This window comes from Neodiprion pinetum, unplaced genomic scaffold (genome assembly GCF_021155775.2).
Source record: "Neodiprion pinetum isolate iyNeoPine1 unplaced genomic scaffold, iyNeoPine1.2 ptg000101l, whole genome shotgun sequence".
Classification (NCBI taxonomy): Eukaryota; Metazoa; Arthropoda; class Insecta; order Hymenoptera; family Diprionidae; genus Neodiprion; species Neodiprion pinetum.
The window spans coordinates 225,702-297,790 of NW_027184483.1; the positions used below are offsets into that span (position 1 = coordinate 225,702).

Below are 72,089 nucleotides of genomic sequence, written 5' to 3' on the forward strand. Positions count from 1 at the left end.
AAGCGGAATTTACACTGAGGAGGAATTGCAAGAATTACGGGAACACATCATGTTTCCAGCAGAAAAACCTGCACTACTCGACACCATATCCAGAGGCGCCCGAGGCGAGACCATCGGGACGGGAACAATCAATATGTATAACTTGTTAGACGAAAAGACTCTAACGCGAATAGCAGAATCAACGGCAAAAAGACTATTTACTGGATTCACCACCTTCGGGAGTGTTGTCGGAGGAATATGGGGGATCTGGGCCGTGTGGGCACTGCTGAAATTCTTAATCGACACATGCATACATGGTTACACGCTCCACACAGCATATGGATGCAGTTACCACTTGATAGCCTCACTGTGGGACTCGGTGACGCATCTGTTAATGCACCTACGAGGACAAAAGACCGATCAACCAATGACGACTGACGCCCAGGAGCAGACGGAACCACTGAATAAAATAATTTACCACGTTCCGTCACAGTCAATTCACTTTCCAGAAAATCTAGACTTGAATTCTGACATAGAGTTGAAGAAGCTCGAGGAAAGAGCACAACAGAGAGCAAAAGATCTTAACTTGGTTTAGTGAACGCCGCTAAGATCTTTTACGGAAATAAAACTTATTTCCTTCAAATAAGGAGGGGGGTGTGACGTCCCCGGAAGAACGTCTACCATATATATATTTTTCCTATTATCATACTAAAACTGTTGCTCTCTTACCTCGAGTATACTACTATTAGCATAACACATACTTGTATTATACCTAAGATATAGGAATACATTATAATATCTCATAAGCGAAGAGCAAGGCAACATGGGGTACCCGGCAGAAAGCACCAGGCAGCAAGCCATATTCACAGTCGTGCTAAGAGGCCGCCATCTTGGCTCGCCCGCTCATCATATACTACACTATGAGAAATACACGCACATCGCGCTATTTAGGAATGTACACATACATATGCATACTCATAATTATCATGCCGTCTTATTACGAATGATAAAATAAACGATATAATAAACAATCGTATAAACTTACCCATAAATATAATATACTCATATATGTATTACATAAAAGGAGTACACGTCATCGACGCGCAAAAGGGAAACCTTATCCCTTCATCCGAAATACGCCTTCAGCAGGCCTACGTGACATTCCGCACGTCCAGCGCTCGACCACGTGCACTTCTTAGGAATAACCACATTTGTTAGAATAAATAAATAACTGTAACCAGAGCGGCCAGCGGGACTCGAAGCACTTAAACAAAGGTTCGTAGGCGAACCCTAACATAAACACCCGCTGAGCGTTCATCCTAGTAAAGATAAGATTTTGCATAGTTAAGATACGCTCTAGACTAAACAGCCCCGGACCTCGGTACAATAAACAGACGGAAGCAATAAATCGCCCAAGTACCGAGAAGCACTTAAGAGGAAACATCGACACGGCGATCCGATACCCGAGGAGAAACTGAGCCAAGCAATTCCAGCCCAGGCCGACGGACCGACGCCAACTCAGAACAAAGGCCAAGGGTCGAGCGGGAAAAACCTGTTCTACTCGACCCCCATAAACAGGGATGAAAGCCAGACCCGCACTTAGCCAGGGACCGGTTTACAACAGGGCCATAAACCAGACAACCCTCACAGCATGACGTCAGGCCCCAAACACGTGCAAGCAGGCAGGCAGCGACAAGTCGGCGCCGGACCCCGAACACGTGCACGCAGGCAGGCAGCAACAGGTCGGACCTAACGGGACTCCGCCAACAAAGAGCCGCATTCCAAGGCTCTGACGTCACGCGCGCCTACGTGACACCGAGCGCGTCAAGGCAGGCCAGCAGCGCGCGCACCATCGCCCCGCGCATGCGCACCAGGACACTCGAGAGCTGAGACGGTCGACGCTTCGCACCCTGGACATCACTTCTCATCCGCGCTTCAAGCAGACCAGTCGAGTTCTTGTAAATCTCTACGAGTTACACAGTTAGCTTGCACGTTTAGAACTTGTACACATTCGCTAGTTCTTGTAAATCTCTACGAGTCGCACAGTTGACTTGCACGTTTAGAACTAGTATACATTCGCTATAGCTTAAGCGCTCTGTTTAACGTAAACTCTTAATATACGCGACTAGAATACTAAACATTGTACCTTTTTCGAATTATCTGTAACAATATACTAAACACAAAGATTTATTTCATCGAGTTCTCATTTCTTGAACCTAAAACTAGAGTCAGTGAATAACCCAAGGTAATTCCCTTTTACCCACATTAACATTGGTTGTTAGCGGAGACGCTGACTTAATTAAGCTTGTAAAACTAGCTTTTCCAAGTTAATTAACTCCCACCCCTTTCTATATCGGTAGATGTCAAAGTCCAGTAAACGTCACGGTCGTAAGAATAGACATCGCGCAGGCCGACGACTACAGGCTAAGAAGCAAGCTATATTACAAGCCAGAATCAAACGTATCAACGGTCCAGTAGAGATCCTTCCGATCTATACACAACCTAGCTCTAACGAAGAATCGGGCTCTTTCTCGTCGCACGCATCCAGCCAACCCAAGGTTGACCACCCGTTCTCAACTCACGGGGTAGAACGTGAAGTCATACAGACGGTTACTAGAGTCAGCGAGGGGCTGTTATACGAGCAAATCGACATTAGGAGGAAGCTGTTCCCTGTACCAACCGTATACGACTGGGTAGAAGAGCCGGAAGTTATCGACCTGGACTCCGAACCAGAGACCATCTACCTCGACTAAAGGTAAGACGCTCATTTACGTTACCCCATATCATCCTAAACGACGAATATAATCCATAGCGGGGGCCCGGGTCCCTCAAATAAAACAGGGCTCCGTTATTGCAGTGTCGCTCCGCGTGCGTCAACGTTAAGAATTGTTTTTTTTTGTTGACTAGTGCGTCTGGGACGTCACAGTAGCTCGAAAATGTCTTCGTTTGTGGTGTCGGTCTCGTCTGTCGTATCTAACTCTAGTGTCTGTATGATCGCGAGTTCGGGGTCCAACGGGGCTGGATCCGTATCGTCGACCGGATTTCTGGAGAGGGCGTCGGCGTTCGTATTCGCACGCCCCTCCTTATATTTTATTGTGCACTGAAACTCAGCTAGGAGGGTCTTCCACCTAATGAGTCGTGCACATGGGCTTTTATTTTTATGAAACCATGACAAGGCTTTTTGGTCAGATATTACGGTAAATTCTCTGCCGTAGAGGTACGGTCTAAAGTAATTCACGCACCAAACTACTGCTAAAAGTTCCTTCTCGAACGTAGAGTAATTTTTTTCGGCTGATGTTAACACCCGTGATACGTACGATATAGGTAAATCTTTCCCAATTTCTCCCTGACTCAGGACACCCCCGATTGCATAACCGGACGCGTCCGTTGTGACCAGGAAAGGTCGCTCGAAATCTGGGTACTGCAGGATCGGTTTCTCGCATAACCTGTCGCGTAAAAACTCAAAAGCTGATTGGTGTTGTTCTTTCCATTCGAAGCTTTCCCCTTTTTTGAGAAGGTTAGTGAGCGGTTTCGCGATCTTAGAAAAACCCGGTATGAACCGTCTGTAATAACCTGCTAGCCCTAAAAATTGCTTGATGTTCTTAGCATTTTTGGGAACTGGAAATTTTTTCACGGACTCGATTTTCTTTGGGTCCGGTTCCACACCTACGTCGCTGATCACGTGTCCTAAGTAAGTAACCTCGTGTCTGAGAAATTCACACTTGTCTGGTTGTAAGGCTAGGTTTGCCTTCCGCAATCTACTCATTAATCGCGTGACTTTTCGCTCGTGTTCTTCTAAAGTAGACGCGTATATTACTATGTCATCCAGGTATACGAACAGCTCTATGCCCTGCGATCCTAACAACACTTGGTCCATTAGTCTCTGGAAAGTAGCTGGCGCATTCTTCAGCCCGAATGGCATACGCGTGAATTCATAATGCCCGTGCGGTGTCGAGAAGGCGGTTTTGGGAGCGTCCTTCTCGTCCATTTGTATTTGATGAAAGCCCGATGCTAAATCGAATACCGAAAAATACCGGGCATTCCCTAACTGGTCAAGGATTTCGGTGATGTTGGGCAACGGATATGCGTCACCTATCGTTTTTTCGTTCAATTTACGATAATCTATCACGATCCTCCATCTCTTATTTCCCTTCGAATCGGCCTTTTTCGGTACGATCCAAAGTGGCGAACTGTAAGGCGATACCGATGGCTTGATTACGCCATTCTGTTCCATTTCGGTCACCTGCCTAGCTATTTCGTCCTTGTGGACGGGCGGAAATCTGTATTGCTTAGTGTGCACCGGTAGGTCATCGGTGGTAGCTATTTTATGTTTCATGACACCTGTGCATCGGAGCTTGTCGTCCGGCAGATGAAAGACATCTGCGTTTTCTCGAACTATCCTGGCTACACTGTCTTTTTCCTCATCGTTAAGATGATCTAATCTCAATAATTTCGTAATAGTTTCGGAGCGTCTAGAGAGTTTCTCGTAGGAGTCAGTAACGTCTGTTATCGAACATTTGTTTATGGTAATGTGTTCGGTCTCCCCTAACGGTATTGCTTCGCTCGTATCCAACAGTTCTACGGTGGGGACTGGTATAAGTTTGTCCTCCTCCGTGGTGTTTACCGCGCGGATCGTTGCCCTACCTCCGTCATCCTTAACAATAGCGTTCCCTATATAGACTCCCTTGCAACTGTCAAGAAGGGGTACATATCCTTCTTTGATACTATCTTCACTAATTTTAATAGGGAAGGCTATGTTCGTACGCTTGGGCACGAGGACGGTTTCTCTATCATTAAAATAAACGGCTTTGTTCAGTACTTCGAGGCATTGGTCCGCGTAGTTAACATTGGCTTCGAACTGGGTAAGGAAAGCTGACCCTAGGATACCGTCACTTTTGATGGGAAAGGTATTCTCAACTACGTGAAAATCCGTTTTGAAACCAAACATTTCCAATTCCGTTGCTCCTAAACTATAGTGTGGTACGTCTCCTATTCCTATAATAGTGATACGCCTCTTGGGGTTCACTTTACGAAAGTCCTTTACATTAGAGGCCTTTACGATATTGGCCTCCGCTCCCGTATCTATCATGAAGTCTATTGCGGTTTTCGTATCTTTGGAATCTAAGTTTACTGTAGGTATTTTTCCTTTTAAGTAGAGGCAGATGGACCTGTTTCCACCTCCTCTGTCTCTATGGCATTGGCCCTTGTTACTCGGGGGCTGCCAGTGTTCCCCGAGGGCCCTGCTCCGTTTCCCGAGTTGTTTCGGCTAATTGTTTCATGGTATCTACGTTTACGGCATTCGTTGTATGAATGTCCTATGCTCTTGCAGTAGCTTGTGACGTCCCCGGAAGAACGTCTACCATATATATATTTTTCCTATTATCATACTAAAACTGTTGCTCTCTTACCTCGAGTATACTACTATTAGCATAACACATACTTGTATTATACCTAAGATATAGGAATACATTATAATATCTCATAAGCGAAGAGCAAGGCAACATGGGGTACCCGGCAGAAAGCACCAGGCAGCAAGCCATATTCACAGTCGTGCTAAGAGGCCGCCATCTTGGCTCGCCCGCTCATCATATACTACACTATGAGAAATACACGCACATCGCGCTATTTAGGAATGTACACATACATATGCATACTCATAATTATCATGCCGTCTTATTACGAATGATAAAATAAACGATATAATAAACAATCGTATAAACTTACCCATAAATATAATATACTCATATATGTATTACATAAAAGGAGTACACGTCATCGACGCGCAAAAGGGAAACCTTATCCCTTCATCCGAAATACGCCTTCAGCAGGCCTACGTGACATTCCGCACGTCCAGCGCTCGACCACGTGCACTTCTTAGGAATAACCACATTTGTTAGAATAAATAAATAACTGTAACCAGAGCGGCCAGCGGGACTCGAAGCACTTAAACAAAGGTTCGTAGGCGAACCCTAACATAAACACCCGCTGAGCGTTCATCCTAGTAAAGATAAGATTTTGCATAGTTAAGATACGCTCTAGACTAAACAGCCCCGGACCTCGGTACAATAAACAGACGGAAGCAATAAATCGCCCAAGTACCGAGAAGCACTTAAGAGGAAACATCGACACGGCGATCCGATACCCGAGGAGAAACTGAGCCAAGCAATTCCAGCCCAGGCCGACGGACCGACGCCAACTCAGAACAAAGGCCAAGGGTCGAGCGGGAAAAACCTGTTCTACTCGACCCCCATAAACAGGGATGAAAGCCAGACCCGCACTTAGCCAGGGACCGGTTTACAACAGGGCCATAAACCAGACAACCCTCACAGCATGACGTCAGGCCCCAAACACGTGCAAGCAGGCAGGCAGCGACAAGTCGGCGCCGGACCCCGAACACGTGCACGCAGGCAGGCAGCAACAGGTCGGACCTAACGGGACTCCGCCAACAAAGAGCCGCATTCCAAGGCTCTGACGTCACGCGCGCCTACGTGACACCGAGCGCGTCAAGGCAGGCCAGCAGCGCGCGCACCATCGCCCCGCGCATGCGCACCAGGACACTCGAGAGCTGAGACGGTCGACGCTTCGCACCCTGGACATCACTTCTCATCCGCGCTTCAAGCAGACCAGTCGAGTTCTTGTAAATCTCTACGAGTTACACAGTTAGCTTGCACGTTTAGAACTTGTACACATTCGCTAGTTCTTGTAAATCTCTACGAGTCGCACAGTTGACTTGCACGTTTAGAACTAGTATACATTCGCTATAGCTTAAGCGCTCTGTTTAACGTAAACTCTTAATATACGCGACTAGAATACTAAACATTGTACCTTTTTCGAATTATCTGTAACAATATACTAAACACAAAGATTTATTTCATCGAGTTCTCATTTCTTGAACCTAAAACTAGAGTCAGTGAATAACCCAAGGTAATTCCCTTTTACCCACATTAACATTGGTTGTTAGCGGAGACGCTGACTTAATTAAGCTTGTAAAACTAGCTTTTCCAAGTTAATTAACTCCCACCCCTTTCTATATCGGTAGATGTCAAAGTCCAGTAAACGTCACGGTCGTAAGAATAGACATCGCGCAGGCCGACGACTACAGGCTAAGAAGCAAGCTATATTACAAGCCAGAATCAAACGTATCAACGGTCCAGTAGAGATCCTTCCGATCTATACACAACCTAGCTCTAACGAAGAATCGGGCTCTTTCTCGTCGCACGCATCCAGCCAACCCAAGGTTGACCACCCGTTCTCAACTCACGGGGTAGAACGTGAAGTCATACAGACGGTTACTAGAGTCAGCGAGGGGCTGTTATACGAGCAAATCGACATTAGGAGGAAGCTGTTCCCTGTACCAACCGTATACGACTGGGTAGAAGAGCCGGAAGTTATCGACCTGGACTCCGAACCAGAGACCATCTACCTCGACTAAAGGTAAGACGCTCATTTACGTTACCCCATATCATCCTAAACGACGAATATAATCCATAGCGGGGGCCCGGGTCCCTCAAATAAAACAGGGCTCCGTTATTGCAGTGTCGCTCCGCGTGCGTCAACGTTAAGAATTGTTTTTTTTGTTGACTAGTGCGTCTGGGACGTCACAGGCAATAAAATTTCTGGTGGCAGCGGTGGGATTCGTTTAAAAATTGATTTTGTTAAAATCCGAATTCAACTAAAAATAATCGGTGCGAGTTATTAAAGACGAGATCCGCGAAAGTAGCAAAGACAGTGAACCGAACTTCGCAACACACGCGTAACGGGAGTAGCAAGAAAACTCACCTCAGCCGCAAAGAACGCGATCGGGACGAACGCACAAACTACGGACGGAATCGTGAAATAACGCTCGACAAATACAATAAAAGCGAATCACACGGGGACTGTGACGTCCCCGGAAGAACGTCTACCATATACATATTTTTCCTATTATCATACTAAAACTGTTGCTCTCTTACCTCGAGTATACTACTATTAGCATAACACATACTTGTATTATACCTAAAATATAGGAATACATTATAATATCTTATAAACAAAGAGCAAGGCAACATGGCGTACCCGGCAGAAAGCACCAGGCAGCAAGCCATATTCACAGTTGTGCTAAGAGGCCGCCATCTTGGCTCGCCCGCTCATCATATACTACACTATGAGAAATACACGCACATCGCGCTATTTAGGAATGTACACATATATATGCATACTCATAATTATCATGCCGTCTTATTACGAATGATAAAATAAACGATATAATAAACAATCGTATAAACTTACCCATAAATATAACATACTCATATATGTATTACATAAAAGGAGTACACGTCATCGACGCGCAAAAGGGAAACCTTATCCCTTCATCCGAAATACGCCTTCAGCAGGCCTACGTGACATTCCGCACGTCCAGCGCTCGACCACGTGCACTTCTTAGGAATAACCACATTTGTTAGAATAAATAAATAACCGTAACCAGAGCGGCCAGCGGGACTCGAAGCACTTAAACGAAGGTTCGTAGGCGAACCCTAACATAAACACCCGCTGAGCGCTCATCCTAGTAAAGATAAGATTTTGCATAGTTAAGATACGCTCTAGACTAAACAGCCCCGGACCTCGGTACAATAAACAGACGGAAGCAATAAATCGTCCAAGTACCGAGAAGCACTTAAGAAGAAACATCGACACGGCGATCCGATACCCGAGGAGAAACTGAGCCAAACAATTCCAGCCCAGGCCGACGGACCGACGCCAACTCAGAACAAAGGCCAAGGGTCGAGCGGGAAAAACCTGTTCTACTCGACCGCCATAAACAGGGATGAAAGCCAGACCCGCACTTAGCCAGGGACCGGTTTACAACAGGGCCATAAACCAGACAACCCTCACAGCATGACGTCAGGCCCCAAACACGTGCACGCAGGCAGGCAGCAACAGGTCGGACCTAACGGGACTCCGCCAACAAAGAGCCGCATTCCAAGGCTCTGACGTCACGCGCGCCTACGTGACACCGAGCGCGTCAAGGCAGGCCAGCGGCGCGCGCACCATCGCCCCGCGCATGCGCACCAGGACACTCGAGAGCTGAGACGGTCGACGCTTCGCACCCTGGACAGCACTTCTCATCCGCGCTTCAAGCAGACCAGTCGAGTTCTTGTAAATCTCTACGAGTTACACAGTTAGCTTGCACGTTTAGAACTTGTACGCATTCGCTAGTTTCTTGTAAATCTCTACGAGTCGCACAGTTGACTTGCACGTTTAGAACTAGTATACATTCGCTATAGCTTAAGCGCTCTGTTTAACGTAAACTCTTAATATACGCGACTAGAATATTAAACATTGTACCTTTTTCGAATTATCTGTAACAATATACCAAACACAAAGATTTATTTCATCGAGTTCTCATTTCTTGAACCTAAAACTAGAGTCAGTGAATAATCCAAGGTAATTCCCTTTTACCCACATTAACATTGGTTGTTAGCGGAGACGCTGACTTAATTAAGCTTGTAAAACTAGCTTTTCCAAGTTAATTAACTCCTACCCCTTTCTATATCGGTAGATGTCAAAGTCCAGTAAACGTCACGGTCGTAAGAATAGACATCGCGCAGGCCGACGACTACGGGCTAAGAAGCAAGCTATATTACAAGCCAGAATCAAACGTATCAACGGTCCAGTTGAGATCCTTCCGATCTATACACAACCTAGCTCTAACGAAGAATCGGGCTCTTTCTCGTCGCACGCATCCAGCCAACCCAAGGTTGACCACCCGTTCTCAACTCACGGGGTAGAACGTGAAGTTATACAGACGGTTACTAGAGTCAGCGAGGGGCTGTTATACGAGCAAATCGACATTAGGAGGAAGCTGTTCCCTGTACCAACCGTATACGACTGGGTAGAAGAGCCGGAAGTTATCGACCTGGACTCCGAACCAGAGACCATCTACCTCGACTAAAGGTAAGACGCTCATTTACGTTACCCCATATTATCCTAAACGACGAATATAATCCATAGCGGGGGCCCGGGTCCCTCAAATAAAACAGGGCTCCGTTATTGCAGTGTCGCTCCGCGTGCGTCAACGTTAAGAATTGTTTTTTTTTGTTGACTAGTGCGTCTGGGACGTCACAGGCAATAAAATTTCTGGTGGCAGCGGTGGGATTCGTTTAAAAATTGATTTTGTTAAAATCCGAATTCAACTAAAAATAATCGGTGCGAGTTATTAAAGACGAGATCCGCGAAAGTAGCAAAGACAGTGAACCGAACTTCGCAACACACGCGTAACGGGAGTAGCAAGAAAACTCACCTCAGCCGCAAAGAACGCGATCGGGACGAACGCACAAACTACGGACGGAATCGCGAAATAACGCTCGACAAATACAATAAAAGCGAATCACACGGGGACTCCACACGCTTGAGATTATTTCTATAAATAGGATAAAGATTCACACGCGAAACCAATATGCCTATCGAAACTAGAACAGGTAGCAAAAAGGAAAGCGGCGCATCAGTAGATGATAGCTTACAACTTAAATATACGGAGACCGATATAGAATTCATAAAACAGGAGGTTTCCAATAAGGAAAAGAGGCTCCAAAAAGAAAAAGAAGCGTTAGAGGAACGTCAAGCAGAAATAGATAAGAAGTCAAAACATCTTAGCGAACAATTCAGACAACAAGAAGCTGAATTAGAGAAAAAACAGCGCGCGATTGAATCGAGTAAAGACGCGGGGTTATCCGAAGAAGTTCAAAAGAAACTTGCCAGGCTCGCCGAGCTCGAGGCGAAAGAAATCGCGAACGCAAATACAAAAACGCAGCGGCACAACCCGACCGAGGGCCCCGCGCAAGACGTACCACATCCTACACAGCCAACAAAAGGCATAGTAGAAGAAATCAAATATCCTACGCAGTTCAAAACGAGCAAGGTAGACGATTCTAAAAATCCTGCACAGCTCTCCGCGAGCGTGACAGACGTTAAAATTAGGGACACTAACGAAGCGACGGGCCGTTCGAAAATGGATGAACCGCGGTTAGGTCCTGTAGAGGACACACAGCTGTCCGAACTCCTCCGTAGGAAGGCAGAAATAGATCGGGAAGTACAACTTCTCGTAGCGCAAAATTCACGCGGCACAGATAGGGCAGTTACCCAAAGCATAGAATTAGCCACAGACGCTACATTTAAGGAACCCGGTCCAGTGTGTACGCGGAGTAAGGATGAATTAAGGTTAGAAGCAGAAATTCTGCACTTCAAAAAGAAGGCAGAAAGAAAGAAAGGCGACTTAAGAAAATCTGTGGCGCCTCAAAAACCTAACCCTGTGGACAGTTACCGCCCTGATCCACTCAGCAGAGGAGCGATTGGTAGAAACGCCCTCAATTCAGAAAATGATCACATTTCAATAAAGTCAGTGGTTTCCGTCCCAACTGACGATGAAGATTTGAATTTAGAAGCGGAAGCGTTAGCTAGAGAAGCGTTGATCAGACGCATTCAAAAGGAGAACCGCGAGAAACTCAAAAATCTACGCGGAGGAATAGCAGGTCCGGACCTGGGACCTCAAGAATTAGGTGAGCCAGGCGTGCCGGAAGAATTAGTCCTCGATAAGGACTTGGAAATACAATTACGCGAGCAAGAGATTTGGGAGCGCGAATTAGAATTGCAGGAGCAAGAACTCGCGTACCAGGCCGCGTTAGCAGATCCGTACCGGGAGAGAAGGAGGAAATTAGCTGAGCGCGAGGAACAGTTAAAGAAAAGGGAGCAGGCCCTGAAGGATAAGATCTCGGGAATCACCCGCCCCCAAGTTACTCAAGTCGTTAACACCGTACAGGCACCCGTTCCTCCTACTCTGCCGTTAGCGGAGCAATCCATATCGGTTAAAGACGCGTTAGCGGTAGTCCCAAAATTTGACGGGAAAAACATCACCGTAATGCAGTTTAATCGGGCGTGCAAGAGGGCACTCGAGATGGTAACACCCAGCTTGGAGGGGTACCTCACGCGCCTCATCAGAAGCAAGCTCGCCGATCGAGCATACGCAGTAATCGAAGACGAGAGTTTTGCAACCCTGCAAGGACTCTTGGACAAACTCACGGAAGTGTTCGCGCCCATTAGATCCGCGAATCATTACCGTGGAGAGCTTGGTCAGCTGTATAAATACGCTGATGAACACGTGCTAGATTACATAGGGAGAACCCGCGACATAAAAACGGGATTAATAGAAGCGGAACGAAGGAAGAACCGCGAGCTAACCAATGCAGAGATAATCAGGTTAGATGAGGAGGTCTGCGAGGCATTTGTCGGCGGACTACCGAGCGACTGCCGGAATGCAGTATTGATCAAAGGTTACTCCAACCTGAAGACAGCCTACGAAAGGGCTATAGATGCCAGCAAGGCATTAGAATTAGATAGAGATCGGGCTAGGAGCCGCGGCGCGAGCAGGGCCGAGAGTAATAACGCAGAGCCGTGTAAACATTGCGGCCGTAGTAATCACCTAACCGATCAGTGCCGAGCGATTAGGAGACCCGCGGTAAGCAGACCCGTGGAAAATAGAGAATCGTGTACGCTGTGCGGGCGGTCGACCCACAGCACAGCAAATTGTTACAAGAACAAACCGCCGTCGAGTCAACAGTCGACAGCGCGAAATACCAACGTAGTCGAATGTAGCTACTGCAAGAGCATAGGACATTCATACAACGAATGCCGTAAACGTAGATACCATGAAACAATTAGCCGAAACAACTCGGGAAACGGAGCAGGGCCCTCGGGGAACACTGGCAGCCCCCGAGTAACAAGGGCCAATGCCATAGAGACAGAGGGGGTGGAAACAGGTCCATCTGCCTCTACTTAAAAGGAAAAATACCTACAGTAAATTTAGATTCCAAAGATACGAAAACCGCAATTGACTTCATGATAGATACGGGAGCGGAGGCCAATATCGTAAAGGCCTCTAATGTAAAGGACTTTCGTAAAGTGAACCCCAAGAGGCGTATCACTATTATAGGAATAGGAGATGTACCACACTATAGTTTAGGAGCAACGGAATTGGAAATGTTTGGTTTCAAAACGGATTTTCACGTAGTTGAGAATACCTTTCCCATCAAAAGTGACGGTATCCTAGGGTCAGCTTTCCTTACCCAGTTCGAAGCCAATGTTAACTACGCGGACCAATGCCTCGAAGTACTGAACAAATCCGTTTATTTTAATGATAGAGAAACCGTCCTCGTGCCCAAGCGTACGAACATAGCCTTCCCTATTAAAATTAGTGAAGATAGTATCAAAGAAGGATATGTACCCCTTCTTGACAGTTGCAAGGGAGTCTATATAGGGAACGCTATTGTTAAGGATGACGGAGGTAGGGCAACGATCCGCGCGGTAAACACCACGGAGGAGGACAAACTTATACCAGTCCCCACCGTAGAACTGCTGGATACGAGCGAAGCAATACCGTTAGGGGAGACCGAACACATTACCATAAACAAATGTTCGATAACAGACGTTACTGACTCCTACGAGAAACTCTCTAGACGCTCCGAAACTATTACGAAATTATTGAGATTAGATCATCTTAACGATGAGGAAAAAGACAGTGTAGCCAGGATAGTTCGAGAAAACGCAGATGTCTTTCATCTGCCGGACGACAAGCTCCGATGCACAGGTGTCATGAAACATAAAATAGCTACCACCGATGACCTACCGGTGCACACTAAGCAATACAGATTTCCGCCCGTCCACAAGGACGAAATAGCTAGGCAGGTGACCGAAATGGAACAGAATGGCGTAATCAAGCCATCGGTATCGCCTTACAGTTCGCCACTTTGGATCGTACCGAAAAAGGCCGATTCGAAGGGAAATAAGAGATGGAGGATCGTGATAGATTATCGTAGATTGAACGAAAAAACGATAGGTGACGCATATCCGTTGCCCAACATCACCGAAATCCTTGACCAGTTAGGGAATGCCCGGTATTTTTCGGTATTCGATTTAGCATCGGGCTTTCATCAAATACAAATGGACGAGAAGGACGCTCCCAAAACCGCCTTCTCGACACCGCACGGGCATTATGAATTCACGCGTATGCCATTCGGGCTGAAGAATGCGCCAGCTACTTTCCAGAGACTAATGGACCAAGTGTTGTTAGGATCGCAGGGCATAGAGCTGTTCGTATACCTGGATGACATAGTAATATACGCGTCTACTTTAGAAGAACACGAGCGAAAAGTCACGCGATTAATGAGTAGATTGCGGAAGGCAAACCTAGCCTTACAACCAGACAAGTGTGAATTTCTCAGACACGAAGTTACTTACTTAGGACACGTGATCAGCGACGTAGGTGTGGAACCGGACCCAAAGAAAATCGAGTCCGTGGAAAAATTTCCAGTTCCCAAAAATGCTAAAAACATCAAGCAATTTTTAGGGCTAGCAGGTTATTACAGACGGTTCATACCGGGTTTTTCTAAGATCGCGAAACCGCTCACGAACCTTCTCAAAAAAGGGGAAAGCTTTGAATGGAAAGAACAACACCAATCAGCTTTTGAGTTTTTACGCGACAGGTTATGCGAGAAACCGATCCTGCAGTACCCAGATTTCGAGCGACCTTTCCTGGTCACAACGGACGCGTCCGGTTATGCAATCGGGGGTGTCCTGAGCCAGGGAGAAATTGGGAAAGACTTACCTATATCGTACGTATCACGGGTGTTAACATCAGCCGAAAAAAATTACTCTACGTTCGAGAAGGAACTTTTAGCAGTAGTTTGGTGCGTGAATTACTTTAGACCGTACCTCTACGGCAGAGAATTTACCGTAATATCTGACCAAAAAGCCTTGTCATGGTTTCATAAAAATAAAAGCCCATGTGCACGACTCATTAGGTGGAAGACCCTCCTAGCTGAGTTTCAGTGCACAATAAAATATAAGGAAGGGCGTGCGAATACGAACGCCGACGCCCTCTCCAGAAATCCGGTCGACGATACGGATCCAGCCCCGTTGGACCCCGAACTCGCGATCATACAGACACTAGAGTTAGATACGACAGACGAGACCGACACCACAAACGAAGACATTTTCGAGCTACCTCCGGTCACGACCGAAATGACAGGAGACCTATTTACAGTAGATGAAAATTTCTCGCTGGTGCATTGCGTAGCTGAGGACCTGCATATGGGAGCCGGCATCGCAGTGCAATTCCGGGAGAAATTTGGTAGACTTGACGAACTGAAACAACAGAACGCCAAGGTAGGTGAAGTGGCTCAGCTTCAGGTGGGCAGGCGGTTCGTTTATTATCTAATAACAAAAAAACGTAGCAACGATAAGCCTACGTTGAAAAATCTAGAAAAAGCCCTGATTCAACTCAGGCGCACGTGTAAAAGAAATGCAGACTATCGTCTCGCGATGCCCAGGATAGGTTGTGGTCTTGACAAACTGTCCTGGAAGACCGTAATAAAACTAATCAACAAGGTGTTCAAACAACCTTTCAAGATACATATATACGCTTTGCCTCCACCCAACGTTGAGACCACTGAGCCAACCTCGACAGACAATCGGGAAAGTTCACCTCTGGGACAGTTCGGAAACGAGCCGCCCCAATATCAAAGCACGGGTTTAGACCCCATAGTCGAAACGATGGAGCAGGAGAAAGGGGGGGACACCAGTAGAATTTCCCTTCCGGAAGCGTCGACGAGTTTAGATCACAGGGACAAAGCCTTTGACGTAATAGGCCAGGACACCCCTGTAGAAAATCAAGCAACCGATGCTGACGAAGACTCAGATTCAGGTTCCGAGCACAGTAACGAGCATGAATGCGTCGACAGCGACGTAAGCGACTCCGACGAAATCATAGAACCAGGTTCGCAGCCCTACGAGCTCGCTGCAGACCCCGAATTAAAGATCACTAGGAGTAAAGAAAACTTGTCAATTCACAAAGGGAACGTGGTCTGCTTCGTCTCGCAGCAAGGTGAACCTATAGACCGCGGAGCGCACGATCTATTCAGTAAATTCAAGATACCAAAATTAGAGGATTTAGCACTAGGAAGAGCTAGGCTAATGCAAAAGGACAATAGAAACATTATATGTTTGCCAATCAAAGAATCAACAAAAAGGCACCTCGACAGAGAAATATTTAAAGAAGCTCTGGCATCTCTGTTAGACGTAATTATGGAAATAGAGTTAGCAGAAATAGCACTAGCCAGAACAGCATTCATAGATAATATTTCGTGGAAGGAAATTTTAAATAGGATAAAAATCGCACTCAGCGATTGTCCTTGCACGCTGACTATTTACGAAGACTTAATTCAAACTCCGGCGGAGGAGCTTAGGGCCGGAATTATTCAAGAAAATCATGAATCTGCGCTAGGGGGTCACAAGGGCGTGACCAAAACTTACCGTAGAATTAGGCAAAAGTACGCATGGCCGAATATGAAACGCCAGGTACAAGATTATATAGGCAGGTGTTGGCAGTGCGCCACTAGGAAGCTCACGCGAGTAAAGCATAAGCAACCAATGGTAATAACAGATACTCCCGACGCTGCCTTTGAGAAAATCTCCATGGACGTTGTGGGCCCTCTGCCCATTACAGAACGAGGAAATAGTCATATTTTAACAATCCAAGACCTCCTCACCAAATACTCGCTAGCAATCCCGTTGAAAGAAACCGACTCGGTGGCAATCGCTGATGGCTTAGTAAAAAACTTCATTTGTATCTACGGCGCACCCCGTCATATCCTCACGGATCAGGGCGCCAATTTAACTAGCTCACTGATGAAGGCGATCACAAAGCGATTTAGAATAACACAAAACAGGACCACAGCTTTCCACCCGCAGTCAAATGGTTCGATTGAAAGGTCACACCACGTTCTAATAGAATATTTGAAACAGTTCGTTACGGACAAGAACGACTGGGACGAGTGGCTAGAGTTAGCAATGTTTTCATATAATACCAGTACTCATGAAAGCACAAGGTTTTCACCGTACGAATTAGTGTTCGGCCGAGAGGCAAGAGTGCCCTCGAGCTACGCAGCAATAGAAACCATATCAGATAGGACGTACGAAGGCTACTTGTTAGATTTATGTAAAAATCTCCATGAAATACAGACTCTCGCAGCAGAGAATTTAACCCAAGCAAAACACAAGTATAAACGTTACTATGATAATAAAATCAAATTGCTACAATTAAAACCAGGAGATCTGGTGTTCCTCCTAAAGGAGCCCAGAAAGAACAAATTCGCTGACCATTATACTGGTCCGCACGAAGTAATAGAAGTTCTTCCCAATAATAATGTAAAAATTCTTGTTGAAAATAGAACTAGGGTGGTCCACCTGGACAAACTGAAAAAGGCAAAGGCATAATCGCACCTATCCTTTATTATTCTGTCCACAGGAATCACTAGAAAGTAAGAACACAATAATATAATGAAGCTCCCGGCTAATGAGGAAGACGATCATCTCGAAGTAGTTTTCATTGAAAAGCCGCAGACACTACCATACCCAGTCACAAACATTAAAATCATAATGTACAAGGTTACAATAACACTATATTTTAAGGCCAATGAAGCTTTCAAGTCATTACTTGGGGAAATGATAAAAATAACAGATTTGGGTGAAGGCGACTACAGAACGTATTATAAAAGAATTCGCAGCCAAAGAGGCATAGTAGATCAAGTATTAGATGTGTTTTTCGCCCGCCCGGACGAAACCCACATATCAGTGCTATTTCACCCAGATCTAAACGAAGCGTACACGTACGTGGGTAAAGGCATGGACGGCGAAGTGTCCAAGTACACCGTCTCCGGCCCAATTGTTAACTATGTAGGCAGTCAGATGTTCAAAGACGCCGTATAATTTTGTACACTAAGCAGATTTAAGAGTAGACGTCAGAATTTATAGGTATTATGACATACGTTACAGGGTCAATGCAAACCCCAGCCATGAGGTCCGTCCTCGTACTCCTCACTACCATTTGTTGGTTGAAGGGGGCCCATGCATTAATCGGGTATGACTGTGGCGGAGCTGCCCTTAACGTAACAACTATAAATCTACTAGACATCGACCAATGTGATTTGGAACACGACAAGACACAAAACGAACGAACGTTTATACAATTGCTCCAACTCACGGAATACAAACAGGCGCAAGTCTTACAATGCAAAGTGGAGATCGACAGAACAGTTTATCGATGCGGACAATTTTCACACAACTCGGTGACCGACGGAGGAAGAAAGGCTTACCTTCCAAGAATCTCAAGGGAGGCATGCGAGACGCTACATCGCACAGGTACGCTAACCCTCGGGTCACAGACGCATTTGGTCGAGATCCCAACAAACGTAACGACGCTACGCGACGCCACCTTGGCCGGCAGCCTTACCTCTGACGGTACCTGCCAAGGGCAATATTACAATGACGGTTATGGACAGTGGGAAAGCGCTGTCGTGCAGGCAGTAATCAAGATTTCGGTCTACTCGTACACGGCGAACGTCAAGATCTCCAACAATCAAATTTTGCTGAAGAGTGGAACAACCTGCCCTTTTGGAGACGGGCAGTGCATCGACGATGAGGGTGGCCATACCTACTGGACAACAACGCCCCTCGACGAATGTAAATTTGACAAATATGACGTACTATACACGGGATACGCAGACCGAACGAACGCGACGGACTCTCCAACCGTTTACTCGCTACAGACAGGTGACACAACCTTCGCGCTAATGGAAAGGTCCAGAGCCACCATTTGCGGCTATAAAATCATAAACACAGAGCACCCCCGTCTATTTATCTTTGAGACCAGTCCAACGGAAGTCTTCAAACAACGATCAAGATTAGCAGTATCAAACATCGACATCTTTTCATACATCAATTCAAAATTCATTTATGTAGAAAAACACATCAGAACGCAGACCACCAACCTATACAGGGACGTGATCGAGCAGAAATGTAAATTAGAACAACAGGTGCTGAAAAATGCATTAAATCTCGCTGAATTATCACCTGACAGTTTTGCCTTTAACCTAATGAAGGGCCCCGGCTATTTTGCAACAATAGCCGGCGAAGTAATCTATATCATGAAGTGCATCCCAGTAGAAGTGGAATTCCGCAAGACGGCAGAATGTTACAATGATCTTCCTGTGAATCACCAAAATGAGAGCATGTTCCTGCGACCCAAATCGAGGATTCTCGTGAAGACCGGAACCAGGAGGAGCTGCAACGAGGTCGTGCCGCCAATGTTTAAGGTAGAAGAGACGTGGTACAAGTTCACACCTAGGGCATCCGAAGCCAAGGTACCGCAGAAACTCAAGCCCTTGACAAACATGAATTGGAAATATAGTAATCCTGGACCCCTGGGATCAAGCGGAATTTACACTGAGGAGGAATTGCAAGAATTACGGGAACACATCATGTTTCCGGCAGAGAAACCTGCACTACTCGACACCATATCCAGAGGCGCCCGAGGCGAGACCATCGGGACGGGAACAATCAATATGTATAACTTGTTAGACGAAAAGACTCTAACGCGAATAGCAGAATCAACGGCAAAAAGACTATTTACTGGATTCACCACCTTCGGGAGTGTCGTCGGAGGAATATGGGGGATCTGGGCCGTATGGGCACTGCTGAAATTCTTAATCGACACATGCATACATGGTTACACGCTCCACACAGCATATGGGTGCAGTTACCACTTGATAGCCTCACTGTGGGACTCGGTGACGCATCTGTTAATGCACCTACGAGGACAAAAGACCGATCAACCAATGACGACTGACGCCCAGGAGCAGACGGAACCACTGAATAAAATAATTTACCACGTTCCGTCACAGTCAATTCACTTTCCAGAAAATCTAGACTTGAATTCTGACATAGAGTTGAAGAAGCTCGAGGAAAGAGCACAACAGAGAGCAAAAGATCTTAACTTGGTTTAGTGAACGCCGCTAAGATCTTTTACGGAAATAAAACTTATTTCCTTCAAATAAGGAGGGGGGTGTGACGTCCCCGGAAGAACGTCTACCATATACATATTTTTCCTATTATCATACTAAAACTGTTGCTCTCTTACCTCGAGTATACTACTATTAGCATAACACATACTTGTATTATACCTAAAATATAGGAATACATTATAATATCTTATAAACAAAGAGCAAGGCAACATGGCGTACCCGGCAGAAAGCACCAGGCAGCAAGCCATATTCACAGTTGTGCTAAGAGGCCGCCATCTTGGCTCGCCCGCTCATCATATACTACACTATGAGAAATACACGCACATCGCGCTATTTAGGAATGTACACATATATATGCATACTCATAATTATCATGCCGTCTTATTACGAATGATAAAATAAACGATATAATAAACAATCGTATAAACTTACCCATAAATATAACATACTCATATATGTATTACATAAAAGGAGTACACGTCATCGACGCGCAAAAGGGAAACCTTATCCCTTCATCCGAAATACGCCTTCAGCAGGCCTACGTGACATTCCGCACGTCCAGCGCTCGACCACGTGCACTTCTTAGGAATAACCACATTTGTTAGAATAAATAAATAACCGTAACCAGAGCGGCCAGCGGGACTCGAAGCACTTAAACGAAGGTTCGTAGGCGAACCCTAACATAAACACCCGCTGAGCGCTCATCCTAGTAAAGATAAGATTTTGCATAGTTAAGATACGCTCTAGACTAAACAGCCCCGGACCTCGGTACAATAAACAGACGGAAGCAATAAATCGTCCAAGTACCGAGAAGCACTTAAGAAGAAACATCGACACGGCGATCCGATACCCGAGGAGAAACTGAGCCAAACAATTCCAGCCCAGGCCGACGGACCGACGCCAACTCAGAACAAAGGCCAAGGGTCGAGCGGGAAAAACCTGTTCTACTCGACCGCCATAAACAGGGATGAAAGCCAGACCCGCACTTAGCCAGGGACCGGTTTACAACAGGGCCATAAACCAGACAACCCTCACAGCATGACGTCAGGCCCCAAACACGTGCACGCAGGCAGGCAGCAACAGGTCGGACCTAACGGGACTCCGCCAACAAAGAGCCGCATTCCAAGGCTCTGACGTCACGCGCGCCTACGTGACACCGAGCGCGTCAAGGCAGGCCAGCGGCGCGCGCACCATCGCCCCGCGCATGCGCACCAGGACACTCGAGAGCTGAGACGGTCGACGCTTCGCACCCTGGACAGCACTTCTCATCCGCGCTTCAAGCAGACCAGTCGAGTTCTTGTAAATCTCTACGAGTTACACAGTTAGCTTGCACGTTTAGAACTTGTACGCATTCGCTAGTTTCTTGTAAATCTCTACGAGTCGCACAGTTGACTTGCACGTTTAGAACTAGTATACATTCGCTATAGCTTAAGCGCTCTGTTTAACGTAAACTCTTAATATACGCGACTAGAATATTAAACATTGTACCTTTTTCGAATTATCTGTAACAATATACCAAACACAAAGATTTATTTCATCGAGTTCTCATTTCTTGAACCTAAAACTAGAGTCAGTGAATAATCCAAGGTAATTCCCTTTTACCCACATTAACATTGGTTGTTAGCGGAGACGCTGACTTAATTAAGCTTGTAAAACTAGCTTTTCCAAGTTAATTTGTGACGTCCCCGGAAGAACGTCTACCATATACATATTTTTCCTATTATCATACTAAAACTGTTGCTCTCTTACCTCGAGTATACTACTATTAGCATAACACATACTTGTATTATACCTAAAATATAGGAATACATTATAATATCTTATAAACAAAGAGCAAGGCAACATGGCGTACCCGGCAGAAAGCACCAGGCAGCAAGCCATATTCACAGTTGTGCTAAGAGGCCGCCATCTTGGCTCGCCCGCTCATCATATACTACACTATGAGAAATACACGCACATCGCGCTATTTAGGAATGTACACATATATATGCATACTCATAATTATCATGCCGTCTTATTACGAATGATAAAATAAACGATATAATAAACAATCGTATAAACTTACCCATAAATATAACATACTCATATATGTATTACATAAAAGGAGTACACGTCATCGACGCGCAAAAGGGAAACCTTATCCCTTCATCCGAAATACGCCTTCAGCAGGCCTACGTGACATTCCGCACGTCCAGCGCTCGACCACGTGCACTTCTTAGGAATAACCACATTTGTTAGAATAAATAAATAACTGTAACCAGAGCGGCCAGCGGGACTCGAAGCACTTAAACGAAGGTTCGTAGGCGAACCCTAACATAAACACCCGCTGAGCGCTCATCCTAGTAAAGATAAGATTTTGCATAGTTAAGATACGCTCTAGACTAAACAGCCCCGGACCTCGGTACAATAAACAGACGGAAGCAATAAATCGTCCAAGTACCGAGAAGCACTTAAGAAGAAACATCGACACGGCGATCCGATACCCGAGGAGAAACTGAGCCAAACAATTCCAGCCCAGGCCGACGGACCGACGCCAACTCAGAACAAAGGCCAAGGGTCGAGCGGGAAAAACCTGTTCTACTCGACCGCCATAAACAGGGATGAAAGCCAGACCCGCACTTAGCCAGGGACCGGTTTACAACAGGGCCATAAACCAGACAACCCTCACAGCATGACGTCAGGCCCCAAACACGTGCACGCAGGCAGGCAGCAACAGGTCGGACCTAACGGGACTCCGCCAACAAAGAGCCGCATTCCAAGGCTCTGACGTCACGCGCGCCTACGTGACACCGAGCGCGTCAAGGCAGGCCAGCGGCGCGCGCACCATCGCCCCGCGCATGCGCACCAGGACACTCGAGAGCTGAGACGGTCGACGCTTCGCACCCTGGACAGCACTTCTCATCCGCGCTTCAAGCAGACCAGTCGAGTTCTTGTAAATCTCTACGAGTTACACAGTTAGCTTGCACGTTTAGAACTTGTACGCATTCGCTAGTTTCTTGTAAATCTCTACGAGTCGCACAGTTGACTTGCACGTTTAGAACTAGTATACATTCGCTATAGCTTAAGCGCTCTGTTTAACGTAAACTCTTAATATACGCGACTAGAATATTAAACATTGTACCTTTTTCGAATTATCTGTAACAATATACCAAACACAAAGATTTATTTCATCGAGTTCTCATTTCTTGAACCTAAAACTAGAGTCAGTGAATAATCCAAGGTAATTCCCTTTTACCCACATTAACATTGGTTGTTAGCGGAGACGCTGACTTAATTAAGCTTGTAAAACTAGCTTTTCCAAGTTAATTAACTCCTACCCCTTTCTATATCGGTAGATGTCAAAGTCCAGTAAACGTCACGGTCGTAAGAATAGACATCGCGCAGGCCGACGACTACGGGCTAAGAAGCAAGCTATATTACAAGCCAGAATCAAACGTATCAACGGTCCAGTTGAGATCCTTCCGATCTATACACAACCTAGCTCTAACGAAGAATCGGGCTCTTTCTCGTCGCACGCATCCAGCCAACCCAAGGTTGACCACCCGTTCTCAACTCACGGGGTAGAACGTGAAGTTATACAGACGGTTACTAGAGTCAGCGAGGGGCTGTTATACGAGCAAATCGACATTAGGAGGAAGCTGTTCCCTGTACCAACCGTATACGACTGGGTAGAAGAGCCGGAAGTTATCGACCTGGACTCCGAACCAGAGACCATCTACCTCGACTAAAGGTAAGACGCTCATTTACGTTACCCCATATTATCCTAAACGACGAATATAATCCATAGCGGGGGCCCGGGTCCCTCAAATAAAACAGGGCTCCGTTATTGCAGTGTCGCTCCGCGTGCGTCAACGTTAAGAATTGTTTTTTTTGTTGACTAGTGCGTCTGGGACGTCACAGGCAATAAAATTTCTGGTGGCAGCGGTGGGATTCGTTTAAAAATTGATTTTGTTAAAATCCGAATTCAACTAAAAATAATCGGTGCGAGTTATTAAAGACGAGATCCGCGAAAGTAGCAAAGACAGTGAACCGAACTTCGCAACACACGCGTAACGGGAGTAGCAAGAAAACTCACCTCAGCCGCAAAGAACGCGATCGGGACGAACGCACAAACTACGGACGGAATCGCGAAATAACGCTCGACAAATACAATAAAAGCGAATCACACGGGGACTCCACACGCTTGAGATTATTTCTATAAATAGGATAAAGATTCACACGCGAAACCAATATGCCTATCGAAACTAGAACAGGTAGCAAAAAGGAAAGCGGCGCATCAGTAGATGATAGCTTACAACTTAAATATACGGAGACCGATATAGAATTCATAAAACAGGAGGTTTCCAATAAGGAAAAGAGGCTCCAAAAAGAAAAAGAAGCGTTAGAGGAACGTCAAGCAGAAATAGATAAGAAGTCAAAACATCTTAGCGAACAATTCAGACAACAAGAAGCTGAATTAGAGAAAAAACAGCGCGCGATTGAATCGAGTAAAGACGCGGGGTTATCCGAAGAAGTTCAAAAGAAACTTGCCAGGCTCGCCGAGCTCGAGGCGAAAGAAATCGCGAACGCAAATACAAAAACGCAGCGGCACAACCCGACCGAGGGCCCCGCGCAAGACGTACCACATCCTACACAGCCAACAAAAGGCATAGTAGAAGAAATCAAATATCCTACGCAGTTCAAAACGAGCAAGGTAGACGATTCTAAAAATCCTGCACAGCTCTCCGCGAGCGTGACAGACGTTAAAATTAGGGACACTAACGAAGCGACGGGCCGTTCGAAAATGGATGAACCGCGGTTAGGTCCTGTAGAGGACACACAGCTGTCCGAACTCCTCCGTAGGAAGGCAGAAATAGATCGGGAAGTACAACTTCTCGTAGCGCAAAATTCACGCGGCACAGATAGGGCAGTTACCCAAAGCATAGAATTAGCCACAGACGCTACATTTAAGGAACCCGGTCCAGTGTGTACGCGGAGTAAGGATGAATTAAGGTTAGAAGCAGAAATTCTGCACTTCAAAAAGAAGGCAGAAAGAAAGAAAGGCGACTTAAGAAAATCTGTGGCGCCTCAAAAACCTAACCCTGTGGACAGTTACCGCCCTGATCCACTCAGCAGAGGAGCGATTGGTAGAAACGCCCTCAATTCAGAAAATGATCACATTTCAATAAAGTCAGTGGTTTCCGTCCCAACTGACGATGAAGATTTGAATTTAGAAGCGGAAGCGTTAGCTAGAGAAGCGTTGATCAGACGCATTCAAAAGGAGAACCGCGAGAAACTCAAAAATCTACGCGGAGGAATAGCAGGTCCGGACCTGGGACCTCAAGAATTAGGTGAGCCAGGCGTGCCGGAAGAATTAGTCCTCGATAAGGACTTGGAAATACAATTACGCGAGCAAGAGATTTGGGAGCGCGAATTAGAATTGCAGGAGCAAGAACTCGCGTACCAGGCCGCGTTAGCAGATCCGTACCGGGAGAGAAGGAGGAAATTAGCTGAGCGCGAGGAACAGTTAAAGAAAAGGGAGCAGGCCCTGAAGGATAAGATCTCGGGAATCACCCGCCCCCAAGTTACTCAAGTCGTTAACACCGTACAGGCACCCGTTCCTCCTACTCTGCCGTTAGCGGAGCAATCCATATCGGTTAAAGACGCGTTAGCGGTAGTCCCAAAATTTGACGGGAAAAACATCACCGTAATGCAGTTTAATCGGGCGTGCAAGAGGGCACTCGAGATGGTAACACCCAGCTTGGAGGGGTACCTCACGCGCCTCATCAGAAGCAAGCTCGCCGATCGAGCATACGCAGTAATCGAAGACGAGAGTTTTGCAACCCTGCAAGGACTCTTGGACAAACTCACGGAAGTGTTCGCGCCCATTAGATCCGCGAATCATTACCGTGGAGAGCTTGGTCAGCTGTATAAATACGCTGATGAACACGTGCTAGATTACATAGGGAGAACCCGCGACATAAAAACGGGATTAATAGAAGCGGAACGAAGGAAGAACCGCGAGCTAACCAATGCAGAGATAATCAGGTTAGATGAGGAGGTCTGCGAGGCATTTGTCGGCGGACTACCGAGCGACTGCCGGAATGCAGTATTGATCAAAGGTTACTCCAACCTGAAGACAGCCTACGAAAGGGCTATAGATGCCAGCAAGGCATTAGAATTAGATAGAGATCGGGCTAGGAGCCGCGGCGCGAGCAGGGCCGAGAGTAATAACGCAGAGCCGTGTAAACATTGCGGCCGTAGTAATCACCTAACCGATCAGTGCCGAGCGATTAGGAGACCCGCGGTAAGCAGACCCGTGGAAAATAGAGAATCGTGTACGCTGTGCGGGCGGTCGACCCACAGCACAGCAAATTGTTACAAGAACAAACCGCCGTCGAGTCAACAGTCGACAGCGCGAAATACCAACGTAGTCGAATGTAGCTACTGCAAGAGCATAGGACATTCATACAACGAATGCCGTAAACGTAGATACCATGAAACAATTAGCCGAAACAACTCGGGAAACGGAGCAGGGCCCTCGGGGAACACTGGCAGCCCCCGAGTAACAAGGGCCAATGCCATAGAGACAGAGGGGGTGGAAACAGGTCCATCTGCCTCTACTTAAAAGGAAAAATACCTACAGTAAATTTAGATTCCAAAGATACGAAAACCGCAATTGACTTCATGATAGATACGGGAGCGGAGGCCAATATCGTAAAGGCCTCTAATGTAAAGGACTTTCGTAAAGTGAACCCCAAGAGGCGTATCACTATTATAGGAATAGGAGATGTACCACACTATAGTTTAGGAGCAACGGAATTGGAAATGTTTGGTTTCAAAACGGATTTTCACGTAGTTGAGAATACCTTTCCCATCAAAAGTGACGGTATCCTAGGGTCAGCTTTCCTTACCCAGTTCGAAGCCAATGTTAACTACGCGGACCAATGCCTCGAAGTACTGAACAAATCCGTTTATTTTAATGATAGAGAAACCGTCCTCGTGCCCAAGCGTACGAACATAGCCTTCCCTATTAAAATTAGTGAAGATAGTATCAAAGAAGGATATGTACCCCTTCTTGACAGTTGCAAGGGAGTCTATATAGGGAACGCTATTGTTAAGGATGACGGAGGTAGGGCAACGATCCGCGCGGTAAACACCACGGAGGAGGACAAACTTATACCAGTCCCCACCGTAGAACTGCTGGATACGAGCGAAGCAATACCGTTAGGGGAGACCGAACACATTACCATAAACAAATGTTCGATAACAGACGTTACTGACTCCTACGAGAAACTCTCTAGACGCTCCGAAACTATTACGAAATTATTGAGATTAGATCATCTTAACGATGAGGAAAAAGACAGTGTAGCCAGGATAGTTCGAGAAAACGCAGATGTCTTTCATCTGCCGGACGACAAGCTCCGATGCACAGGTGTCATGAAACATAAAATAGCTACCACCGATGACCTACCGGTGCACACTAAGCAATACAGATTTCCGCCCGTCCACAAGGACGAAATAGCTAGGCAGGTGACCGAAATGGAACAGAATGGCGTAATCAAGCCATCGGTATCGCCTTACAGTTCGCCACTTTGGATCGTACCGAAAAAGGCCGATTCGAAGGGAAATAAGAGATGGAGGATCGTGATAGATTATCGTAGATTGAACGAAAAAACGATAGGTGACGCATATCCGTTGCCCAACATCACCGAAATCCTTGACCAGTTAGGGAATGCCCGGTATTTTTCGGTATTCGATTTAGCATCGGGCTTTCATCAAATACAAATGGACGAGAAGGACGCTCCCAAAACCGCCTTCTCGACACCGCACGGGCATTATGAATTCACGCGTATGCCATTCGGGCTGAAGAATGCGCCAGCTACTTTCCAGAGACTAATGGACCAAGTGTTGTTAGGATCGCAGGGCATAGAGCTGTTCGTATACCTGGATGACATAGTAATATACGCGTCTACTTTAGAAGAACACGAGCGAAAAGTCACGCGATTAATGAGTAGATTGCGGAAGGCAAACCTAGCCTTACAACCAGACAAGTGTGAATTTCTCAGACACGAAGTTACTTACTTAGGACACGTGATCAGCGACGTAGGTGTGGAACCGGACCCAAAGAAAATCGAGTCCGTGGAAAAATTTCCAGTTCCCAAAAATGCTAAAAACATCAAGCAATTTTTAGGGCTAGCAGGTTATTACAGACGGTTCATACCGGGTTTTTCTAAGATCGCGAAACCGCTCACGAACCTTCTCAAAAAAGGGGAAAGCTTTGAATGGAAAGAACAACACCAATCAGCTTTTGAGTTTTTACGCGACAGGTTATGCGAGAAACCGATCCTGCAGTACCCAGATTTCGAGCGACCTTTCCTGGTCACAACGGACGCGTCCGGTTATGCAATCGGGGGTGTCCTGAGCCAGGGAGAAATTGGGAAAGACTTACCTATATCGTACGTATCACGGGTGTTAACATCAGCCGAAAAAAATTACTCTACGTTCGAGAAGGAACTTTTAGCAGTAGTTTGGTGCGTGAATTACTTTAGACCGTACCTCTACGGCAGAGAATTTACCGTAATATCTGACCAAAAAGCCTTGTCATGGTTTCATAAAAATAAAAGCCCATGTGCACGACTCATTAGGTGGAAGACCCTCCTAGCTGAGTTTCAGTGCACAATAAAATATAAGGAAGGGCGTGCGAATACGAACGCCGACGCCCTCTCCAGAAATCCGGTCGACGATACGGATCCAGCCCCGTTGGACCCCGAACTCGCGATCATACAGACACTAGAGTTAGATACGACAGACGAGACCGACACCACAAACGAAGACATTTTCGAGCTACCTCCGGTCACGACCGAAATGACAGGAGACCTATTTACAGTAGATGAAAATTTCTCGCTGGTGCATTGCGTAGCTGAGGACCTGCATATGGGAGCCGGCATCGCAGTGCAATTCCGGGAGAAATTTGGTAGACTTGACGAACTGAAACAACAGAACGCCAAGGTAGGTGAAGTGGCTCAGCTTCAGGTGGGCAGGCGGTTCGTTTATTATCTAATAACAAAAAAACGTAGCAACGATAAGCCTACGTTGAAAAATCTAGAAAAAGCCCTGATTCAACTCAGGCGCACGTGTAAAAGAAATGCAGACTATCGTCTCGCGATGCCCAGGATAGGTTGTGGTCTTGACAAACTGTCCTGGAAGACCGTAATAAAACTAATCAACAAGGTGTTCAAACAACCTTTCAAGATACATATATACGCTTTGCCTCCACCCAACGTTGAGACCACTGAGCCAACCTCGACAGACAATCGGGAAAGTTCACCTCTGGGACAGTTCGGAAACGAGCCGCCCCAATATCAAAGCACGGGTTTAGACCCCATAGTCGAAACGATGGAGCAGGAGAAAGGGGGGGACACCAGTAGAATTTCCCTTCCGGAAGCGTCGACGAGTTTAGATCACAGGGACAAAGCCTTTGACGTAATAGGCCAGGACACCCCTGTAGAAAATCAAGCAACCGATGCTGACGAAGACTCAGATTCAGGTTCCGAGCACAGTAACGAGCATGAATGCGTCGACAGCGACGTAAGCGACTCCGACGAAATCATAGAACCAGGTTCGCAGCCCTACGAGCTCGCTGCAGACCCCGAATTAAAGATCACTAGGAGTAAAGAAAACTTGTCAATTCACAAAGGGAACGTGGTCTGCTTCGTCTCGCAGCAAGGTGAACCTATAGACCGCGGAGCGCACGATCTATTCAGTAAATTCAAGATACCAAAATTAGAGGATTTAGCACTAGGAAGAGCTAGGCTAATGCAAAAGGACAATAGAAACATTATATGTTTGCCAATCAAAGAATCAACAAAAAGGCACCTCGACAGAGAAATATTTAAAGAAGCTCTGGCATCTCTGTTAGACGTAATTATGGAAATAGAGTTAGCAGAAATAGCACTAGCCAGAACAGCATTCATAGATAATATTTCGTGGAAGGAAATTTTAAATAGGATAAAAATCGCACTCAGCGATTGTCCTTGCACGCTGACTATTTACGAAGACTTAATTCAAACTCCGGCGGAGGAGCTTAGGGCCGGAATTATTCAAGAAAATCATGAATCTGCGCTAGGGGGTCACAAGGGCGTGACCAAAACTTACCGTAGAATTAGGCAAAAGTACGCATGGCCGAATATGAAACGCCAGGTACAAGATTATATAGGCAGGTGTTGGCAGTGCGCCACTAGGAAGCTCACGCGAGTAAAGCATAAGCAACCAATGGTAATAACAGATACTCCCGACGCTGCCTTTGAGAAAATCTCCATGGACGTTGTGGGCCCTCTGCCCATTACAGAACGAGGAAATAGTCATATTTTAACAATCCAAGACCTCCTCACCAAATACTCGCTAGCAATCCCGTTGAAAGAAACCGACTCGGTGGCAATCGCTGATGGCTTAGTAAAAAACTTCATTTGTATCTACGGCGCACCCCGTCATATCCTCACGGATCAGGGCGCCAATTTAACTAGCTCACTGATGAAGGCGATCACAAAGCGATTTAGAATAACACAAAACAGGACCACAGCTTTCCACCCGCAGTCAAATGGTTCGATTGAAAGGTCACACCACGTTCTAATAGAATATTTGAAACAGTTCGTTACGGACAAGAACGACTGGGACGAGTGGCTAGAGTTAGCAATGTTTTCATATAATACCAGTACTCATGAAAGCACAAGGTTTTCACCGTACGAATTAGTGTTCGGCCGAGAGGCAAGAGTGCCCTCGAGCTACGCAGCAATAGAAACCATATCAGATAGGACGTACGAAGGCTACTTGTTAGATTTATGTAAAAATCTCCATGAAATACAGACTCTCGCAGCAGAGAATTTAACCCAAGCAAAACACAAGTATAAACGTTACTATGATAATAAAATCAAATTGCTACAATTAAAACCAGGAGATCTGGTGTTCCTCCTAAAGGAGCCCAGAAAGAACAAATTCGCTGACCATTATACTGGTCCGCACGAAGTAATAGAAGTTCTTCCCAATAATAATGTAAAAATTCTTGTTGAAAATAGAACTAGGGTGGTCCACCTGGACAAACTGAAAAAGGCAAAGGCATAATCGCACCTATCCTTTATTATTCTGTCCACAGGAATCACTAGAAAGTAAGAACACAATAATATAATGAAGCTCCCGGCTAATGAGGAAGACGATCATCTCGAAGTAGTTTTCATTGAAAAGCCGCAGACACTACCATACCCAGTCACAAACATTAAAATCATAATGTACAAGGTTACAATAACACTATATTTTAAGGCCAATGAAGCTTTCAAGTCATTACTTGGGGAAATGATAAAAATAACAGATTTGGGTGAAGGCGACTACAGAACGTATTATAAAAGAATTCGCAGCCAAAGAGGCATAGTAGATCAAGTATTAGATGTGTTTTTCGCCCGCCCGGACGAAACCCACATATCAGTGCTATTTCACCCAGATCTAAACGAAGCGTACACGTACGTGGGTAAAGGCATGGACGGCGAAGTGTCCAAGTACACCGTCTCCGGCCCAATTGTTAACTATGTAGGCAGTCAGATGTTCAAAGACGCCGTATAATTTTGTACACTAAGCAGATTTAAGAGTAGACGTCAGAATTTATAGGTATTATGACATACGTTACAGGGTCAATGCAAACCCCAGCCATGAGGTCCGTCCTCGTACTCCTCACTACCATTTGTTGGTTGAAGGGGGCCCATGCATTAATCGGGTATGACTGTGGCGGAGCTGCCCTTAACGTAACAACTATAAATCTACTAGACATCGACCAATGTGATTTGGAACACGACAAGACACAAAACGAACGAACGTTTATACAATTGCTCCAACTCACGGAATACAAACAGGCGCAAGTCTTACAATGCAAAGTGGAGATCGACAGAACAGTTTATCGATGCGGACAATTTTCACACAACTCGGTGACCGACGGAGGAAGAAAGGCTTACCTTCCAAGAATCTCAAGGGAGGCATGCGAGACGCTACATCGCACAGGTACGCTAACCCTCGGGTCACAGACGCATTTGGTCGAGATCCCAACAAACGTAACGACGCTACGCGACGCCACCTTGGCCGGCAGCCTTACCTCTGACGGTACCTGCCAAGGGCAATATTACAATGACGGTTATGGACAGTGGGAAAGCGCTGTCGTGCAGGCAGTAATCAAGATTTCGGTCTACTCGTACACGGCGAACGTCAAGATCTCCAACAATCAAATTTTGCTGAAGAGTGGAACAACCTGCCCTTTTGGAGACGGGCAGTGCATCGACGATGAGGGTGGCCATACCTACTGGACAACAACGCCCCTCGACGAATGTAAATTTGACAAATATGACGTACTATACACGGGATACGCAGACCGAACGAACGCGACGGACTCTCCAACCGTTTACTCGCTACAGACAGGTGACACAACCTTCGCGCTAATGGAAAGGTCCAGAGCCACCATTTGCGGCTATAAAATCATAAACACAGAGCACCCCCGTCTATTTATCTTTGAGACCAGTCCAACGGAAGTCTTCAAACAACGATCAAGATTAGCAGTATCAAACATCGACATCTTTTCATACATCAATTCAAAATTCATTTATGTAGAAAAACACATCAGAACGCAGACCACCAACCTATACAGGGACGTGATCGAGCAGAAATGTAAATTAGAACAACAGGTGCTGAAAAATGCATTAAATCTCGCTGAATTATCACCTGACAGTTTTGCCTTTAACCTAATGAAGGGCCCCGGCTATTTTGCAACAATAGCCGGCGAAGTAATCTATATCATGAAGTGCATCCCAGTAGAAGTGGAATTCCGCAAGACGGCAGAATGTTACAATGATCTTCCTGTGAATCACCAAAATGAGAGCATGTTCCTGCGACCCAAATCGAGGATTCTCGTGAAGACCGGAACCAGGAGGAGCTGCAACGAGGTCGTGCCGCCAATGTTTAAGGTAGAAGAGACGTGGTACAAGTTCACACCTAGGGCATCCGAAGCCAAGGTACCGCAGAAACTCAAGCCCTTGACAAACATGAATTGGAAATATAGTAATCCTGGACCCCTGGGATCAAGCGGAATTTACACTGAGGAGGAATTGCAAGAATTACGGGAACACATCATGTTTCCGGCAGAGAAACCTGCACTACTCGACACCATATCCAGAGGCGCCCGAGGCGAGACCATCGGGACGGGAACAATCAATATGTATAACTTGTTAGACGAAAAGACTCTAACGCGAATAGCAGAATCAACGGCAAAAAGACTATTTACTGGATTCACCACCTTCGGGAGTGTCGTCGGAGGAATATGGGGGATCTGGGCCGTATGGGCACTGCTGAAATTCTTAATCGACACATGCATACATGGTTACACGCTCCACACAGCATATGGGTGCAGTTACCACTTGATAGCCTCACTGTGGGACTCGGTGACGCATCTGTTAATGCACCTACGAGGACAAAAGACCGATCAACCAATGACGACTGACGCCCAGGAGCAGACGGAACCACTGAATAAAATAATTTACCACGTTCCGTCACAGTCAATTCACTTTCCAGAAAATCTAGACTTGAATTCTGACATAGAGTTGAAGAAGCTCGAGGAAAGAGCACAACAGAGAGCAAAAGATCTTAACTTGGTTTAGTGAACGCCGCTAAGATCTTTTACGGAAATAAAACTTATTTCCTTCAAATAAGGAGGGGGGTGTGACGTCCCCGGAAGAACGTCTACCATATACATATTTTTCCTATTATCATACTAAAACTGTTGCTCTCTTACCTCGAGTATACTACTATTAGCATAACACATACTTGTATTATACCTAAAATATAGGAATACATTATAATATCTTATAAACAAAGAGCAAGGCAACATGGCGTACCCGGCAGAAAGCACCAGGCAGCAAGCCATATTCACAGTTGTGCTAAGAGGCCGCCATCTTGGCTCGCCCGCTCATCATATACTACACTATGAGAAATACACGCACATCGCGCTATTTAGGAATGTACACATATATATGCATACTCATAATTATCATGCCGTCTTATTACGAATGATAAAATAAACGATATAATAAACAATCGTATAAACTTACCCATAAATATAACATACTCATATATGTATTACATAAAAGGAGTACACGTCATCGACGCGCAAAAGGGAAACCTTATCCCTTCATCCGAAATACGCCTTCAGCAGGCCTACGTGACATTCCGCACGTCCAGCGCTCGACCACGTGCACTTCTTAGGAATAACCACATTTGTTAGAATAAATAAATAACTGTAACCAGAGCGGCCAGCGGGACTCGAAGCACTTAAACGAAGGTTCGTAGGCGAACCCTAACATAAACACCCGCTGAGCGCTCATCCTAGTAAAGATAAGATTTTGCATAGTTAAGATACGCTCTAGACTAAACAGCCCCGGACCTCGGTACAATAAACAGACGGAAGCAATAAATCGTCCAAGTACCGAGAAGCACTTAAGAAGAAACATCGACACGGCGATCCGATACCCGAGGAGAAACTGAGCCAAACAATTCCAGCCCAGGCCGACGGACCGACGCCAACTCAGAACAAAGGCCAAGGGTCGAGCGGGAAAAACCTGTTCTACTCGACCGCCATAAACAGGGATGAAAGCCAGACCCGCACTTAGCCAGGGACCGGTTTACAACAGGGCCATAAACCAGACAACCCTCACAGCATGACGTCAGGCCCCAAACACGTGCACGCAGGCAGGCAGCAACAGGTCGGACCTAACGGGACTCCGCCAACAAAGAGCCGCATTCCAAGGCTCTGACGTCACGCGCGCCTACGTGACACCGAGCGCGTCAAGGCAGGCCAGCGGCGCGCGCACCATCGCCCCGCGCATGCGCACCAGGACACTCGAGAGCTGAGACGGTCGACGCTTCGCACCCTGGACAGCACTTCTCATCCGCGCTTCAAGCAGACCAGTCGAGTTCTTGTAAATCTCTACGAGTTACACAGTTAGCTTGCACGTTTAGAACTTGTACGCATTCGCTAGTTTCTTGTAAATCTCTACGAGTCGCACAGTTGACTTGCACGTTTAGAACTAGTATACATTCGCTATAGCTTAAGCGCTCTGTTTAACGTAAACTCTTAATATACGCGACTAGAATATTAAACATTGTACCTTTTTCGAATTATCTGTAACAATATACCAAACACAAAGATTTATTTCATCGAGTTCTCATTTCTTGAACCTAAAACTAGAGTCAGTGAATAATCCAAGGTAATTCCCTTTTACCCACATTAACATTGGTTGTTAGCGGAGACGCTGACTTAATTAAGCTTGTAAAACTAGCTTTTCCAAGTTAATTAACTCCTACCCCTTTCTATATCGGTAGATGTCAAAGTCCAGTAAACGTCACGGTCGTAAGAATAGACATCGCGCAGGCCGACGACTACGGGCTAAGAAGCAAGCTATATTACAAGCCAGAATCAAACGTATCAACGGTCCAGTTGAGATCCTTCCGATCTATACACAACCTAGCTCTAACGAAGAATCGGGCTCTTTCTCGTCGCACGCATCCAGCCAACCCAAGGTTGACCACCCGTTCTCAACTCACGGGGTAGAACGTGAAGTTATACAGACGGTTACTAGAGTCAGCGAGGGGCTGTTATACGAGCAAATCGACATTAGGAGGAAGCTGTTCCCTGTACCAACCGTATACGACTGGGTAGAAGAGCCGGAAGTTATCGACCTGGACTCCGAACCAGAGACCATCTACCTCGACTAAAGGTAAGACGCTCATTTACGTTACCCCATATTATCCTAAACGACGAATATAATCCATAGCGGGGGCCCGGGTCCCTCAAATAAAACAGGGCTCCGTTATTGCAGTGTCGCTCCGCGTGCGTCAACGTTAAGAATTGTTTTTTTTGTTGACTAGTGCGTCTGGGACGTCACAAATTAACTCCTACCCCTTTCTATATCGGTAGATGTCAAAGTCCAGTAAACGTCACGGTCGTAAGAATAGACATCGCGCAGGCCGACGACTACGGGCTAAGAAGCAAGCTATATTACAAGCCAGAATCAAACGTATCAACGGTCCAGTTGAGATCCTTCCGATCTATACACAACCTAGCTCTAACGAAGAATCGGGCTCTTTCTCGTCGCACGCATCCAGCCAACCCAAGGTTGACCACCCGTTCTCAACTCACGGGGTAGAACGTGAAGTTATACAGACGGTTACTAGAGTCAGCGAGGGGCTGTTATACGAGCAAATCGACATTAGGAGGAAGCTGTTCCCTGTACCAACCGTATACGACTGGGTAGAAGAGCCGGAAGTTATCGACCTGGACTCCGAACCAGAGACCATCTACCTCGACTAAAGGTAAGACGCTCATTTACGTTACCCCATATTATCCTAAACGACGAATATAATCCATAGCGGGGGCCCGGGTCCCTCAAATAAAACAGGGCTCCGTTATTGCAGTGTCGCTCCGCGTGCGTCAACGTTAAGAATTGTTTTTTTTTGTTGACTAGTGCGTCTGGGACGTCACAGGACTCCACACGCTTGAGATTATTTCTATAAATAGGATAAAGATTCACACGCGAAACCAATATGCCTATCGAAACTAGAACAGGTAGCAAAAAGGAAAGCGGCGCATCAGTAGATGATAGCTTACAACTTAAATATACGGAGACCGATATAGAATTCATAAAACAGGAGGTTTCCAATAAGGAAAAGAGGCTCCAAAAAGAAAAAGAAGCGTTAGAGGAACGTCAAGCAGAAATAGATAAGAAGTCAAAACATCTTAGCGAACAATTCAGACAACAAGAAGCTGAATTAGAGAAAAAACAGCGCGCGATTGAATCGAGTAAAGACGCGGGGTTATCCGAAGAAGTTCAAAAGAAACTTGCCAGGCTCGCCGAGCTCGAGGCGAAAGAAATCGCGAACGCAAATACAAAAACGCAGCGGCACAACCCGACCGAGGGCCCCGCGCAAGACGTACCACATCCTACACAGCCAACAAAAGGCATAGTAGAAGAAATCAAATATCCTACGCAGTTCAAAACGAGCAAGGTAGACGATTCTAAAAATCCTGCACAGCTCTCCGCGAGCGTGACAGACGTTAAAATTAGGGACACTAACGAAGCGACGGGCCGTTCGAAAATGGATGAACCGCGGTTAGGTCCTGTAGAGGACACACAGCTGTCCGAACTTCTCCGTAAGAAGGCAGAAATAGATCGGGAAGTACAACTTCTCGTAGCGCAAAATTCACGCGGCACAGATAGGGCAGTTACCCAAAGCATAGAATTAGCCACAGACGCTACATTTAAGGAACCCGGTCCAGTGTGTACGCGGAGTAAGGATGAATTAAGGTTAGAAGCAGAAATTCTGCACTTCAAAAAGAAGGCAGAAAGAAAGAAAGGCGACTTAAGAAAATCCGTGGCGCCTCAAAAACCTAACCCTGTGGACAGTTACCGCCCTGATCCACTCAGCAGAGGAGCGATTGGTAGAAACGCCCTCAATTCAGAAAATGATCACATTTCAATAAAGTCAGTGGTTTCCGTCCCAACTGACGATGAAGATTTGAATTTAGAAGCAGAAGCGTTAGCTAGAGAAGCGTTGATCAGACGCATTCAAAAAGAGAACCGCGAGAAACTCAAAAATCTACGCGGAGGAATAGCAGGTCCGGACCTGGGACCTCAAGAATTAGGTGAGCCAGGCGTGCCGGAAGAATTAGTCCTCGATAAGGACTTAGAAATACGATTACGCGAGCAAGAGATTTGGGAGCGCGAATTAGAATTGCAGGAGCAAGAACTCGCGTACCAGGCCGCGTTAGCAGATCCGTACCGGGAGAGAAGGAGGAAATTAGCTGAGCGCGAGGAACAGTTAAAGAAAAGGGAGCAGGCCCTGAAGGATAAGATCTCGGGAATCACCCGCCCCCAAGTTACTCAAGTCGTTAACGCCGAGCAGGCACCCGTTCCTCCTACTCTGCCGTTAGCGGAGCAATCCATATCGGTTAAAGACGCGTTAGCGGTAGTCCCAAAATTTGACGGGAAAAACATCACCGTAATGCAGTTTAATCGGGCGTGCAAGAGGGCACTCGAGATGGTAACACCCAGCTTGGAGGGGTACCTCACGCGCCTCATCAGAAGCAAGCTCGCCGATCGAGCATACGCAGTAATCGAAGACGAGAGTTTTGCAACCCTGCAAGGACTCTTGGACAAACTCACGGAAGTGTTCGCGCCCATTAGATCCGCGAATCATTACCGTGGAGAGCTTGGTCAGCTGTATAAATACGCTGATGAACACGTGCTAGATTACATAGGGAGAACCCGCGACATAAAAACGGGATTAATAGAAGCGGAACGAAGAAAGAACCGCGAGCTAACCAATGCAGAGATAATCAGGTTAGATGAGGAAGTCTGCGAGGCATTTGTCGGCGGACTACCGAGCGACTGCCGGAATGCAGTATTGATCAAAGGTTACTCCAACCTGAAGACAGCCTACGAAAGGGCTATAGATGCCAGCAAGGCATTAGAATTAGATAGAGATCGGGCTAGGAGCCGCGGCGCGAGCAGGGCCGAGAGTAATAACGCAGAGCCGTGTAAACATTGCGGCCGTAGTAATCACCTAACCGATCAGTGCCGAGCGACTAGGAGACCCGCGGTAAGCAGACCCGTGGAAAATAGAGAATCGTGTACGCTGTGCGGGCGGTCGACCCACAGCACAGCAAATTGTTACAAAAACAAACCGCCGTCGAGCCAACAGTCGACAGCGCGAAATACCAACGTAGTCGAATGTAGCTACTGCAAGAGCATAGGACATTCATACAACGAATGCCGTAAACGTAGATACCATGAAACAATTAGCCGAAACAACTCGGGAAACGGAGCAGGGCCCTCGGGGAACACTGGCAGCCCCCGAGTAACAAGGGCCAATGCCATAGAGACAGAGGAGGTGGAAACAGGTCCATCTGCCTCTACTTAAAAGGAAAAATACCTACAGTAAACTTAGATTCCAAAGATACGAAAACCGCAATAGACTTCATGATAGATACGGGAGCGGAGGCCAATATCGTAAAGGCCTCTAATGTAAAGGACTTTCGTAAAGTGAACCCCAAGAGGCGTATCACTATTATAGGAATAGGAGACGTACCACACTATAGTTTAGGAGCAACGGAATTGGAAATGTTTGGTTTCAAAACGGATTTTCACGTAGTTGAGAATACCTTTCCCATCAAAAGTGACGGTATCCTAGGGTCAGCTTTCCTTACCCAGTTCGAAGCCAATGTTAACTACGCGGACCAATGCCTCGAAGTACTGAACAAAGCCGTTTATTTTAATGATAGAGAAACCGTCCTCGTGCCCAAGCGTACGAACATAGCCTTCCCTATTAAAATTAGTGAAGATAGTATCAAAGAAGGATATGTACCCCTTCTTGACAGTTGCAAGGGAGTCTATATAGGGAACGCTATTGTTAAGGATGACGGAGGTAGGGCAACGATCCGCGCGGTAAACACCACGGAGGAGGACAAACTTATACCAGTCCCCACCGTAGAACTGTTGGATACGAGCGAAGCAATACCGTTAGGGGAGACCGAACACATTACCATAAACAAATGTTCGATAACAGACGTTACTGACTCCTACGAGAAACTCTCTAGACGCTCCGAAACTATTACGAAATTATTGAGATTAGATCATCTTAACGATGAGGAAAAAGACAGTGTAGCCAGGATAGTTCGAGAAAACGCAGATGTCTTTCATCTGCCGGACGACAAGCTCCGATGCACAGGTGTCATGAAACATAAAATAGCTACCACCGATGACCTACCGGTGCACACTAAGCAATACAGATTTCCGCCCGTCCACAAGGACGAAATAGCTAGGCAGGTGACCGAAATGGAACAGAATGGCGTAATCAAGCCATCGGTATCGCCTTACAGTTCGCCACTTTGGATCGTACCGAAAAAGGCCGATTCGAAGGGAAATAAGAGATGGAGGATCGTGATAGATTATCGTAAATTGAACGAAAAAACGATAGGTGACGCATATCCGTTGCCCAACATCACCGAAATCCTTGACCAGTTAGGGAATGCCCGGTATTTTTCGGTATTCGATTTAGCATCGGGCTTTCATCAAATACAAATGGACGAGAAGGACGCTCCCAAAACCGCCTTCTCGACACCGCACGGGCATTATGAATTCACGCGTATGCCATTCGGGCTGAAGAATGCGCCAGCTACTTTCCAGAGACTAATGGACCAAGTGTTGTTAGGATCGCAGGGCATAGAGCTGTTCGTATACCTGGATGACATAGTAATATACGCGTCTACTTTAGAAGAACACGAGCGAAAAGTCACGCGATTAATGAGTAGATTGCGGAAGGCAAACCTAGCCTTACAACCAGACAAGTGTGAATTTCTCAGACACGAGGTTACTTACTTAGGACACGTGATCAGCGACGTAGGTGTGGAACCGGACCCAAAGAAAATCGAGTCCGTGAAAAAATTTCCAGTTCCCAAAAATGCTAAGAACATCAAGCAATTTTTAGGGCTAGCAGGTTATTACAGACGGTTCATACCGGGTTTTTCTAAGATCGCGAAACCGCTCACTAACCTTCTCAAAAAAGGGGAAAGCTTCGAATGGAAAGAACAACACCAATCAGCTTTTGAGTTTTTACGCGACAGGTTATGCGAGAAACCGATCCTGCAGTACCCAGATTTCGAGCGACCTTTCCTGGTCACAACGGACGCGTCCGGTTATGCAATCGGGGGTGTCCTGAGTCAGGGAGAAATTGGGAAAGATTTACCTATATCGTACGTATCACGGGTGTTAACATCAGCCGAAAAAAATTACTCTACGTTCGAGAAGGAACTTTTAGCAGTAGTTTGGTGCGTGAATTACTTTAGACCGTACCTCTACGGCAGAGAATTTACCGTAATATCTGACCAAAAAGCCTTGTCATGGTTTCATAAAAATAAAAGCCCATGTGCACGACTCATTAGGTGGAAGACCCTCCTAGCTGAGTTTCAGTGCACAATAAAATATAAGGAGGGGCGTGCGAATACGAACGCCGACGCCCTCTCCAGAAATCCGGTCGACGATACGGATCCAGCCCCGTTGGACCCCGAACTCGCGATCATACAGACACTAGAGTTAGATACGACAGACGAGACCGACACCACAAACGAAGACATTTTCGAGCTACCTCCGGTCACGACCGAAATGACAGGAGACCTATTTACAGTAGATGAAAATTTCTCGCTGGTGCATTGCGTAGCTGAGGACCTGCATATGGGAGCCGGCATCGCAGTGCAATTCCGGGAGAAATTTGGTAGACTTGACGAACTGAAACAACAGAACGCCAAGGTAGGTGAAGTGGCTCAGCTTCAGGTGGGCAGGCGGTTCGTTTATTATCTAATAACAAAAAAACGTAGCAACGATAAGCCTACGTTGAAAAATCTAGAAAAAGCCCTGATTCAACTCAGGCGCACGTGCAAAAGAAATGCAGACTATCGTCTCGCGATGCCCAGGATAGGTTGTGGTCTTGACAAACTGTCCTGGAAGACCGTAATAAAACTAATCAACAAGGTGTTCAAACAACCTTTCAAGATACATATATACGCTTTGCCTCCACCCAACGTTGAGACCACTGAGCCAACCTCGACAGACAATCGGGAAAGTTCACCTCTGGGACAGTTCGGAAACGAGCCGCCCCAATATCAAAGCACGGGTTTAGACCCTATAGTCGAAACGATGGAGCAGGAGAAAGGGGGGGACACCAGTAGAATTTCCCTTCCGGAAGCGTCGACGAGTTTAGATCACAGGGACAAAGCCTTTGACGTAATAGGCCAGGACACCCCTGTAGAAAATCAAGCAACCGATGCTGATGAAGACTCAGATTCAGGTTCCGAGCACGGTAACGAGCATGAATGCGTCGACAGCGACGTAAGCGACTCCGACGAAATCATAGAACCAGGTTCGCAGCCCTACGAGCTCGCTGCAGACCCCGAATTAAAGATCACTAGGAGTAAGGAGAACTTATCAATTCATAAAGGGAACATGGTCTGTTTCGTCTCGCAGCAGGGTGAACCTATAGACCGCGGAGCGCACGATCTATTCAGTAAATTCAAGATACCAAAATTAGAGGACTTAGCACTAGGAAGAGCTAGGCTAATGCAAAAGGACAATAGAAACATTATATGTTTGCCAATCAAAGAATCAACAAAAAGACACCTCGACAGAGAAATATTTAAAGAAGCTCTGGCATCTCTGTTAGACGTAATTATGGAAATAGAGTTAGCAGAAATAGCACTAGCCAGAACAGCATTCATAGATAATATTTCGTGGAAGGAAATTTTAAATAGGATAAAAATCGCACTCAGCGATTGTCCTTGCACGCTGACTATTTACGAAGACTTGATTCAAACTCCGGCGGAGGAGCTTAGGGCCGGAATTATTCAAGAAAATCATGAATCTGCGCTAGGGGGTCACAAGGGGGTGACCAAAACTTACCGTAGAATTAGACAAAAGTACGCATGGCCGAATATGAAACGCCAGGTACAAGATTATATAGGCAGGTGTTGGCAGTGCGCCACTAGGAAGCTCACGCGAGTAAAGCATAAGCAACCAATGGTAATAACAGATACTCCTGACGCCGCCTTTGAAAAAATCTCCATGGACGTTGTGGGCCCTCTGCCCATTACAGAACGAGGAAATAGTCATATTTTAACAATCCAAGACCTCCTCACCAAATACTCGCTAGCAATCCCGTTGAAAGAAACCGACTCGGTGGCAATCGCTGATGGCTTGGTAAAAAACTTCATTTGTATTTACGGCGCACCCCGTCATATCCTCACGGATCAGGGCGCCAATTTAACTAGCTCACTGATGAAGGCGATCACAAAGCGATTTAGAATAACACAAAACAGGACCACAGCTTTCCACCCGCAGTCAAATGGCTCGATTGAAAGGTCACACCACGTTCTAATAGAATATTTGAAGCAGTTCGTTACGGATAAGAACGACTGGGACGAGTGGCTAGAGTTAGCAATGTTTTCATATAATACCAGTACTCATGAAAGCACAAGGTTTTCACCGTACGAATTAGTGTTCGGCCGAGAGGCAAGAGTGCCCTCGAGCTACGCAGCAATAGAAACCATATCAGATAGGACGTACGAAGGCTACTTGTTAGATTTATGTAAAAATCTCCATGAAATACAGACTCTCGCAGCAGAGAATTTAACTCAAGCAAAACACAAGTATAAACGTTACTATGATAATAAAATCAAATTGCTACAATTAAAACCAGGAGATCTGGTGTTCCTCCTAAAGGAGCCCAGAAAGAACAAATTCGCTGACCATTATACTGGTCCGCACGAAGTAATAGAAGTTCTTCCCAGTAATAATGTAAAAATTCTTGTTGAAAATAGAACTAGGGTGGTCCACCTGGACAAACTGAAAAAGGCAAAGGCATAATCGCACCTATCCTTTATTATTCTGTCCACAGGAATCACTAGAAAGTAAGAACACAATAATATAATGAAGCTCCCGGCTAATGAGGAAGACGATCATCTCGAAGTAGTTTTCATTGAAAAGCCGCAGACACTACCATACCCAGTCACAAACATTAAAATCATAATGTACAAGGTTACAATAACACTATATTTTAAGGCCAATGAAGCTTTCAAGTCATTACTTAGGGAAATGATAAAAATAACAGATTTGGGTGAAGGCGACTACAGAACGTATTATAAAAGAATTCGCAGCCAAAGAGGCATAGTAGATCAAGTATTAGATGTGTTTTTCGCCCGCCCGGACGAAACCCACATATCAGTGCTATTTCACCCAGACCTGAACGAAGCGTACACATACGTAGGTAAAGGCATGGACGGCGAAGTGTCCAAGTACACCGTCTCCGGCCCAATTGTTAACTATGTAGGCAGTCAGATGTTCAAAGACGCCGTATAATTTTGTACACTAAGCAGATTTAAGAGTAGACGTCAGAATTTATAGGTATTATGACATACGTTACAGGGTCAATGCAAACCCCAGCCATGAGGTCCGTCCTCATACTCCTCACTACCATTTGTTGGTTGAAGGGGGCCCATGCATTAATCGGGTATGACTGTGGCGGAGCTGCCCTTAACGTAACAACTATAAATCTACTAGACATCGACCAATGTGATTTGGAACACGACAAGACACAAAACGAACGAACGTTTATACAATTGCTCCAACTCACGGAATACAAACAGGCGCAAGTCTTACAATGCAAAGTGGAGATCGACAGAACAGTTTACCGATGCGGACAATTTTCACACAACTCGGTGACCGACGGTGGAAGAAAGGCTTACCTTCCAAGAATCTCAAGGGAAGCGTGCGAGACGCTACATCGCACAGGTACGCTAACCCTCGGGTCACAGACGCATTTGGTCGAGATCCCAACAAACGTAACGACGCTACGCGACGCCACCTTGGCCGGCAGCCTTACCTCTGACGGAACCTGCCAAGGGCAATATTACAATGACGGTTATGGACAGTGGGAAAGCGCTGTCGTGCAGGCAGTAATCAAGATTTCGGTCTACTCGTACACGGCGAACGTCAAGATCTCCAACAATCAAATTTTGCTGAAGAGTGGAACAACCTGCCCTTTTGGAGACGGGCAGTGCATCGACGATGAGGGTGGCCATACCTACTGGACAACAACGCCCCTCGACGAATGTAAATTTGACAAATATGACGTACTATACACGGGATACGCAGACCGAACGAACGCGACGGACTCTCCAACCGTTTACTCGCTACAGACGGGTGACACAACCTTCGCGCTAATGGAAAGGTCCAGAGCCACCATTTGCGGCTATAAAATCATAAACACAGAGCACCCCCGTCTATTTATCTTTGAGACCAATCCAACGGAAGTCTTCAAACAACGATCAAGATTAGCAGTATCAAACATCGACATCTTTTCATACATCAATTCAAAATTCATTTATGTAGAAAAACACATCAGAACGCAGACCACCAACTTATACAGGGACGTGATCGAGCAGAAATGTAAATTAGAACAACAGGTGCTGAAAAATGCATTAAATCTCGCTGAATTATCACCTGACAGTTTTGCCTTTAACCTAATGAAGGGCCCCGGCTATTTTGCAACAATAGCCGGCGAAGTAATCTATATTATGAAATGCATCCCAGTAGAAGTGGAATTCCGCAAGACGGCAGAATGTTACAATGATCTTCCTGTGAATCACCAAAATGAGAGCATGTTCCTGCGACCCAAATCGAGGATTCTCGTGAAGACCGGAACCAGGAGGAGCTGCAACGAGGTCGTGCCGCCAATGTTTAAGGTAGAAGAGACGTGGTACAAGTTCACACCTAGGGCATCCGAAGCCAAGGTACCGCAGAAACTCAAGCCCTTGACAAACATGAATTGGAAATATAGTAATCCTGGACCCCTGGGATCAAGCGGAATTTACACTGAGGAGGAATTGCAAGAATTACGGGAACACATCATGTTTCCAGCAGAAAAACCTGCACTACTCGACACCATATCCAGAGGCGCCCGAGGCGAGACCATCGGGACGGGAACAATCAATATGTATAACTTGTTAGACGAAAAGACTCTAACGCGAATAGCAGAATCAACGGCAAAAAGACTATTTACTGGATTCACCACCTTCGGGAGTGTTGTCGGAGGAATATGGGGGATCTGGGCCGTGTGGGCACTGCTGAAATTCTTAATCGACACATGCATACATGGTTACACGCTCCACACAGCATATGGATGCAGTTACCACTTGATAGCCTCACTGTGGGACTCGGTGACGCATCTGTTAATGCACCTACGAGGACAAAAGACCGATCAACCAATGACGACTGACGCCCAGGAGCAGACGGAACCACTGAATAAAATAATTTACCACGTTCCGTCACAGTCAATTCACTTTCCAGAAAATCTAGACTTGAATTCTGACATAGAGTTGAAGAAGCTCGAGGAAAGAGCACAACAGAGAGCAAAAGATCTTAACTTGGTTTAGTGAACGCCGCTAAGATCTTTTACGGAAATAAAACTTATTTCCTTCAAATAAGGAGGGGGGTGTGACGTCCCCGGAAGAACGTCTACCATATATATATTTTTCCTATTATCATACTAAAACTGTTGCTCTCTTACCTCGAGTATACTACTATTAGCATAACACATACTTGTATTATACCTAAGATATAGGAATACATTATAATATCTCATAAGCGAAGAGCAAGGCAACATGGGGTACCCGGCAGAAAGCACCAGGCAGCAAGCCATATTCACAGTCGTGCTAAGAGGCCGCCATCTTGGCTCGCCCGCTCATCATATACTACACTATGAGAAATACACGCACATCGCGCTATTTAGGAATGTACACATACATATGCATACTCATAATTATCATGCCGTCTTATTACGAATGATAAAATAAACGATATAATAAACAATCGTATAAACTTACCCATAAATATAATATACTCATATATGTATTACATAAAAGGAGTACACGTCATCGACGCGCAAAAGGGAAACCTTATCCCTTCATCCGAAATACGCCTTCAGCAGGCCTACGTGACATTCCGCACGTCCAGCGCTCGACCACGTGCACTTCTTAGGAATAACCACATTTGTTAGAATAAATAAATAACTGTAACCAGAGCGGCCAGCGGGACTCGAAGCACTTAAACAAAGGTTCGTAGGCGAACCCTAACATAAACACCCGCTGAGCGTTCATCCTAGTAAAGATAAGATTTTGCATAGTTAAGATACGCTCTAGACTAAACAGCCCCGGACCTCGGTACAATAAACAGACGGAAGCAATAAATCGCCCAAGTACCGAGAAGCACTTAAGAGGAAACATCGACACGGCGATCCGATACCCGAGGAGAAACTGAGCCAAGCAATTCCAGCCCAGGCCGACGGACCGACGCCAACTCAGAACAAAGGCCAAGGGTCGAGCGGGAAAAACCTGTTCTACTCGACCCCCATAAACAGGGATGAAAGCCAGACCCGCACTTAGCCAGGGACCGGTTTACAACAGGGCCATAAACCAGACAACCCTCACAGCATGACGTCAGGCCCCAAACACGTGCAAGCAGGCAGGCAGCGACAAGTCGGCGCCGGACCCCGAACACGTGCACGCAGGCAGGCAGCAACAGGTCGGACCTAACGGGACTCCGCCAACAAAGAGCCGCATTCCAAGGCTCTGACGTCACGCGCGCCTACGTGACACCGAGCGCGTCAAGGCAGGCCAGCAGCGCGCGCACCATCGCCCCGCGCATGCGCACCAGGACACTCGAGAGCTGAGACGGTCGACGCTTCGCACCCTGGACATCACTTCTCATCCGCGCTTCAAGCAGACCAGTCGAGTTCTTGTAAATCTCTACGAGTTACACAGTTAGCTTGCACGTTTAGAACTTGTACACATTCGCTAGTTCTTGTAAATCTCTACGAGTCGCACAGTTGACTTGCACGTTTAGAACTAGTATACATTCGCTATAGCTTAAGCGCTCTGTTTAACGTAAACTCTTAATATACGCGACTAGAATACTAAACATTGTACCTTTTTCGAATTATCTGTAACAATATACTAAACACAAAGATTTATTTCATCGAGTTCTCATTTCTTGAACCTAAAACTAGAGTCAGTGAATAACCCAAGGTAATTCCCTTTTACCCACATTAACATTGGTTGTTAGCGGAGACGCTGACTTAATTAAGCTTGTAAAACTAGCTTTTCCAAGTTAATTAACTCCCACCCCTTTCTATATCGGTAGATGTCAAAGTCCAGTAAACGTCACGGTCGTAAGAATAGACATCGCGCAGGCCGACGACTACAGGCTAAGAAGCAAGCTATATTACAAGCCAGAATCAAACGTATCAACGGTCCAGTAGAGATCCTTCCGATCTATACACAACCTAGCTCTAACGAAGAATCGGGCTCTTTCTCGTCGCACGCATCCAGCCAACCCAAGGTTGACCACCCGTTCTCAACTCACGGGGTAGAACGTGAAGTCATACAGACGGTTACTAGAGTCAGCGAGGGGCTGTTATACGAGCAAATCGACATTAGGAGGAAGCTGTTCCCTGTACCAACCGTATACGACTGGGTAGAAGAGCCGGAAGTTATCGACCTGGACTCCGAACCAGAGACCATCTACCTCGACTAAAGGTAAGACGCTCATTTACGTTACCCCATATCATCCTAAACGACGAATATAATCCATAGCGGGGGCCCGGGTCCCTCAAATAAAACAGGGCTCCGTTATTGCAGTGTCGCTCCGCGTGCGTCAACGTTAAGAATTGTTTTTTTTGTTGACTAGTGCGTCTGGGACGTCACAAGCTACATTCGACTACGTTGGTATTTCGCGCTGTCGACTGTTGGCTCGACGGCGGTTTGTTTTTGTAACAATTTGCTGTGCTGTGGGTCGACCGCCCGCACAGCGTACACGATTCTCTATTTTCCACGGGTCTGCTTACCGCGGGTCTCCTAATCGCTCGGCACTGATCGGTTAGGTGATTACTACGGCCGCAATGTTTACACGGCTCTGCGTTATTACTCTCGGCCCTGCTCGCGCCGCGGCTCCTAGCCCGATCTCTATCTAATTCTAATGCCTTGCTGGCATCTATAGCCCTTTCGTAGGCTGTCTTCAGGTTGGAGTAACCTTTGATCAATACTGCATTCCGGCAGTCGCTCGGTAGTCCGCCGACAAATGCCTCGCAGACTTCCTCATCTAACCTGATTATCTCTGCATTGGTTAGCTCGCGGTTCTTTCTTCGTTCCGCTTCTATTAATCCCGTTTTTATGTCGCGGGTTCTCCCTATGTAATCTAGCACGTGTTCATCAGCGTATTTATACAGCTGACCAAGCTCTCCACGGTAATGATTCGCGGATCTAATGGGCGCGAATACTTCCGTGAGTTTATCCAAGAGTCCTTGCAGGGTTGCAAAACTCTCGTCTTCGATTACTGCGTATGCTCGATCGGCGAGCTTGCTTCTGATGAGGCGCGTGAGGTACCCCTCCAAGCTGGGTGTTACCATCTCGAGTGCCCTCTTGCACGCCCGATTAAACTGCATTACGGTGATGTTTTTCCCGTCAAATTTTGGGACTACCGCTAACGCGTCTTTAACCGATATGGATTGCTCCGCTAACGGCAGAGTAGGAGGAACGGGTGCCTGCTCGGCGTTAACGACTTGAGTAACTTGGGGGCGGGTGATTCCCGAGATCTTATCCTTCAGGGCCTGCTCCCTTTTCTTTAACTGTTCCTCGCGCTCAGCTAATTTCCTCCTTCTCTCCCGGTACGGATCTGCTAACGCGGCCTGGTACGCGAGTTCTTGCTCCTGCAATTCTAATTCGCGCTCCCAAATCTCTTGCTCGCGTAATCGTATTTCTAAGTCCTTATCGAGGACTAATTCTTCCGGCACGCCTGGCTCACCTAATTCTTGAGGTCCCAGGTCCGGACCTGCTATTCCTCCGCGTAGATTTTTGAGTTTCTCGCGGTTCTCTTTTTGAATGCGTCTGATCAACGCTTCTCTAGCTAACGCTTCTGCTTCTAAATTCAAATCTTCATCGTCAGTTGGGACGGAAACCACTGACTTTATTGAAATGTGATCATTTTCTGAATTGAGGGCGTTTCTACCAATCGCTCCTCTGCTGAGTGGATCAGGGCGGTAACTGTCCACAGGGTTAGGTTTTTGAGGCGCCACGGATTTTCTTAAGTCGCCTTTCTTTCTTTCTGCCTTCTTTTTGAAGTGCAGAATTTCTGCTTCTAACCTTAATTCATCCTTACTCCGCGTACACACTGGACCGGGTTCCTTAAATGTAGCGTCTGTGGCTAATTCTATGCTTTGGGTAACTGCCCTATCTGTGCCGCGTGAATTTTGCGCTACGAGAAGTTGTACTTCCCGATCTATTTCTGCCTTCTTACGGAGAAGTTCGGACAGCTGTGTGTCCTCTACAGGACCTAACCGCGGTTCATCCATTTTCGAACGGCCCGTCGCTTCGTTAGTGTCCCTAATTTTAACGTCTGTCACGCTCGCGGAGAGCTGTGCAGGATTTTTAGAATCGTCTACCTTGCTCGTTTTGAACTGCGTAGGATATTTGATTTCTTCTACTATGCCTTTTGTTGGCTGTGTAGGATGTGGTACGTCTTGCGCGGGGCCCTCGGTCGGGTTGTGCCGCTGCGTTTTTGTATTTGCGTTCGCGATTTCTTTCGCCTCGAGCTCGGCGAGCCTGGCAAGTTTCTTTTGAACTTCTTCGGATAACCCCGCGTCTTTACTCGATTCAATCGCGCGCTGTTTTTTCTCTAATTCAGCTTCTTGTTGTCTGAATTGTTCGCTAAGATGTTTTGACTTCTTATCTATTTCTGCTTGACGTTCCTCTAACGCTTCTTTTTCTTTTTGGAGCCTCTTTTCCTTATTGGAAACCTCCTGTTTTATGAATTCTATATCGGTCTCCGTATATTTAAGTTGTAAGCTATCATCTACTGATGCGCCGCTTTCCTTTTTGCTACCTGTTCTAGTTTCGATAGGCATATTGGTTTCGCGTGTGAATCTTTATCCTATTTATAGAAATAATCTCGAGCGTGTGGAGTCCCCGTGTGATTCGCTTTTATTGTATTTGTCGAGCGTTATTTCACGATTCCGTCCGTAGTTTGTGCGTTCGTCCCGATCGCGTTCTTTGCGGCTGAGGTGAGTTTTCTTGCTACTCCCGTTACGCGTGTGTTGCGAAGTTCGGTGTGACGTCCCCGGAAGAACGTCTACCATATATATATTTTTCCTATTATCATACTAAAACTGTTGCTCTCTTACCTCGAGTATACTACTATTAGCATAACACATACTTGTATTATACCTAAGATATAGGAATACATTATAATATCTCATAAGCGAAGAGCAAGGCAACATGGGGTACCCGGCAGAAAGCACCAGGCAGCAAGCCATATTCACAGTCGTGCTAAGAGGCCGCCATCTTGGCTCGCCCGCTCATCATATACTACACTATGAGAAATACACGCACATCGCGCTATTTAGGAATGTACACATACATATGCATACTCATAATTATCATGCCGTCTTATTACGAATGATAAAATAAACGATATAATAAACAATCGTATAAACTTACCCATAAATATAATATACTCATATATGTATTACATAAAAGGAGTACACGTCATCGACGCGCAAAAGGGAAACCTTATCCCTTCATCCGAAATACGCCTTCAGCAGGCCTACGTGACATTCCGCACGTCCAGCGCTCGACCACGTGCACTTCTTAGGAATAACCACATTTGTTAGAATAAATAAATAACTGTAACCAGAGCGGCCAGCGGGACTCGAAGCACTTAAACAAAGGTTCGTAGGCGAACCCTAACATAAACACCCGCTGAGCGTTCATCCTAGTAAAGATAAGATTTTGCATAGTTAAGATACGCTCTAGACTAAACAGCCCCGGACCTCGGTACAATAAACAGACGGAAGCAATAAATCGCCCAAGTACCGAGAAGCACTTAAGAGGAAACATCGACACGGCGATCCGATACCCGAGGAGAAACTGAGCCAAGCAATTCCAGCCCAGGCCGACGGACCGACGCCAACTCAGAACAAAGGCCAAGGGTCGAGCGGGAAAAACCTGTTCTACTCGACCCCCATAAACAGGGATGAAAGCCAGACCCGCACTTAGCCAGGGACCGGTTTACAACAGGGCCATAAACCAGACAACCCTCACAGCATGACGTCAGGCCCCAAACACGTGCAAGCAGGCAGGCAGCGACAAGTCGGCGCCGGACCCCGAACACGTGCACGCAGGCAGGCAGCAACAGGTCGGACCTAACGGGACTCCGCCAACAAAGAGCCGCATTCCAAGGCTCTGACGTCACGCGCGCCTACGTGACACCGAGCGCGTCAAGGCAGGCCAGCAGCGCGCGCACCATCGCCCCGCGCATGCGCACCAGGACACTCGAGAGCTGAGACGGTCGACGCTTCGCACCCTGGACATCACTTCTCATCCGCGCTTCAAGCAGACCAGTCGAGTTCTTGTAAATCTCTACGAGTTACACAGTTAGCTTGCACGTTTAGAACTTGTACACATTCGCTAGTTCTTGTAAATCTCTACGAGTCGCACAGTTGACTTGCACGTTTAGAACTAGTATACATTCGCTATAGCTTAAGCGCTCTGTTTAACGTAAACTCTTAATATACGCGACTAGAATACTAAACATTGTACCTTTTTCGAATTATCTGTAACAATATACTAAACACAAAGATTTATTTCATCGAGTTCTCATTTCTTGAACCTAAAACTAGAGTCAGTGAATAACCCAAGGTAATTCCCTTTTACCCACATTAACATTGGTTGTTAGCGGAGACGCTGACTTAATTAAGCTTGTAAAACTAGCTTTTCCAAGTTAATTAACTCCCACCCCTTTCTATATCGGTAGATGTCAAAGTCCAGTAAACGTCACGGTCGTAAGAATAGACATCGCGCAGGCCGACGACTACAGGCTAAGAAGCAAGCTATATTACAAGCCAGAATCAAACGTATCAACGGTCCAGTAGAGATCCTTCCGATCTATACACAACCTAGCTCTAACGAAGAATCGGGCTCTTTCTCGTCGCACGCATCCAGCCAACCCAAGGTTGACCACCCGTTCTCAACTCACGGGGTAGAACGTGAAGTCATACAGACGGTTACTAGAGTCAGCGAGGGGCTGTTATACGAGCAAATCGACATTAGGAGGAAGCTGTTCCCTGTACCAACCGTATACGACTGGGTAGAAGAGCCGGAAGTTATCGACCTGGACTCCGAACCAGAGACCATCTACCTCGACTAAAGGTAAGACGCTCATTTACGTTACCCCATATCATCCTAAACGACGAATATAATCCATAGCGGGGGCCCGGGTCCCTCAAATAAAACAGGGCTCCGTTATTGCAGTGTCGCTCCGCGTGCGTCAACGTTAAGAATTGTTTTTTTTTGTTGACTAGTGCGTCTGGGACGTCACAGGCAATAAAATTTCTGGTGGCAGCGGTGGGATTCGTTTAAAAATTGATTTTGTTAAAATCCGAATTCAACTAAAAATAATCGGTGCGAGTTATTAAAGACGAGATCCGCGAAAGTAGCAAAGACAGTGAACCGAACTTCGCAACACACGCGTAACGGGAGTAGCAAGAAAACTCACCTCAGCCGCAAAGAACGCGATCGGGACGAACGCACAAACTACGGACGGAATCGTGAAATAACGCTCGACAAATACAATAAAAGCGAATCACACGGGGACTCCACACGCTTGAGATTATTTCTATAAATAGGATAAAGATTCACACGCGAAACCAATATGCCTATCGAAACTAGAACAGGTAGCAAAAAGGAAAGCGGCGCATCAGTAGATGATAGCTTACAACTTAAATATACGGAGACCGATATAGAATTCATAAAACAGGAGGTTTCCAATAAGGAAAAGAGGCTCCAAAAAGAAAAAGAAGCGTTAGAGGAACGTCAAGCAGAAATAGATAAGAAGTCAAAACATCTTAGCGAACAATTCAGACAACAAGAAGCTGAATTAGAGAAAAAACAGCGCGCGATTGAATCGAGTAAAGACGCGGGGTTATCCGAAGAAGTTCAAAAGAAACTTGCCAGGCTCGCCGAGCTCGAGGCGAAAGAAATCGCGAACGCAAATACAAAAACGCAGCGGCACAACCCGACCGAGGGCCCCGCGCAAGACGTACCACATCCTACACAGCCAACAAAAGGCATAGTAGAAGAAATCAAATATCCTACGCAGTTCAAAACGAGCAAGGTAGACGATTCTAAAAATCCTGCACAGCTCTCCGCGAGCGTGACAGACGTTAAAATTAGGGACACTAACGAAGCGACGGGCCGTTCGAAAATGGATGAACCGCGGTTAGGTCCTGTAGAGGACACACAGCTGTCCGAACTTCTCCGTAAGAAGGCAGAAATAGATCGGGAAGTACAACTTCTCGTAGCGCAAAATTCACGCGGCACAGATAGGGCAGTTACCCAAAGCATAGAATTAGCCACAGACGCTACATTTAAGGAACCCGGTCCAGTGTGTACGCGGAGTAAGGATGAATTAAGGTTAGAAGCAGAAATTCTGCACTTCAAAAAGAAGGCAGAAAGAAAGAAAGGCGACTTAAGAAAATCCGTGGCGCCTCAAAAACCTAACCCTGTGGACAGTTACCGCCCTGATCCACTCAGCAGAGGAGCGATTGGTAGAAACGCCCTCAATTCAGAAAATGATCACATTTCAATAAAGTCAGTGGTTTCCGTCCCAACTGACGATGAAGATTTGAATTTAGAAGCAGAAGCGTTAGCTAGAGAAGCGTTGATCAGACGCATTCAAAAAGAGAACCGCGAGAAACTCAAAAATCTACGCGGAGGAATAGCAGGTCCGGACCTGGGACCTCAAGAATTAGGTGAGCCAGGCGTGCCGGAAGAATTAGTCCTCGATAAGGACTTAGAAATACGATTACGCGAGCAAGAGATTTGGGAGCGCGAATTAGAATTGCAGGAGCAAGAACTCGCGTACCAGGCCGCGTTAGCAGATCCGTACCGGGAGAGAAGGAGGAAATTAGCTGAGCGCGAGGAACAGTTAAAGAAAAGGGAGCAGGCCCTGAAGGATAAGATCTCGGGAATCACCCGCCCCCAAGTTACTCAAGTCGTTAACGCCGAGCAGGCACCCGTTCCTCCTACTCTGCCGTTAGCGGAGCAATCCATATCGGTTAAAGACGCGTTAGCGGTAGTCCCAAAATTTGACGGGAAAAACATCACCGTAATGCAGTTTAATCGGGCGTGCAAGAGGGCACTCGAGATGGTAACACCCAGCTTGGAGGGGTACCTCACGCGCCTCATCAGAAGCAAGCTCGCCGATCGAGCATACGCAGTAATCGAAGACGAGAGTTTTGCAACCCTGCAAGGACTCTTGGACAAACTCACGGAAGTGTTCGCGCCCATTAGATCCGCGAATCATTACCGTGGAGAGCTTGGTCAGCTGTATAAATACGCTGATGAACACGTGCTAGATTACATAGGGAGAACCCGCGACATAAAAACGGGATTAATAGAAGCGGAACGAAGAAAGAACCGCGAGCTAACCAATGCAGAGATAATCAGGTTAGATGAGGAAGTCTGCGAGGCATTTGTCGGCGGACTACCGAGCGACTGCCGGAATGCAGTATTGATCAAAGGTTACTCCAACCTGAAGACAGCCTACGAAAGGGCTATAGATGCCAGCAAGGCATTAGAATTAGATAGAGATCGGGCTAGGAGCCGCGGCGCGAGCAGGGCCGAGAGTAATAACGCAGAGCCGTGTAAACATTGCGGCCGTAGTAATCACCTAACCGATCAGTGCCGAGCGACTAGGAGACCCGCGGTAAGCAGACCCGTGGAAAATAGAGAATCGTGTACGCTGTGCGGGCGGTCGACCCACAGCACAGCAAATTGTTACAAAAACAAACCGCCGTCGAGCCAACAGTCGACAGCGCGAAATACCAACGTAGTCGAATGTAGCTACTGCAAGAGCATAGGACATTCATACAACGAATGCCGTAAACGTAGATACCATGAAACAATTAGCCGAAACAACTCGGGAAACGGAGCAGGGCCCTCGGGGAACACTGGCAGCCCCCGAGTAACAAGGGCCAATGCCATAGAGACAGAGGAGGTGGAAACAGGTCCATCTGCCTCTACTTAAAAGGAAAAATACCTACAGTAAACTTAGATTCCAAAGATACGAAAACCGCAATAGACTTCATGATAGATACGGGAGCGGAGGCCAATATCGTAAAGGCCTCTAATGTAAAGGACTTTCGTAAAGTGAACCCCAAGAGGCGTATCACTATTATAGGAATAGGAGACGTACCACACTATAGTTTAGGAGCAACGGAATTGGAAATGTTTGGTTTCAAAACGGATTTTCACGTAGTTGAGAATACCTTTCCCATCAAAAGTGACGGTATCCTAGGGTCAGCTTTCCTTACCCAGTTCGAAGCCAATGTTAACTACGCGGACCAATGCCTCGAAGTACTGAACAAAGCCGTTTATTTTAATGATAGAGAAACCGTCCTCGTGCCCAAGCGTACGAACATAGCCTTCCCTATTAAAATTAGTGAAGATAGTATCAAAGAAGGATATGTACCCCTTCTTGACAGTTGCAAGGGAGTCTATATAGGGAACGCTATTGTTAAGGATGACGGAGGTAGGGCAACGATCCGCGCGGTAAACACCACGGAGGAGGACAAACTTATACCAGTCCCCACCGTAGAACTGTTGGATACGAGCGAAGCAATACCGTTAGGGGAGACCGAACACATTACCATAAACAAATGTTCGATAACAGACGTTACTGACTCCTACGAGAAACTCTCTAGACGCTCCGAAACTATTACGAAATTATTGAGATTAGATCATCTTAACGATGAGGAAAAAGACAGTGTAGCCAGGATAGTTCGAGAAAACGCAGATGTCTTTCATCTGCCGGACGACAAGCTCCGATGCACAGGTGTCATGAAACATAAAATAGCTACCACCGATGACCTACCGGTGCACACTAAGCAATACAGATTTCCGCCCGTCCACAAGGACGAAATAGCTAGGCAGGTGACCGAAATGGAACAGAATGGCGTAATCAAGCCATCGGTATCGCCTTACAGTTCGCCACTTTGGATCGTACCGAAAAAGGCCGATTCGAAGGGAAATAAGAGATGGAGGATCGTGATAGATTATCGTAAATTGAACGAAAAAACGATAGGTGACGCATATCCGTTGCCCAACATCACCGAAATCCTTGACCAGTTAGGGAATGCCCGGTATTTTTCGGTATTCGATTTAGCATCGGGCTTTCATCAAATACAAATGGACGAGAAGGACGCTCCCAAAACCGCCTTCTCGACACCGCACGGGCATTATGAATTCACGCGTATGCCATTCGGGCTGAAGAATGCGCCAGCTACTTTCCAGAGACTAATGGACCAAGTGTTGTTAGGATCGCAGGGCATAGAGCTGTTCGTATACCTGGATGACATAGTAATATACGCGTCTACTTTAGAAGAACACGAGCGAAAAGTCACGCGATTAATGAGTAGATTGCGGAAGGCAAACCTAGCCTTACAACCAGACAAGTGTGAATTTCTCAGACACGAGGTTACTTACTTAGGACACGTGATCAGCGACGTAGGTGTGGAACCGGACCCAAAGAAAATCGAGTCCGTGAAAAAATTTCCAGTTCCCAAAAATGCTAAGAACATCAAGCAATTTTTAGGGCTAGCAGGTTATTACAGACGGTTCATACCGGGTTTTTCTAAGATCGCGAAACCGCTCACTAACCTTCTCAAAAAAGGGGAAAGCTTCGAATGGAAAGAACAACACCAATCAGCTTTTGAGTTTTTACGCGACAGGTTATGCGAGAAACCGATCCTGCAGTACCCAGATTTCGAGCGACCTTTCCTGGTCACAACGGACGCGTCCGGTTATGCAATCGGGGGTGTCCTGAGTCAGGGAGAAATTGGGAAAGATTTACCTATATCGTACGTATCACGGGTGTTAACATCAGCCGAAAAAAATTACTCTACGTTCGAGAAGGAACTTTTAGCAGTAGTTTGGTGCGTGAATTACTTTAGACCGTACCTCTACGGCAGAGAATTTACCGTAATATCTGACCAAAAAGCCTTGTCATGGTTTCATAAAAATAAAAGCCCATGTGCACGACTCATTAGGTGGAAGACCCTCCTAGCTGAGTTTCAGTGCACAATAAAATATAAGGAGGGGCGTGCGAATACGAACGCCGACGCCCTCTCCAGAAATCCGGTCGACGATACGGATCCAGCCCCGTTGGACCCCGAACTCGCGATCATACAGACACTAGAGTTAGATACGACAGACGAGACCGACACCACAAACGAAGACATTTTCGAGCTACCTCCGGTCACGACCGAAATGACAGGAGACCTATTTACAGTAGATGAAAATTTCTCGCTGGTGCATTGCGTAGCTGAGGACCTGCATATGGGAGCCGGCATCGCAGTGCAATTCCGGGAGAAATTTGGTAGACTTGACGAACTGAAACAACAGAACGCCAAGGTAGGTGAAGTGGCTCAGCTTCAGGTGGGCAGGCGGTTCGTTTATTATCTAATAACAAAAAAACGTAGCAACGATAAGCCTACGTTGAAAAATCTAGAAAAAGCCCTGATTCAACTCAGGCGCACGTGCAAAAGAAATGCAGACTATCGTCTCGCGATGCCCAGGATAGGTTGTGGTCTTGACAAACTGTCCTGGAAGACCGTAATAAAACTAATCAACAAGGTGTTCAAACAACCTTTCAAGATACATATATACGCTTTGCCTCCACCCAACGTTGAGACCACTGAGCCAACCTCGACAGACAATCGGGAAAGTTCACCTCTGGGACAGTTCGGAAACGAGCCGCCCCAATATCAAAGCACGGGTTTAGACCCTATAGTCGAAACGATGGAGCAGGAGAAAGGGGGGGACACCAGTAGAATTTCCCTTCCGGAAGCGTCGACGAGTTTAGATCACAGGGACAAAGCCTTTGACGTAATAGGCCAGGACACCCCTGTAGAAAATCAAGCAACCGATGCTGATGAAGACTCAGATTCAGGTTCCGAGCACGGTAACGAGCATGAATGCGTCGACAGCGACGTAAGCGACTCCGACGAAATCATAGAACCAGGTTCGCAGCCCTACGAGCTCGCTGCAGACCCCGAATTAAAGATCACTAGGAGTAAGGAGAACTTATCAATTCATAAAGGGAACATGGTCTGTTTCGTCTCGCAGCAGGGTGAACCTATAGACCGCGGAGCGCACGATCTATTCAGTAAATTCAAGATACCAAAATTAGAGGACTTAGCACTAGGAAGAGCTAGGCTAATGCAAAAGGACAATAGAAACATTATATGTTTGCCAATCAAAGAATCAACAAAAAGACACCTCGACAGAGAAATATTTAAAGAAGCTCTGGCATCTCTGTTAGACGTAATTATGGAAATAGAGTTAGCAGAAATAGCACTAGCCAGAACAGCATTCATAGATAATATTTCGTGGAAGGAAATTTTAAATAGGATAAAAATCGCACTCAGCGATTGTCCTTGCACGCTGACTATTTACGAAGACTTGATTCAAACTCCGGCGGAGGAGCTTAGGGCCGGAATTATTCAAGAAAATCATGAATCTGCGCTAGGGGGTCACAAGGGGGTGACCAAAACTTACCGTAGAATTAGACAAAAGTACGCATGGCCGAATATGAAACGCCAGGTACAAGATTATATAGGCAGGTGTTGGCAGTGCGCCACTAGGAAGCTCACGCGAGTAAAGCATAAGCAACCAATGGTAATAACAGATACTCCTGACGCCGCCTTTGAAAAAATCTCCATGGACGTTGTGGGCCCTCTGCCCATTACAGAACGAGGAAATAGTCATATTTTAACAATCCAAGACCTCCTCACCAAATACTCGCTAGCAATCCCGTTGAAAGAAACCGACTCGGTGGCAATCGCTGATGGCTTGGTAAAAAACTTCATTTGTATTTACGGCGCACCCCGTCATATCCTCACGGATCAGGGCGCCAATTTAACTAGCTCACTGATGAAGGCGATCACAAAGCGATTTAGAATAACACAAAACAGGACCACAGCTTTCCACCCGCAGTCAAATGGCTCGATTGAAAGGTCACACCACGTTCTAATAGAATATTTGAAGCAGTTCGTTACGGACAAGAACGACTGGGACGAGTGGCTAGAGTTAGCAATGTTTTCATATAATACCAGTACTCATGAAAGCACAAGGTTTTCACCGTACGAATTAGTGTTCGGCCGAGAGGCAAGAGTGCCCTCGAGCTACGCAGCAATAGAAACCATATCAGATAGGACGTACGAAGGCTACTTGTTAGATTTATGTAAAAATCTCCATGAAATACAGACTCTCGCAGCAGAGAATTTAACTCAAGCAAAACACAAGTATAAACGTTACTATGATAATAAAATCAAATTGCTACAATTAAAACCAGGAGATCTGGTGTTCCTCCTAAAGGAGCCCAGAAAGAACAAATTCGCTGACCATTATACTGGTCCGCACGAAGTAATAGAAGTTCTTCCCAGTAATAATGTAAAAATTCTTGTTGAAAATAGAACTAGGGTGGTCCACCTGGACAAACTGAAAAAGGCAAAGGCATAATCGCACCTATCCTTTATTATTCTGTCCACAGGAATCACTAGAAAGTAAGAACACAATAATATAATGAAGCTCCCGGCTAATGAGGAAGACGATCATCTCGAAGTAGTTTTCATTGAAAAGCCGCAGACACTACCATACCCAGTCACAAACATTAAAATCATAATGTACAAGGTTACAATAACACTATATTTTAAGGCCAATGAAGCTTTCAAGTCATTACTTAGGGAAATGATAAAAATAACAGATTTGGGTGAAGGCGACTACAGAACGTATTATAAAAGAATTCGCAGCCAAAGAGGCATAGTAGATCAAGTATTAGATGTGTTTTTCGCCCGCCCGGACGAAACCCACATATCAGTGCTATTTCACCCAGACCTGAACGAAGCGTACACATACGTAGGTAAAGGCATGGACGGCGAAGTGTCCAAGTACACCGTCTCCGGCCCAATTGTTAACTATGTAGGCAGTCAGATGTTCAAAGACGCCGTATAATTTTGTACACTAAGCAGATTTAAGAGTAGACGTCAGAATTTATAGGTATTATGACATACGTTACAGGGTCAATGCAAACCCCAGCCATGAGGTCCGTCCTCATACTCCTCACTACCATTTGTTGGTTGAAGGGGGCCCATGCATTAATCGGGTATGACTGTGGCGGAGCTGCCCTTAACGTAACAACTATAAATCTACTAGACATCGACCAATGTGATTTGGAACACGACAAGACACAAAACGAACGAACGTTTATACAATTGCTCCAACTCACGGAATACAAACAGGCGCAAGTCTTACAATGCAAAGTGGAGATCGACAGAACAGTTTACCGATGCGGACAATTTTCACACAACTCGGTGACCGACGGTGGAAGAAAGGCTTACCTTCCAAGAATCTCAAGGGAAGCGTGCGAGACGCTACATCGCACAGGTACGCTAACCCTCGGGTCACAGACGCATTTGGTCGAGATCCCAACAAACGTAACGACGCTACGCGACGCCACCTTGGCCGGCAGCCTTACCTCTGACGGAACCTGCCAAGGGCAATATTACAATGACGGTTATGGACAGTGGGAAAGCGCTGTCGTGCAGGCAGTAATCAAGATTTCGGTCTACTCGTACACGGCGAACGTCAAGATCTCCAACAATCAAATTTTGCTGAAGAGTGGAACAACCTGCCCTTTTGGAGACGGGCAGTGCATCGACGATGAGGGTGGCCATACCTACTGGACAACAACGCCCCTCGACGAATGTAAATTTGACAAATATGACGTACTATACACGGGATACGCAGACCGAACGAACGCGACGGACTCTCCAACCGTTTACTCGCTACAGACGGGTGACACAACCTTCGCGCTAATGGAAAGGTCCAGAGCCACCATTTGCGGCTATAAAATCATAAACACAGAGCACCCCCGTCTATTTATCTTTGAGACCAATCCAACGGAAGTCTTCAAACAACGATCAAGATTAGCAGTATCAAACATCGACATCTTTTCATACATCAATTCAAAATTCATTTATGTAGAAAAACACATCAGAACGCAGACCACCAACTTATACAGGGACGTGATCGAGCAGAAATGTAAATTAGAACAACAGGTGCTGAAAAATGCATTAAATCTCGCTGAATTATCACCTGACAGTTTTGCCTTTAACCTAATGAAGGGCCCCGGCTATTTTGCAACAATAGCCGGCGAAGTAATCTATATTATGAAATGCATCCCAGTAGAAGTGGAATTCCGCAAGACGGCAGAATGTTACAATGATCTTCCTGTGAATCACCAAAATGAGAGCATGTTCCTGCGACCCAAATCGAGGATTCTCGTGAAGACCGGAACCAGGAGGAGCTGCAACGAGGTCGTGCCGCCAATGTTTAAGGTAGAAGAGACGTGGTACAAGTTCACACCTAGGGCATCCGAAGCCAAGGTACCGCAGAAACTCAAGCCCTTGACAAACATGAATTGGAAATATAGTAATCCTGGACCCCTGGGATCAAGCGGAATTTACACTGAGGAGGAATTGCAAGAATTACGGGAACACATCATGTTTCCAGCAGAAAAACCTGCACTACTCGACACCATATCCAGAGGCGCCCGAGGCGAGACCATCGGGACGGGAACAATCAATATGTATAACTTGTTAGACGAAAAGACTCTAACGCGAATAGCAGAATCAACGGCAAAAAGACTATTTACTGGATTCACCACCTTCGGGAGTGTTGTCGGAGGAATATGGGGGATCTGGGCCGTGTGGGCACTGCTGAAATTCTTAATCGACACATGCATACATGGTTACACGCTCCACACAGCATATGGATGCAGTTACCACTTGATAGCCTCACTGTGGGACTCGGTGACGCATCTGTTAATGCACCTACGAGGACAAAAGACCGATCAACCAATGACGACTGACGCCCAGGAGCAGACGGAACCACTGAATAAAATAATTTACCACGTTCCGTCACAGTCAATTCACTTTCCAGAAAATCTAGACTTGAATTCTGACATAGAGTTGAAGAAGCTCGAGGAAAGAGCACAACAGAGAGCAAAAGATCTTAACTTGGTTTAGTGAACGCCGCTAAGATCTTTTACGGAAATAAAACTTATTTCCTTCAAATAAGGAGGGGGGTGTGACGTCCCCGGAAGAACGTCTACCATATATATATTTTTCCTATTATCATACTAAAACTGTTGCTCTCTTACCTCGAGTATACTACTATTAGCATAACACATACTTGTATTATACCTAAGATATAGGAATACATTATAATATCTCATAAGCGAAGAGCAAGGCAACATGGGGTACCCGGCAGAAAGCACCAGGCAGCAAGCCATATTCACAGTCGTGCTAAGAGGCCGCCATCTTGGCTCGCCCGCTCATCATATACTACACTATGAGAAATACACGCACATCGCGCTATTTAGGAATGTACACATACATATGCATACTCATAATTATCATGCCGTCTTATTACGAATGATAAAATAAACGATATAATAAACAATCGTATAAACTTACCCATAAATATAATATACTCATATATGTATTACATAAAAGGAGTACACGTCATCGACGCGCAAAAGGGAAACCTTATCCCTTCATCCGAAATACGCCTTCAGCAGGCCTACGTGACATTCCGCACGTCCAGCGCTCGACCACGTGCACTTCTTAGGAATAACCACATTTGTTAGAATAAATAAATAACTGTAACCAGAGCGGCCAGCGGGACTCGAAGCACTTAAACAAAGGTTCGTAGGCGAACCCTAACATAAACACCCGCTGAGCGTTCATCCTAGTAAAGATAAGATTTTGCATAGTTAAGATACGCTCTAGACTAAACAGCCCCGGACCTCGGTACAATAAACAGACGGAAGCAATAAATCGCCCAAGTACCGAGAAGCACTTAAGAGGAAACATCGACACGGCGATCCGATACCCGAGGAGAAACTGAGCCAAGCAATTCCAGCCCAGGCCGACGGACCGACGCCAACTCAGAACAAAGGCCAAGGGTCGAGCGGGAAAAACCTGTTCTACTCGACCCCCATAAACAGGGATGAAAGCCAGACCCGCACTTAGCCAGGGACCGGTTTACAACAGGGCCATAAACCAGACAACCCTCACAGCATGACGTCAGGCCCCAAACACGTGCAAGCAGGCAGGCAGCGACAAGTCGGCGCCGGACCCCGAACACGTGCACGCAGGCAGGCAGCAACAGGTCGGACCTAACGGGACTCCGCCAACAAAGAGCCGCATTCCAAGGCTCTGACGTCACGCGCGCCTACGTGACACCGAGCGCGTCAAGGCAGGCCAGCAGCGCGCGCACCATCGCCCCGCGCATGCGCACCAGGACACTCGAGAGCTGAGACGGTCGACGCTTCGCACCCTGGACATCACTTCTCATCCGCGCTTCAAGCAGACCAGTCGAGTTCTTGTAAATCTCTACGAGTTACACAGTTAGCTTGCACGTTTAGAACTTGTACACATTCGCTAGTTCTTGTAAATCTCTACGAGTCGCACAGTTGACTTGCACGTTTAGAACTAGTATACATTCGCTATAGCTTAAGCGCTCTGTTTAACGTAAACTCTTAATATACGCGACTAGAATACTAAACATTGTACCTTTTTCGAATTATCTGTAACAATATACTAAACACAAAGATTTATTTCATCGAGTTCTCATTTCTTGAACCTAAAACTAGAGTCAGTGAATAACCCAAGGTAATTCCCTTTTACCCACATTAACATTGGTTGTTAGCGGAGACGCTGACTTAATTAAGCTTGTAAAACTAGCTTTTCCAAGTTAATTAACTCCCACCCCTTTCTATATCGGTAGATGTCAAAGTCCAGTAAACGTCACGGTCGTAAGAATAGACATCGCGCAGGCCGACGACTACAGGCTAAGAAGCAAGCTATATTACAAGCCAGAATCAAACGTATCAACGGTCCAGTAGAGATCCTTCCGATCTATACACAACCTAGCTCTAACGAAGAATCGGGCTCTTTCTCGTCGCACGCATCCAGCCAACCCAAGGTTGACCACCCGTTCTCAACTCACGGGGTAGAACGTGAAGTCATACAGACGGTTACTAGAGTCAGCGAGGGGCTGTTATACGAGCAAATCGACATTAGGAGGAAGCTGTTCCCTGTACCAACCGTATACGACTGGGTAGAAGAGCCGGAAGTTATCGACCTGGACTCCGAACCAGAGACCATCTACCTCGACTAAAGGTAAGACGCTCATTTACGTTACCCCATATCATCCTAAACGACGAATATAATCCATAGCGGGGGCCCGGGTCCCTCAAATAAAACAGGGCTCCGTTATTGCAGTGTCGCTCCGCGTGCGTCAACGTTAAGAATTGTTTTTTTTTGTTGACTAGTGCGTCTGGGACGTCACATCGGTTCACTGTCTTTGCTACTTTCGCGGATCTCGTCTTTAATAACTCGCACCGATTATTTTTAGTTGAATTCGGATTTTAACAAAATCAATTTTTAAACGAATCCCACCGCTGCCACCAGAAATTTTATTGCCTGTGACGTCCCAGACGCACTAGTCAACAAAAAAAAACAATTCTTAACGTTGACGCACGCGGAGCGACACTGCAATAACGGAGCCCTGTTTTATTTGAGGGACCCGGGCCCCCGCTATGGATTATATTCGTCGTTTAGGATGATATGGGGTAACGTAAATGAGCGTCTTACCTTTAGTCGAGGTAGATGGTCTCTGGTTCGGAGTCCAGGTCGATAACTTCCGGCTCTTCTACCCAGTCGTATACGGTTGGTACAGGGAACAGCTTCCTCCTAATGTCGATTTGCTCGTATAACAGCCCCTCGCTGACTCTAGTAACCGTCTGTATGACTTCACGTTCTACCCCGTGAGTTGAGAACGGGTGGTCAACCTTGGGTTGGCTGGATGCGTGCGACGAGAAAGAGCCCGATTCTTCGTTAGAGCTAGGTTGTGTATAGATCGGAAGGATCTCTACTGGACCGTTGATACGTTTGATTCTGGCTTGTAATATAGCTTGCTTCTTAGCCTGTAGTCGTCGGCCTGCGCGATGTCTATTCTTACGACCGTGACGTTTACTGGACTTTGACATCTACCGATATAGAAAGGGGTGGGAGTTAATTAACTTGGAAAAGCTAGTTTTACAAGCTTAATTAAGTCAGCGTCTCCGCTAACAACCAATGTTAATGTGGGTAAAAGGGAATTACCTTGGGTTATTCACTGACTCTAGTTTTAGGTTCAAGAAATGAGAACTCGATGAAATAAATCTATGTGTTTAGTATATTGTTACAGATAATTCGAAAAAGGTACAATGTTTAGTATTCTAGTCGCGTATATTAAGAGTTTACGTTAAACAGAGCGCTTAAGCTATAGCGAATGTATACTAGTTCTAAACGTGCAAGTCAACTGTGCGACTCGTAGAGATTTACAAGAACTAGCGAATGTGTACAAGTTCTAAACGTGCAAGCTAACTGTGTAACTCGTAGAGATTTACAAGAACTCGACTGGTCTGCTTGAAGCGCGGATGAGAAGTGATGTCCAGGGTGCGAAGCGTCGACCGTCTCAGCTCTCGAGTGTCCTGGTGCGCATGCGCGGGGCGATGGTGCGCGCGCTGCTGGCCTGCCTTGACGCGCTCGGTGTCACGTAGGCGCGCGTGACGTCAGAGCCTTGGAATGCGGCTCTTTGTTGGCGGAGTCCCGTTAGGTCCGACCTGTTGCTGCCTGCCTGCGTGCACGTGTTCGGGGTCCGGCGCCGACTTGTCGCTGCCTGCCTGCTTGCACGTGTTTGGGGCCTGACGTCATGCTGTGAGGGTTGTCTGGTTTATGGCCCTGTTGTAAACCGGTCCCTGGCTAAGTGCGGGTCTGGCTTTCATCCCTGTTTATGGGGGTCGAGTAGAACAGGTTTTTCCCGCTCGACCCTTGGCCTTTGTTCTGAGTTGGCGTCGGTCCGTCGGCCTGGGCTGGAATTGCTTGGCTCAGTTTCTCCTCGGGTATCGGATCGCCGTGTCGATGTTTCCTCTTAAGTGCTTCTCGGTACTTGGGCGATTTATTGCTTCCGTCTGTTTATTGTACCGAGGTCCGGGGCTGTTTAGTCTAGAGCGTATCTTAACTATGCAAAATCTTATCTTTACTAGGATGAACGCTCAGCGGGTGTTTATGTTAGGGTTCGCCTACGAACCTTTGTTTAAGTGCTTCGAGTCCCGCTGGCCGCTCTGGTTACAGTTATTTATTTATTCTAACAAATGTGGTTATTCCTAAGAAGTGCACGTGGTCGAGCGCTGGACGTGCGGAATGTCACGTAGGCCTGCTGAAGGCGTATTTCGGATGAAGGGATAAGGTTTCCCTTTTGCGCGTCGATGACGTGTACTCCTTTTATGTAATACATATATGAGTATATTATATTTATGGGTAAGTTTATACGATTGTTTATTATATCGTTTATTTTATCATTCGTAATAAGACGGCATGATAATTATGAGTATGCATATGTATGTGTACATTCCTAAATAGCGCGATGTGCGTGTATTTCTCATAGTGTAGTATATGATGAGCGGGCGAGCCAAGATGGCGGCCTCTTAGCACGACTGTGAATATGGCTTGCTGCCTGGTGCTTTCTGCCGGGTACCCCATGTTGCCTTGCTCTTCGCTTATGAGATATTATAATGTATTCCTATATCTTAGGTATAATACAAGTATGTGTTATGCTAATAGTAGTATACTCGAGGTAAGAGAGCAACAGTTTTAGTATGATAATAGGAAAAATATATATATGGTAGACGTTCTTCCGGGGACGTCACACTGATTGACTTCACGAGGCCATCCAACGCCTTCTGCTCCATTCTGTCGATGCTCGTGTCAAGTCCACGTTGCCACCGATCGACTCTGGGACGACGCGCATTGCCTTTTGCTCGACTGTGACCGTGCCTAACCCGTGTCCCCGCGGCCTCGGATCGACTGCGGGACGCCCTTCAGCGCCTCCTGCTCCACTTCAGCGATGCTTATGTCCAGTCCCCACTGCCACTGATCGACTTCGGGACGATGCGCATTGCCTTCTGCTCGACTGTGACCGTGCCTCACACAAGTCCCCACTGCCTCTGAACGACTCTGGGACGACGCGCATTGCCTTTTGCTCGACCGTTACCGAGCCCAACACGTGTCCCCACGGACTTCAATCGACTGCGGGACGTTCTCAAGCGCCCCTTGCTTCACTCTTACGATGCTCGTGTCGAGTCCCCACCGCCACTGATCGACTCCGTGACGACGCGCATTGCCTTTTGCTCGACTGTGACCGTGCCTAACTCGTGTCCTCGCGGCCCAGAGGATCAGAATCAGATCAGAATCGACTGCAAGAGGCCCTCCAACGCCTCCTGCTCCACTCCGACGATGCTCGTGTCGAGTCCCCACTCCCACCGATCGACTCTGGGACGTCGCGCATTGCCTTCTGCTCGACTGTGACCGCGCCAAACACGTGTCCTCACGACCTCAGATCGACTGCGGGACACCCTCCAACACCTCCTGCTCTTTTCTAACGATACTTGTGTCCAGTCCCTACTGCCACCGATCGACTCTGGGACGACGCGCATTGCCTTCTGCTCAATTGTGACCGTGCCAAACACGCGTCCTTACGACCTCAGATCGACTGCGGGACACACCCCAACGCCTCCTGCTCCACTCTAACGATGCTCGTGTCCAGTCCCCACAGCCACTGATCGACTCCAGGACGTCGCGCATTGCCTTCTGCTTGACTGTGACCGTGCCTCACACGAGTCCCCACTGCCTCTGAACGACTCTGGGACGACGCGCATTGCCTTCTGCTCGACTGTGACCGTGCCTCACACGAGTCCTCACTGCCTCTGATCGACTCGGAGACGACGTGCATTGCCTTTCGCTTGACTAAGACCGTGCCTCACACGAGTCCCCACTGCCGCTGATTGACTTCAAGGGGCCATCCAACGCCTTCTGCTCCATTCTGTCGATGCTCGTGTCAAGTCCACGTTGCCACCGATCGACTCTGGGACGACGCGCATTGCCTTTTGCTCGACTGTAACCGTGCCCAACTCGTGTCCCCGCGGCCTCGGATCGACTGCGGGACGCCCTTCAGCGCCTCCTGCTCCGCTTCAGCGATGCTTATGTCGAGTCTTCACTCCCGCCGATCGACTTAGAGACGTCGCGCGTTGCCTTTCGCTCGACTGTGACCTTGCCTGACTCGAGTCCCTACTGCCACTGATCGACTCCGGGACGACGCGCATTGCCTTCTGCTCGACTGTGACCGTGGCAAACACAAGTCCCCACTGCCTCCGATCGACTCTCGGACGACGCGCTTTGCCTTTTGCTCGACAGTGACCGTGCATCGTCAGAGTGGAGCAACAGGCGTTGGACGGCCTCCCGCAGTCGATCAGAGGCCGTAGAAACACGTGTTAGGCACGGTCACAGTCGAGAAGAAGGCGATGCGCGTCGTCACGGAGTCGATCAGAGGCAGTAGAGACTTGTGTTAGGCATGGTCACAGTCGAGCATAAGGCAATGCGCGCCGACCCAGAGTCGACCTGTGACGGTGAGGAAGTGACACGAGCACGGTCGAGGTCGAGCAAAAAGCAATGCGCGTCGTCCTGGAGTCGATTGTTAGCGGTGTGGACCCGACGCGAGCATCGTCAGAGTGGAGCGGGTGGCGATGGAGGGCGTCCTGCGGTCGATCAGGGGCCGTGGGGACGCGTGTAGGGCACGGTCACAGTCAAGCAAAGGGCAATGCGCGTCGTCCCTAAGTCGATCGGAGGCCGCAAAAACACGTGTTGGGCACGGTCACAGTCGAGCAAATGGCAATGCGCGACGTCCCAAAGTCGATCGGAGGCCGTAGAAACACGTGTTAGGCACGGTCACAGTCGAGGAGAAGGCAATGCGCGTCGTCACAGAGTCGATCGGAGGCAGTAGAGACTTGTGTTAGGCATGGTCACAGTCGAGCAAAAGGCAATGCGCGTCGTTTGAGAGTCAATCGGTGGCGGCGGGGACACGTGTTGGGCACGGACACAGTCGAGCAAAAGGCAATGCGCGTCGTCTAAGAGTCAATCAAAGGCCGTGCGGACACGTGTTAGGCACAGTCACAGTCGAGGAGAAGGCAATGCGCGTCGTCCCAGAGTAAATCGGTGGCAATGTGGACTTGACACAAGCATCGTCGGAGTGGAGCGGGCGGCGATGGAGGGCGTCCCGCAGTCGATCGGAGGCCGTGGGGACGCTTGTTAGGCGCGGTCCCAGTCAAGCAAAAAGCAATGCGCGCCGACCCATAGTCGACCTGAGGCAGTGAGGAAGTGACACAAGCACGGTCAACGTCGAGCAAAAGGCAATGCGCGTCGTCTTATAGTCGATTAGTGGCACTGGGGACTCGGCACGAGCATCGTCAGAGTGAAGTGAGAGGCGATAGAGGGCCTCCCGCAGTCGATCAGAGGCCGTGGGGACACGCGTCAGGCACGGTCACAGTCGGGCAGAAGGCATTGCGCGTCAGCCCAGAGTCCACCGGTGGCGGTGTGGACTCGACACAAGCATCGTCAGAGTAGAGCAGGAGACGTTGGAGAGCGTCCTGCAGTCGATCTGAGGCCGTGGGGACGCGTGTTAGGCACGGTCACAGTCGATTAAGATGCACTGCGCGTCATCCTAGACACGATCAGTGGCAGTGTGGACTTGATACGAGCATCGTCAGAGTGGACCGGGAGACGTTGGAGGGCCTCCCGCGGTCGATCAGAGGCCGCGAGGACACGTGTTGGGGACGGTCACAGTGGATCGGGAGGCAATGCGCGTCCTCCCAGACACGATCAGTGGCAGTATGGACATGATACGAGCATCGTCAGAGTGGAGCGGGCGGCGATGAAGGGCGTCCCGCAGTCGATCAGAGGCCGTGGGGACACGTGTTCGGCACGGTCACAGTCGAGAAGGAGGCAATGCGCGTCGTCCGAGAGTGAATCGGTGGCAATGTGGACTTGACACAAGCATCGTCGGAGTGGAGCGGGCGGCGATGGAGGGCGTCCCGCAGTCGATCGGAGGCCGTAGGGACTTGTGTTGGGCACGGTCACGGTCGGGCAAAATGCAATGCGCGTCGTCCCCGAGTTCATTGATAGCTGGGGACCCGACACGTGCATCGTTGGAGTAAAGCGGGAGGTGGTGAAGGGCGTCCCGACGTCGATCAAAGGCCTTTTGCTCGACTGTAACCGTGCCCAACACGTCTCCCAACGGCCTCTGACCTACTGCGATGCGCCCTCCAGCGCCCCTTGCTTTACTCTAACGATACTCGTGTCAAGTCCCCACTGCCACCAATCGACTCTGGGACGACGCGCATTGCCTTTTGCTCGACCGTTACCGAGCCCAACACGTGTCCCCACGGACTTCAATCGACTGCGGGACGTTCTTAAGCGCCCCTTGCTTTACTCTTACGATGCCCGTGTCGAGTCCCCACTGCCACTGATCGACTCTGGGACGACGCGCATTGCCTTTCGCTCGACTGTGACCGTGCCTAACTCGTGTCCTCGCGGCCTCTGATCGACTGCAAGAGGCCCTCCAACGCCTCCTGCTCCACTCCGACGATGCTCGTGTCGAGTCCCCACTCCCACCGATCGACTCTGGGACGTCGCGCATTGCCTTCTGCTCGACTGTGACCGCGCCAAACACGTGTCCTCACGACCTCAGATCGACTGCGGGACACCCTCCAACGCCTTCTGCTTTTCTCTAACGATGCTTGTGTCCAGTCCCTACTGCCACTGATCGACTCTGGGACGACGCGCATTGCCTTTTGCTCGATTGTGACCGTGCCAAACACGCGTCCTTACGACCTCAGATCGACTGCGGGACACCCCCCAACGCCTCCTGCTCCACTCTAACGATGCTCGTGTCCAGTCCCCACTGCCACTGATCGACTCCAGGACGACGCGCATTGCCTTCTGCTCGACTGTGACCGTGCCTCAAACGAGTCCCCACTGCCTCTGAACGACTCTGGGACGACGCGCATTGCCTTCTGCTCGACTGTGACCGTGCCTCACACGAGTCCTCACTGCCTCCGATCGACTCGGAGACGACGTGCATTGCCTTTCGCTTGACTAAGACCGTGCCGCACACGAGTCCCCACTGCCACTGATTGACTTCAAGAGGCCATCCAACGCCTTCTGCTCCATTCTGTCGATGCTCGTGTCAAGTCCACGTTGCCACCGATCGACTCTGGGACGACGCGCATTGCCTTTTGCTCGACTGTAACCGTGCCCAACTCGTGTCCTCGCGGCCTCGGATCGACTGCGGGACGCCCTTCAGCGCCTCCTGCTCCGCTTCAGCGATGCTTATGTCGAGTCTCCACTCCCGCCGATCGACTCAGAGACGACGCGCGTTGCCTTTCGCTCGACTGTGACCTTGCCTGACACGAGTCCCTACTGCCACTGATCGACTCTGGGACGACGCGCATTGCCTTCTGCCCGACTGTGGCCGTGGCAAACACAAGTCCCCACTGC

General features: G+C 47.2%; 5 protein-coding genes across 5 annotated transcripts; 4 read left to right on the plus strand and 1 right to left on the minus strand.

Annotated features, from left to right (window-relative positions):
* The first annotated feature begins 10,414 nt into the window (after nt 1–10,414).
* On the plus strand, nt 10,415–12,790 carry LOC124224137 (caldesmon-like). The gene has a single exon (XM_046636555.1). It carries the CDS (start codon nt 10,415–10,417, stop codon nt 12,788–12,790), a length of 2,376 nt encoding a protein of 791 aa, XP_046492511.1.
* An 11,309-nt stretch (nt 12,791–24,099) lies between these two features.
* On the plus strand, nt 24,100–26,475 carry LOC124224138 (caldesmon-like). The gene has a single exon (XM_046636556.1). It carries the CDS (start codon nt 24,100–24,102, stop codon nt 26,473–26,475), a length of 2,376 nt encoding a protein of 791 aa, XP_046492512.1.
* A 10,001-nt stretch (nt 26,476–36,476) lies between these two features.
* Nucleotides 36,477–38,852, plus strand: LOC138191337 (caldesmon-like). Its single transcript, XM_069138038.1, has one exon. The coding sequence runs from the start codon at nt 36,477–36,479 to the stop codon at nt 38,850–38,852; it is 2,376 nt and encodes a 791-aa protein (XP_068994139.1).
* A 9,384-nt stretch (nt 38,853–48,236) lies between these two features.
* Nucleotides 48,237–50,435, minus strand: LOC138191338 (caldesmon-like). Its single transcript, XM_069138039.1, has one exon. It carries the CDS (start codon nt 50,433–50,435, stop codon nt 48,237–48,239), a length of 2,199 nt encoding a protein of 732 aa, XP_068994140.1.
* A 2,804-nt stretch (nt 50,436–53,239) lies between these two features.
* Nucleotides 53,240–55,615, plus strand: LOC138191339 (caldesmon-like). The gene has a single exon (XM_069138040.1). The coding sequence runs from the start codon at nt 53,240–53,242 to the stop codon at nt 55,613–55,615; it is 2,376 nt and encodes a 791-aa protein (XP_068994141.1).
* The last annotated feature ends 16,474 nt before the right edge of the window (nt 55,616–72,089 follow it).

Bases quoted from the DNA above. Each gene is read 5' to 3' on its own strand.
- LOC124224137 (XM_046636555.1), top strand. From the start codon at position 10,415: ATGCCTATCGAAACTAGAACAGGTAGCAAAAAGGAAAGCGGCGCATCA.
- LOC124224138 (XM_046636556.1), top strand. From the start codon at position 24,100: ATGCCTATCGAAACTAGAACAGGTAGCAAAAAGGAAAGCGGCGCATCA.
- LOC138191337 (XM_069138038.1), top strand. From the start codon at position 36,477: ATGCCTATCGAAACTAGAACAGGTAGCAAAAAGGAAAGCGGCGCATCA.
- LOC138191338 (XM_069138039.1), bottom strand. From the start codon at position 50,435: ATGCCTATCGAAACTAGAACAGGTAGCAAAAAGGAAAGCGGCGCATCA.
- LOC138191339 (XM_069138040.1), top strand. From the start codon at position 53,240: ATGCCTATCGAAACTAGAACAGGTAGCAAAAAGGAAAGCGGCGCATCA.